This window comes from Erithacus rubecula (genome assembly GCF_903797595.1).
Source record: "Erithacus rubecula genome assembly, contig: scaffold_239_arrow_ctg1, whole genome shotgun sequence".
NCBI lineage: Eukaryota > Metazoa > Chordata > Aves > Passeriformes > Muscicapidae > Erithacus > Erithacus rubecula.
The window spans coordinates 13,012-85,100 of NW_027636083.1; the positions used below are offsets into that span (position 1 = coordinate 13,012).

The 72,089-nt window shown below is 49.0% G+C and overlaps 1 pseudogene across 1 annotated transcript; it reads left to right on the plus strand.

The window, feature by feature from the left end:
• The first annotated feature begins 21,854 nt into the window (after window positions 1–21,854).
• On the plus strand, window positions 21,855–22,786 carry LOC306815811 (olfactory receptor 14I1-like; annotated as a pseudogene). Its single transcript has one exon. The product of its transcript is annotated as an olfactory receptor 14I1-like (transcript).
• Window positions 22,787–72,089: the final 49,303 nt, after the last annotated feature.

Consider the following 72,089-nt stretch of genomic DNA (forward strand, 5'->3'; position numbering starts at 1 on the left):
CCTTGTGGAAAAAACTGGTACTGCAGCCTACCCCCTAGTTCTGCCTCTTCCTTGTGGACAAAACTGGTACTGCAGCCCCACCCCCAGTAGTGCTGCTTCTTTGTGAACCAAACCGGTACTGCAGCCCCCCACCACCAGTAGTGCTGCCCCTTTGTGGACAAAACAGGTACTGCAGCTCCCCCACTTAGCAGTGCTGCTTCCTTGTAAACAAAACCAGCACTGCAGCCCCACCCCCAGTAGTGCTGCCCACTTGTAGAAAAAACGGTACTGCAGTTCTTCCCCCCACTAGTGCTGACCCCTTGTGGACAAAATCGGTACTGCCGGACCGCCCCCCTTATTAATGCTGTCCCCTTGTGGTCAAAACAGGTACTGCACCTCTCCACCCCCAGTACTGCTGCTCTTTTGTGGACAAAATCAGTACTGCAGCCCACCCCCCTCCATGTACTGCTGCCCCCTTTTGAAGAAAACTGGTACTGCCGCCCCCTGCACCAGTATTGCTGCCCCTTCGTTGACAAAACCGGTACTGCTGCTTCCTTTCAGTAGTGCTGCCTACTTATGGATAAAATCGTTACTGCAGCTTGCTTCCCACTCAGTAGTGTTGCCCCCTTGTGGACAAAACCGATACAGCAGTCCCTTATTCCTCACTAGTGCTGCCCCCTTGAAGAAAAAATAGGTACTGCAGCCCCACCCCCAGTAGGGCTGCCCCTTTGTGGACAAAACCGGTACTGACCGCCCAACCCCAGTAGTGCTGCTCCCTTGTGGACAAAACCGGTGCCGCCGGTCCTCCCCCCTCATTAGTGCCTCCCCTTTGTGGACAAAACCAGTACTGCGGCCCCCTCCCCCTCGTCATACTGCCCCCTTCTGGACAAAACAGGTACGGCAAGCCACCATTCCCAGCCGTGCTGCCCCCTTGTGCACAAAACTGGTACTGCAGCCCCCCCTCCCCCTTCAGCAGTGCTTCCCCCTTGCGGACAAAACCAGTACTGGAGCCCTCCCCGCCAAGTAGTGCTGTCCACTTGCAGACAGAACAGGTACTGTAGACCCCCAACCTATAGTGCTGCTTCCTCATGGACAAAACCGGTACTGCAACCCCCCCCCCCCCCCCCCAAGTAGTGCTGTCCCCTTCTGGAAAAAAGAGGCACTGCAGCCAGCCCCTCCTTCCTCACTAGGACTGCCCCCTTGTGGACAAAACTGGTATTGCCGGCCCCCCCCCCTTTCAGTAGTGCTGACATTTTCTAGACAAAATGGGTACTGCTGACCCCTTTCAGTAGTACTGCTCCCTCATGGACAAAACGGGTACTGCAGCCCCCCTTCCCCGCTCAGTAATGCTGCCCCGTTGTGGACAAAACAGGTACTGCAGCCCACCCCTCCATAAGTGCTGCTCCCTTGTGGACAAAACCGGCATTGCAGCTTGCCCACCAGGAGTGTTGTATCCTTTTGGACAAAACAGGTATGGCACCTCCCTCCCCCCCGTAGTGCGCAGTCCCAACAGTGCGGCCCCCTTGTGGATAAAACCAGTACTGCAGCCCACCCCCACTCCCAGTAGTGCTGTCCCTTTGTGGACAAAACCAGTGCTGCAGCTTCCCCCCCTCAGCAGTGCTGCACCCTTGTGGACAGAACATGTCCTGCAGACCCTTGCACCAGTAGTGCCGCCCCCTCATGGACAAAAGCAGGTACTGCAGCCCTCTGCAAAAGTAGTGCTGCTTCATTGAGAAAAAAGCTGTACTGCAGCCCCTCCTCCCAGTAGTGCTGCCCCGTTTTGGACACAACAGGTTCTGCGGTCCCCCACCCAGTAGTGCTGATTCCTTGTGTAAAAGCCGGTACTGCACCACCCCCCTGCCCTCCCAGTAGTGCTGTCCCCTTGTGGACAAAACTGGTATTCCTGGCCCCCCTCCTTCTGTAGTGCTGACATTTTGTGGACAAAATGGGTACTGCAGCACCCCCCTTTCAGAAGGTCTTCACCCTTGTGGACAAAACAGGTACTGCAGCCCCCTGCCCCCCTTTGTAGTGCTCCCCCGTTGTGGACAAAACAGGTACTGGAGCCCACCCCCGCAGAAGTGCTGCCCACTTATGGACAAAACCAGCATTGCAGCCCTCCCACCAGTAGTGCTGTATCCTTGTGGACAAAACAGGTACGGCAGCTCTCCCTCCAGTAGTGCTGTACTCATGTGGTCAAAACCAGTACTGCAGCCTCCCCCTCCTCAATAGTGCTGCCCCCTTGTGCAAAAATCCCTGTACTGCAGCCCCACACACATCAATGCTTCCCCCTTGTGGATAAAACCGGTACTTCAGCCCCCCCCACTTCCAGTAGTGCTGCCCCCTTGTGAACAAAGCCGGTACTGGAGCCCTCCCTGCCAAGTAGTGCTGTCCACTTGCAGACAGAACAGGTACTGCGGACCCCCAACCAGTAGTGCTGCTTCCTCGTGGACAAAACCGGTACTGCAACCCTCCCCCCCCAAAGTAGTGCTGTCCCCTTCTGGACAAAACAGGCACTGCAGCCCCCTCTCCCCAGTAGTGCTGCCCTTTTGTGGAGAAAACCGGAACTGCAGCCCCTCCTTCCTCACTAGGGCTGCCCCCTTGTGGACAAAACTGGTATCGCCGGCCCCCCCCCTTTTAGTAGTGCTGACATTTTGTGGACGAAACTGGTACTGCTGACCCCTTCCAGTAGTACTGCTCCCTTGTGGATAAAACAGGTACTGCAGCTCCCCTTCTGCTTTCAGTAGTGCTGCCCCGTTGTGGACAAAACAGGTACTGCAGTCCACCCTCTAGAAGTGCTGCCCACTTGTGGACAAAACCTGTACTGCAGTCCCTCACATCAGTAGTGCAGCCCCCTAGTGGACAAAAGCAAGTACTGCAGCCGCTCCCCCCGCCAGTAGTGCTGTTCACTTGTAGACAAAACCGGTACTTCAGCCCACCCCCCTCAGTCTTGCTGCCCCCTTGTGTACAAAACCGGTACGGCAGGCCCCCGCCCCCCAGAAGTGCTGCCCCCTTTTGGAAAAAATCAGCACTGCAGCCCCCCTCCACAGCAGTGGTGCCCCCTTGTGACAAAACCGGCACTGCAGCCCCCCTCCTTCCGCCCAGTAGTGCTGTCCACTTGTGGACAGAACAGGTACTGAGGCCTTCTGCCCAGTACTGCTGCCCCCTTGTGGACAGCACAGGTATTGCGTCGACCCAATCAGTAGTTTTGCTTTCTCATGGACAAAACCGGTACTGCAACCCCCCCCAATAGTGCTGCCCCCTTGTGGAAAATCCAGTTCTGCAGCCCCCCCAATCGGTAGAACAGCCCCCTTGTGGACAAAACTGGTACTGCAGCCCTACCCCCAGTAGTGCTGCCTCCTTGTGGACAAAACGGGTACTGCAGCCCCCTCCCAGTAGAGCTGTCCCCTTGTGGAAAAAACTGGTACTGCAGCCTAACCCCTAGTACTGCCTCTTCCTTGTGGACAAAACTGGTACTGCAGCCCCATCCCCAGTAGTGCTGCTTCTTTGTGAACCAAACCGGTACTGCAGCCCCCCCCCCCCACCAGTAGAGTTGTCCCCTTGTGGACAAAACAGGTACTGCAGCCCCCCACCACCAGTAGTGCTGCCCCTCTGTGGACAAAACAGGTACTGCAGCTCCCCCACTTAGCAGTGCTGCTTCCTTGTAAACAAAACCGGCACTGCAGCCCCACCCCCAGTAGTGCTGCCCACTTGTAGAAAAAACGGTACTGCAGTTCTTCCCCCCACTAGTGCTGACCCCTTGTGGACAAAATCGGTACTGCCGGACCGCCCCCCTTATTAATGCTGTCCCCTTGTGGTCAAAACAGGTACTGCACCTCTCCACCCCCAGTACTGCTGCTCTTTTGTGGACAAAATCAGTACTGCAGCCCACCCCCCTCCATGTACTGCTGCCCCCTTTTGAAGAAAACTGGTACTGCCGCCCCCTGCACCAGTATTGCTGCCCCTTCGTTAACAAAACCGGTACTGCTGCTTCCTTTCAGTAGTGCTGCCTACTTATGGATAAAATCGTTACTGCAGCTTGCTTCCCACTCAGTAGTGTTGCCCCCTTGTGGACAAAACGATACAGCAGTCCCTTATTCCTCACTAGTGCTGCCCCCTTGAAGAAAAAATAGGTACTGCAGCCCCACCCCCAGTAGGGCTGCCCCTTTGTGGACAAAACCGGTACTGACCGCCCAACCCCAGTAGTGCTGCTCCCTTTGTGGATAAAACCGGTACTGCAGCTCCCCCCTTTCAGTAGTGCTGTCCCCTTGTGGACAAAAACGGTACTGCAGCCCCTCCCACTATAGCTGTCCTTTTGTGGATAAAACCAGTACTGCAGCCCGCTACCCCCCGCCTTCAGCAGTGCTGCTTTCTTGTGGACAAAACTGGTACTGCAGCCCCCCCTCCCTAGTAGTGCTTTCACCTTGTGGACAAAACAGGTACTGCAGCCTCCACCCCCCAGAAGTGCTGTCCCCTCTTGGAAAAAACCGGCACTGCAGCTCCTCCCCCAGTAGTGTGGCTTCCTTGTGAACAAAACCCGTACCATGGGCCCGCCTCCCTCACGTGTGCCCCATGTGCACTGCCTTGTCCTGTGGAGTTTACATTAATGAGCTGCATTGATTATTAGAAGCAGCAGAAAATGATACTGTGAAAATGTCCAACAGCACATCCTGTGAGCTCCAACAAACAAAAATGGGGATCTACAGAACTGCCTGGCCTTGGATTATCTGCTTGCTGGCCAAGGAGGAGCCTGGGCTGCCATGGGACAGGAATGTTGCACTTCTGTCAGTGATGAGTTTGAAGTCCAACAGTCAGGAATCACCTCGATAGAAAGAGCAGTAGAAGAGTGGTAGGAAGAAGAGAATTCTTCTTGGTGAGATTGGCTTCATGGCTGTCAAACTGGAGGCTGCTGTGAAATGCATTTGTGGCAGCCACTGCAGTCATTGCAGTGTGAGCACTTGGTGTGTTATGATCCCATGTTAGAGCTGTTGTGACACTTTGTGCTGGGAAATGGAGCATTGAGACTTGTCTCAAAAGAGACACAGTCTCAAGAAACAGTGGGGATTTGATAAACAGCAGAGAGTAGCAACTATTTAGGCATGTTTTAGAAGGAATGTGACTTACCACTCTGAGTAATGAACTTGAACAGCACTTAATTGAAGAAAAAGAGGCAATGCCTTTATGCCTCCTACCTGAATTTAAGATTCAGTTATTGAAAGAATTGTTATGAAGGTTGTAGTTCATGCCTTGGTCAAGGCACTGATTGAAGTACCAAGGCCTGAGCACCAGGACCTGAGCCAAAGGTGACCTCTAGATGAACCTTCCAACCAAATGTTATCTTTTTATCTGCTCATTAATGAGGCATTTTAGCAATATGATCTGTCTATCTCTGCATTGGTGAGACATGAATTTACCTTTGTGTATTTAGAAACCAAACAAGGTCCCATCTGGCTTTGTTTGGGGGTGTTTGGCCTAAGTCAACTCCCTTGGTTCTTCTTTGAGCCCTGGCCAGGCTTCGGGAGAAACCAAACCAGAGAATGAAACCAGCTGTTCCTGCACTAGCAGTGCTGTCAGTTTGTTTATTCAGCACTGTCAGAGCTGGGCCCTCTCTCAGCAGGGTTGGGAGCCTCAGCTGTGGCTGGAGGCACCTGCAGGAATTCCCAGTGTCCAGGAGTGGCTCTGCAGCCCTTGGCTGTGACAGCTTCCCCCAGCTGATGTGTGCACCTGGGTGATGGCAAAGTCTGGGGGGAACTGGGGATGGATCTTTGTAAATCACTCTGGGCAATATTTGGTAGTGATGATTGGGTGCATTGCTGAGCTTCTCCTTTTGTAATTCTTTGCTAACAAATATGTATTTTACTGAGATTCTCCTTGTGTGATTCTTTGCAGTTTTGCATTTTATAAATGTCACCATTCCTTCAGTTGGTGTCTGTGTCCTTGGTGCTGACCCTGCCCACTGGTGAAACTGAGTCCCACCCTGCCTAAGTGTTTCCTGGGAAGACAGATGACAACCAGGACAATGAAGAAGAAGACAAAAGTGAAGAAGATGATGACGACAAAGCAGATAATGATGAAGATGATGAAGATGAACACTAAGATTATGGAGAAGACCAAAAATAATTTCAAAATACATATAAGAAGAATGGTCGTATGGATTTAAAATGAGAAGAATAGTCATAAGAATTTAAGAATTCATAGATGATTAGGAATCAGAATAGGAATACGAATAGAAATAAGAATAGGAATAAGAATTAAGGAACACATAGAAGAAGCAGAGAAGAATAGATACAATAGCATATAACAAGTAATTAGAATAGCTAAGAAGAGCAGATAGAAACAAAGAGAATTATAAAAAGAACGATAATTTAAGAATACACTAATGAAAATAAAATTGAATGAACAAAAAAAGTCTAGCAAATTTGTTTTTATTACATATTGTGTATTAATATTAAAGTATATGATATAAATACATGAATATACAACATATTGTAATATTGATACTTAATAATTTCCTGGTCACATGAATTCCCTGGGTGCTCTGTGCCAGGCCCTGCCCATCCTCCCAGGGAACAATTCCTTCCAAAATCCCCTCAGGGCTGATTCTCTGGAGCCAGGCCGGGTGTGTTCTCAGCAGCCCTGCCTGCCCTGAGCACCCTGTGCAGGCCGGGAGGGGTTTCCCCGGTGCAGCCCCAGCTGAGGCAGCAGCAGCTCTGTGCTGTTCCTGACACATCCCTGTGGCAGCAGCTGCACGGGGCTGTGCAGCCAAAGAGCCAGAGCAGCGCACACAGCACTGCAGCAGCAGCGCAGCTCTGGGGCTGGGCTGATCCTGCTGCCTGAAGAACAGGAAAAAAATAAGTATAGAATAATATTAGATACTTTAAAGTACATATTAGAAGACAAGAAGAAAAAACTAGAAAGAGCAAGGTGAGTAAGAGTAAGAATAATAATTGAATAATTCACAAATGATAACATTTTATTAATAATGTAGGAACAGCCCCAGGGTCTGTACCCTGGCACAGGGACAGCACCCAAGAGACTACTGGAGCTGTGCCAGGAGGAATTTAGGTTGGATTTTTGGGCAAGGTTCTCCCCACAGAGGGTGCAGGGCACTGCCCAGGATCCCCAGGGATGGGCTCAGCCCTGAGGCTGCCAGAGCTCCAGGAGCGTTTGGAGCCTGGGCAGCGCCCTGCTGGCAGCAGGGACCCAGCCCCGGCCCCAGGCTCTGTCCCCGCGGTGCCGCAGAGCCCAGGGGACACCTGCGAGAGCGGCTGCGGTGCTCGGCCATTGCTCTGCCGCCACCGGCACCAGGACCCCCAAAAACACCCCCCGGGGACCCCCTGATGTCCCCCCGAGGGGCATCTGCGACTCAGCTCTGGACCACTGCAAGCTCCAAACATCATGCCGCCCGCACAGGCAGAAAGAATTAAATAGGGAGCCCCAAATATATTTCGTGCAATCTCCAAATATCCCTTCAAAAAACCCACCCAGGATATTTGGGGCGAGCTCCCCCTCCTCGGGTACCTGCGGTATGCGGGGGGCGATGGTCTGGGGGCGAAGGAGCTGCGGATACAGAGAGCGGGGAACGCACGTGGTGCCTCCTCTCGATCCTCCTTATTCTTCCTCCTCCTCTGTCTCTCCTCTTCCTCCTCCTCCTCCTCCCCTTCCTTCGACCCTCTGGCCGTGTGGCCGGGCCAGGACATAAAGGGAAAAGGCCCGGTGACCCCCAAAACCGGCTGAGGGGATCGGACCTTTGAAGGGGAAAATGGGAAAGCGGTGGGAGAGGGGGGACAGCCGGAAGTGGGACCCACTGAGGGTCCCCCAGTTAACCCCAGGACCCCCAAGCCCCGTCCCAGCTCCCCCAGTTCCCTCCGCACCCCCGGCTGAGTGGGGGGCTCAGCCCAGGACCCGTCGTCGTTCGGGGCTCCCCCGAGTGCAGCGAACGGGAGAGTTCCCGGCTCGGAGCGGCCCCAGCAGAGGAGGGGATCCTGTCCCTCTGTGAGGGCATTTAGGGCTCTTCAGGTCCATTTGAAGAGGAATTGTTCTCTTTTTAATTTTTTTTTTTGGGGGGGGGGGGGGAACCCACCACCACAAGGGTGCTTTTTCCTCTCTATTTTAGGGCATTTGTGGGGCTGCAGCCCCAAAGGCCCCTTTTAAGGGGGGATCATGATGGCTTAAAGTGACATTTGCAGGAGAGCCCCTCTACAACCCACTGTAGGGGATGTTTTGCCCCCCAGGGTGGATTTTAGGGATTGTCTCTACCATCGCCACTTTAAAGAGCCGTCAATTGGAGGCCCCACTGAAACTGCACTTAAAAGTGCAACACCATTCCCGTTGATTCCGGCAGCAGAGCCCCGGGGAGTTTGGGGTTCCCAGGAGGTTTTGGGGGTACCTGGACGATGCCAGTGATAGAACTGGGGACCCCCTACTGGGTATGAACCTTCTCACTTCACTCAGGCAGCGCCAGCGTGTTCAGGGAGATCCTGGGGGGACCAGGGGGTGCTCTGCAAATCCCGGGGGACCCCAAATGCTAAAGGACTCCCCTGAACTCCCCTCAGAGCTGGATCTGCTGCAGGCATCTCACCCAAAACCCTGAGAACTGTGATGAGTGACAGCCTAGGAGTGTTTCTCACTGTCTGCCGCACTGCACAGAGCACCCCAGGCAGAGCACTCCAAAAGGGAACTTCCATGGGATTCTTCCCCTTCTGGTTTCATCCCTGCCATATTTCCAGAGACATTCCTGGCAGGTGTGCCCCAGGTCATCTGTGAATTCCTCAGCCTCGATCTCCTCAGTTTCCCAGCACCTCTTGGTGACCTTGGCCACCACAAATGTCCCGGATCGCAGCTGGAAGGAGAGGAATTCCCGGCCATCCTTGGCGAGCCCATGGGATCCGCGGACGCGGCCGTGGGACAGGAGGGCAGAGTTGGAAACCTCCTGAAGCAGGGGTTCCCTGGATGCAACAAAGGGAGCTCCAAGGGTCCCCGGTGTCCCCACCTGCAGCACAGGGCGGGGAAAGCCGGGATGGCCGGGAATAGGGGTCAAGGGTGTCCCCGGTGTTGAGGGAAGGAGGGGCTGGGTGCTGGGAAAGGCAGGAATAGGAGTGCAGGGGGTCTCTGGGTTAAGGAGAAGGGGACTCTGCGGGCCAGGAGAGGCGGGATGGCCGGGAAAGGGGTGCAGGGTTTACTGGTGCCGGATAAGGGAGTGCAGGGTGGAACGCATGGCCGGGAATGGGGGTTTGGGGGGATCAAGGCGCCCGGGAATGGGGGTGTGGGGGTCTCTCCGTGCTCCGGAATGGGCGATCAAAGAGTCCCAGGGCCGGGGGTCCCCCTCAGCTCTGGCCGGCCCCCGGGACCCCCAGGAGCGCCCCAGCCCCAGCGCTGGAGCCATGGCGCTGCTCGGCTGCGGCCCCGCCCCCTGAGCAGCCTCCGGCCCCGCCATTGGCGCTGCTCTTTCCTGCCAGCCAATGGCAGCCCGAGTGTGCAGAGGCGTCACCGGTCGCCGGGCAGATCCCGGCATTGCTGCCGGCTGAGGAAGGCAAAAGAAAAAGCGCCCGAGGGCAAAAGCGGGGGGAGGGCACGGGGCAATTCCCGGGAATTCCCCTGGATTCCCTCCCGGGATCCCCCGGCACCCTCCTCAGCCGCGCACTGCGGGACCCCCGGGCCGGGCTGTGCTCAGCTCCCGGGGCCTGCGCTCCAGCTCTGCCTGCAACCCGCCGCCTCCGGCCCAAAGCGGGGCAAGCACCGCCAGCCGCGGATCCATTTTTTCCTGCGGCTGCGGCTCCGAGCCCCGGCGGAGCAGGACTGGGCGCTGCCACTGCGAGCCCTGATTGCCAGTCTCCTTCTCTCGCTTTCTCCTGTTCTCTCCCTTTGCTGTGGGTGATCATCAATCCCAGAGCGGCCGGAGAGCCCCGTGCCCAGAACCGAAGCCTTCAACTACAGAACTCTTTATTACTAGAAGCTGCAGGGAACTCAAGGGAATGTTCTGTGGTGCTACTGCTGCCTAGCCATGCCAGAAAAGAGGTGCCACACACACCCCCTCCAAACTCTCACAGAAACGGGGCTGTGTGTTTCCAAGCTCGTGGGGCTGCCCATGGACTTGCTGTGTCTAGTGTTGTTTAGGGCTGTTTGTATGTAAATTCGCTTTTCATAAGATGGTGAGCTTACAACTGGAGGACGAAGGCAATTTTTAGCAGTTGGTCCCGTAGCTGACTGTATGGTGTCCGGAGGGTTCCCGAATCTTGTACTGGCTCGCTGTTCCAGGGGCTTTTTCTCTTCAAGGGAACTCCCCTGAAGAGTGGTGTTTCGGGAGCTTTGCGATTTTACATGTTGGGCGCGTTCTTTCAATTGATGGACAGGAGGGGAGCAGCAGCAGCCAGGCCAGAAATGAGGCAGGGGAGAGGGCAGAAGTGGGAAGTAACAGGGAACAAACTGGAACAGGGAATACAACGAACTGGATTTAATGAAGGGAATACAACAACCGGATTAAAGAATGAACAGGGGTCATACAGAACAGTGTATCACATGATAAGGTAAGTGACAATTCCAACTCTTTAACAATCCTCACTGACAACCTTCAGGGGAGATCATTTATCACAGTGCTGTAGCTCAATATTAAATCTGTTTTTTGCTGATCCCGTGTTGGGGATTTTTTAAATGCTCTCAGCCCCTGGCTCATAACAGGGTGAAGGAGCCCTGGCCCAGGCTCTGGCCCTGGGACACGGGAACGCTGCTGGGGGGTCCCTGTCCCCCTGTGCCACCCCCAGGGCCCGGCCCCTGTCCCCGTGTCAGGCTCTGGGGTCGATCTCATGGAACATCCTCTGGGGGAGGCTGCGGCACCGGGGGCGGGGGGACCTGGGGGGACAGGGGACCCCCCTGTGCACGAGCAGCGTTGGACTGTGAGGGGGGAACGGGGCAGAGTGATCTCCCCAGTGACCTCACACAGCCCTGGGATGTCACACAGCACCCTATGATGTCACACAGCCACTGTGATGTCACACAGCACCCTATGATGTCACACCACGCCCTATGATGTCACACAGCCCCCAATTATGTCACACAGCAGCCTATGATATCACACAGTCATTGTGATGTCACACAGCCCTGTGATGTCACACAACCCATGTGATGTCACACAGCACCCTATGATGTCACACAGCCCTGTGATGTCACACAACAACCTATGATGTCACACAGTCATTGTGATGTCACACAGTCTTGTGATGTCACACAACCCATGTGATGTCACACAGTCCTGTGATGTCACACAATCCATGTGATGTTACACAGCCCCCCAATGATGTCACACAGCCACATATGCTGTCACACAGCCCTGTGATGTCACACAGCCCTGTGATGTCATACACTCTCTGTGATGTCACACAGCCCCTGTGATGTCACACAGCCCTGTGATGTCATACAGCACCCTGTGATGTGATATAGCCCCTGTGATGTCATACAGCCTCTCTGATCTGTGAAGTCACAGTCATTGCTGTGATGTCAGACAATCTGCCCTGGGATGTCACATGGCCATTCTGTGATGTCACATCCTGCTCCAGGATGTCACAGCCCCTCTCTGATGTCACATAGCCACCCTGTGATGGCAGAACACACTCTCTGATGCCACAGCCTTCTCTGGGACATCACACAGCTGCTCTGTAATGTCACAGCCTGCTGTCTGATATCACAGAGCCACCCTCTATGATGGCACAGTCTCCTCTGTGACCTCACTGCCCTCTCTATGGTGTCACACAACCGTCCAGTGCTGTCACAGCCCACTCAGCAATATCACAGCCTGTTCCGTGATGTCCTTTTTGCTTTGCAACAATTATTTTCTATTGATATGAAACAATAATTTTGCTAATATAGTTACAATTTAGTTAGCATGAATCACATTTATCACAGTCCCTTAATATAGATATACCCTTCCCTGCCGTGATTTTGGCTTTGGGATTCAGGTTGTGTGGTGGGAATGCCTGTTTGTGGGGGATGGTATTCCCTGTAAGTCTTGGTGTTCAGTCCCCTGCCACTGCTGGTCATTGTGTATTTTAGAGTAATGCTGCCGTCTTGTGACAAAAGTTATAATTGCAGCAAACTGGTAATCTTGTTCTGTGTTGTTACTCTGACTGTGTTGTTGGCTGCTTTGTTTTAGTTTGCTCAGAAGTGGCTGTTGAAGATTGACCCCAAGCTGAAAGAGCCCAGCTGTGTAGGCAGGCTCTTTCCATGTGGCTTCAGCGTGAACCAGGAGAGTTTTGAATACAGAGGGGAACCGGACCACTGTAGGGTGAAAGGACAATGTGAGCTTGGCAAGAGAAATTAAAGGAACTTCCTACCTGCAGTGCTGTGCCTTTGACCCTTGGGAATTTAAGATACAAGGGGCTCATATTTGTGGACTGTCAGAATTACAGTGTGGTGGTTTGAGCATATTTTGAATTGATGAATAGAAAGGATCCCCCTCCCTCAGTGGTTTGGGCAGGATCCTTGGGAATTTCTGAATCCAGTGAACTATTGTATAGAAAGAGGAAATGCTCAATTTTATCTGGAAGGTATATATAGAACTTCAACAGGGAGGTTGGTAGCTTTGGATTGGGAACAGGCTACATAAGAGGATCTGGACATTCAAGAGAGAAGTGGAATAGCTTGTTTTTGCGGGTGTTATGGGGCATTTGGGGCTTCTAGAGTTTGGCACCCCGCGTGGTTACTGTTACAGTGAAGGACTTGTGAAAAACGTTGGTATTGCTTCTCTGAGAGACGACAAGCTCTATGCCCTCAGTGTAAATGGAGGCATCCTAACCAAGCTGATTTTGAACCTGAGATCCTAAAGTTTGTGGCAAATCACATTCAATCCCTGCAACCTGGGCGTGTGTGTGGGAGGAAGATTGGGAAAGAACTGTGAGAGATTGCAAAGAGAGATTTGGGTGGAAATGGGACAGGACAAGGAGGAGGAGGTAATGGGAACTGAACAAAGTAGGGGATCCCTAAAGGCAGTCCACTAGGCTGTATTATTGCACATTGGAAAGATGTTGCTGGGCAAGGGGATTCAGAAAACAGAGAGACCTTATTAGATTCTGCAAGGACTCGTGCCCCTTTATATAAATTGGACAATTGAGCAAAGTGGACACCTAGTGGAACTTTGGATTGTAACACACTATTACAGCTCATGCTATTTCTTAGGAGAGAAGTGGGAGAGGTATCATATGCCGATACGCTTTTCTCCATTTGAGATGACCCTGAATGGCAGAGGGACTGTGGGATCAAGGCTCCATCTGACCCTCTGGTATTGGCCCTAGGAGAAGGAGAATTAGAGTAAGAGAGGAAAGCTTAAGTGGTGTTGTTCAGTGTGCAGTATAGGGCAAAGATGTACAAAATCAGATAAGGTTTACCAGACTGTAGCCCAGGAGCGAGATCTGGAGGACAATTTGCTCAAGCCTCCCCACATAAGACAGGAAAGGGATGAGGATGCAGACTCAGAGGATGCAGATTCTTCTCTGACCATACACCGGACTAGACAACAGACACAGATATTACAGGCACCTGTATGAAAGTCAGTGGGACCAGAGGAAGAAATGGTATTAGTTAAAGTTCCCTTCTCCACAATCAATGTGGAGGCATGGGAAAAGGTTGCTAAAAATTATGCAGCGATACAGTTAACACTGGTAAATATCTGTGATACAAAACAACAAAATCCAGATTGGCACGATATGCAATTATTAGTGGATGCAGTGACCAAGACCAAAAAATAATTAATTATAAAAACAGCAGTGGATCTGGCAGAAGATTATTACAAAACCCGGCAATTGGATGTGAAAGATTATTTCCCATTCCAAAATCCACGGTGGGACTCAAACAGATCAGCTGAATCAAGAGAGTTGGAAAGTTATCAGGAGTGGTTTGCAAAGGGGATGGAAAGGGCCATTCCCAAAACTATGAATTGGTCAGCTTTATATTGAATCAAGCTGGGGCCCTCTGAGTCACCATCCAAATTCCTCATTCGACTAAGGGATGCAATGGGCTGCCACACATCACTGGACCCTGGGTTTGATGTAGGGATACAGCAGCTTGTCAATTTATTCCTGGGTCAATCTATGGATGACATAAGACGTAAACTTCAAAAGCTTCAGGGGGAGGATGGGAGGAACTTAGAGAGACTGCTGGACAAGGTGTGGAGAGTCTTTAGTAACTGGGAAGAAGGATATAAACAAGGAATGAGGAAGTTCCTAGTGTCATAAGTGAGAGGGAGAGAGGAAGATGCAGACAGGGATCACCTAGACAAGGTCTGTCCCAGTTGGGCAGAGACCAGCGTGTGATCTGTAAGAAATATGGTCACTGGAAAAATTAATGTCCAGAATGAAGACAGGGTGACCCTCAGGAAAAGGGAGACCAGGAAAAGGGAAAAGTGATTGCACATGTGAAAGAAGACTGAGGAGGACCAGGAGATCTCACTGAAGGAGATCCACTGGTTGTAAGTTAAAGCTGGGGAGAAAGGGAAAAAAAGTGGAATTTCTAGTTGACATGGGGGCAACATATTCAGTTCTGAATTAAACTATGGCACCTGTGGAGAAGGATTATATTACAGTAATAGGAGGGACTGGCCAACTTTAAAAAGCATATTTTTGCAAACCATTAAGGTATAGTCTTGGAAAGCAATAGGATATTCATAAATTTCTCTATCTGCCCAGTTTCCTGAGACAACTTTTAGGGAGACACTTGTTAGAACAATTACAAGTAACCATTAAATTTTAAAATGTGGAGGTTATTCTGGAGGTAAATGATGAACAGTACATAGAGGCATTAATTTTAATGTTAACAGCTGCTCATATGGAGGGAGAAATTAGTGAAGAAATAATAAATCAAGTGTTTTCCGGAGTGTGGACCTCCAATGTACCAGGGAGGGTGAAAAATGCACCTCCTATAGTAATTAAACTGAAGGAAGGAAAACAACCAGTTAGAATTAAACAGTACCCCTTGGAAAAGGAAGATAGGGAAGGAATTAGTCCAATAGTTGAAAACTTCTTGCAATTAGGGTTGTTAAAAGAGTGCCCATCTGAGTTCAACACTTCCATTTTACCAGTCCAAAAACCAGATGAGTCATATGGGATAGTACAGAATCTAAGGGCTGTTAACAAAATAACTGAGATCTCTATCCCATGGTAGCAAACCCATACACTTTGCTAATGTGCTTAACACCAGAGCTTACTTGGTTTACCGTTTTAGACTTGAAAAATACCTTCTTTTGCCTCCCTCTCCATGAAGACAGCCAGAAAAAATTTGCATTTGAATGGGAAAACTTGAAAAGTGGGCACAGATCCCAGCTCACATGGATGATGTTGCCTCTGGGATTTAAAAACTCTCCTACCCATTTGGGGAACAACTTGCCAAAGATCTGGAATCCTGGGAGGCTTCCCCAGAAGAAGGAAAGTTACTGAAGTAATGGATGATATCTTCATAGCCACCCAGATGAAAGAGGCATGTGTAGCCTGGACAGTAAGCCTCCTAAACTTTCTAGGACTTCAGGGATACAGGACACCAAAGAAAAAGGCCCAGGTAGTGAAGCCAAAAGGTAATTTATCTGGGTTATGAGATTAGTGTGGGACAATGGACTCTAGGTCAAGATCACAAGGAAGCAATATGTCAAACCCCAAAACCTCAGACAGCAAAGGAACTGTGGATATTCTTAGGAATGACAGGGTGGTGTAGGCTGTGGATACACAGCTATGGGTTGCTTGTAAAACTCCTGTATGTGCTCATTGCAAATGGGAACAGAGGCCTCCAGTGGACAAAAGAGGCCACGTGGGCCTTTCACCAGCTGAAGAATGCTGTAATGTCAGCTGCAGCTCTCAGACTCCCAGGGGTAAGCAAACCATCCTTTCTGGTTTCCTGTGAGAAGCAGGGAATTGCCCTGGGGATACTGGCCCAGGACCTGAGTCCATACCAGAGAGCAGCTGCTTAATTATCCAAGCAACTGGACACAACAGCCAAGGGATGGCCGGGATGCCTCAGAGCCCTTGCAGCAGTGGTGCTGAATATTCAAGATGTACACAAATCCACCTTGGGCCAGAAAATGACTGTACTGGTGTCTCACACAGTGTCTGTGGTCCTGGAAGTAAAGATAGGGCACTGGCTCTCCCCACAAAGGTTCCTGAAATGCCAAGCCATCATGGTGGAACAAGACAATGTAGAGGTAGTTAGAATTAACATTATCAACTGAGCTTCTTTCCTTAGTGGAAATCAAGAGGAACTGGGACACCAAGGCTGCCTGGAGACTATTGAAGCCTCCGACTCCAGCCTACCTGATGTGAAGGACACCCCTTTGGATGACACAGAATCTGGTTCACTGATGGAAGCAGCGATGTCGTCAGTGGAAAGCGACATGCTGGGTATGCAGTTAGCACCTGCAAAGAGGTAATGGAGTCTGGACCCTTGTCAATAGATACCTCTGAACAAAAAGCTGAGATAATCCTCTAACCCACGTCTAAGAAATCACTAAAGGAAATGAAAATAATATTTATACAGAGTCAAGGTATGCATTTGAGTTGTACATGCGTATGGAGCCATCTGGATAGAAAGCAGACTGTTAAACTCACAAGGGAAAAAAGTCAAATGTGCAGGAAATATTGCAGCTGCTGGAAGCAGTTCAGCTACCTGAGCAGGTACCAATTATACACATTAAGGCACATCAGAAGGTGAGCTCGGAACTGCAGGAAGGAAATGAGTGGGCAGACAGAGAGGCAAAAGAAGCAGCAAAAGGTGAGATGACAATTGAGGGTGCTTTAATTACAGATGGACAGAAGGTAAGCCAGTATGTTTGTTATGCTTTAAAACAGTGCAACTGATAATGGTCTAGTATTCACCTTTGCACCTGCCTGGGGACTCTGCATCACTATGGACCCTCATCCACATCAGCCCAAGGATCCACTTTGACCAAATGGGGCCTCATGGCACACAGGTGCCACTGGGACATTGCCAGGCCCAGTGGAAACAAGGCTGCATTATTGCACAGCAAGGCCTCATGGCACCCAGGAGAGCACTGTGACACAAGGCAGTCTGGGGAAACCAAGTGTCAGCAGCAAACACTGTGGGGCCTCATGGAAGCCAGGTGCCACTTGGATAGTGCCAGGGCACGTGGAACTCAGTGTGCATTGTGACACAGCACAGCCTCATGGAACTCAGCAGACCATTGGGACAACCTGGAATCTCACAGATCCAAGGCTCTACTTTGACCAAGTGGGGCCTCATGGGACACAGGTGCCACTGGGACATTGCCAGGTTTTGTGGAATCCAGTGTCCATTGTGACACAGCACAGCCTCATGGAAACACGGGGACCATTGTGACACAATGGAATCTCATGGAAGCAAGTGTCAGTTGTGAACATGGCATGGCCTCATGGAACCCAGGGACAAGTGGGACTGTGCCATGGCTTGTGGAAGCAAGGGGCCATTGAGGCACAGCTTGGAACCCAGGAGAACATTGTGGGGAAATGGATTCTCACAGAAGGAAGGCTCATTGTGACAGTGTGGAATCACAATGACCTCCTGGGTTCCATGAGTCTCTGCTGTGCTTACAGCTGACGCTTGGTTCCCCAAGATCCCATGGAGTCACTGTGCTCTGCTGTGATTCATGAGGCTGTGCTGTGTCACACTGGACACTTGCTTCCTCCAAGGCTGGAGATGTCCCAGTGGCACCAGGTTTCCATCAGGCCACGTTTTCTCACAATGGGGCTTCAGTTCCATGAGAATCCATTGTGTCACAATGTTCTCTTTAGTTTTATGAGAGCCTGATGTGTTGACAATTGACTCTTGGTTCCTTGAGGTTTCATTGCATCACAATGGTCTCCTTGGTTGCATCAGGCCCAGCTTTGTCACAATACGTTCCATGTATTTCTAGTGCACCACAATGGTCTATTGGATTCCATGAGGACCTGCTGTAAAACAGTGGACACTTGGCTCCATGAGTTTCCATTCCATCAGGATGACCTCTTGCATTCCATGAGGCCCTGCAGTGTCACTATGGAGCCTTTGTTCCGTGTGTTCCCATTGTGACACAATGGTCTCCAGCGCTCTATGAGGTTGCACCATGGAACTGTGGACACTTGGTTCCATGAGATTCCATGTTGCCACTGTCAGGAAAATCCAGAAATGCCAGAAGTTTATGTCCAAAAATGAGACAGAGGAGTCCTTCAACTTCTTTTGAATAAATGGAGAGAGTTCATTGGAGCACACACCCAGGGGTTTTTTCTCTCTTGAGGTTTCAGAGGGTGCAGCCTCCTTTTATCCTAAACTCCTGGCTGCATGTTGCCCTCTTCCTTTCCCCATTGGCTGAGGTAATAGGAAGGTACAGCCTCCCCAAACCTGCTGTTCCATACGCCCCTTTGAACCTGGCATTTCCCCCCCAAATTCAGAAGTTCATCCTTGTGCAGACCCTTGTCTGTTTCAGGAGCCAAGCTGTCTGGGCCCAGTAACAAACCTGCTGCCCAAAGTCAGTAGAAACCTTATGATCTATTTCAAAGACCTTAACACCCATCCCTTCACCCATCAAATGATTTGTAAAGACATTAGCACATATCTTTCCTCTCAGACTGAGGTTACCTGTGCTGCTGACAGTCTTTTAAACCCAGCCCTCAGCCTGACCTCTCTGCTGTTGTAGTTCCATGGACAGAGGTTGTTGTCTCTTCCCCCTTCCATGGGCAGGCCGCTGTTCAGCCATCTCCAGGACAGCAGGGCCCCACCCCACAGCACTGTGACATAGGAAGACAAAAACCATCACTCCAAATGTCCCCCATCCTCCTTCTTCCCAGGCACTTGGCCCTGGCAGTGGGGTTTGCTGGTGGTTGTCACAGGAAAAAGGTGACACTGTGGGGCCACATGGAACCAAGGGTTCATTGTGACACAGCAGGGCCATGTGAAGCCAAGGAACTATTGTGACACTGCAGATGCAAGGAGAATATTGTGACACTAAAGAAACTCATGGAACCAAGGGTCCATTGTGACATTGTGGGGACTCATGAAACCTACGGGGCATTGTGACACTGCACAGCCTTGTGGAACCAAGAAGACACTGTGGTGACACTGTGGGACCACATGGAACCAAGGATTCCTTTCTGATACTGAGGAACCTCATGGAACCAAGGGTCCATTGTGAGACTTTGAAACTACAGAGATCATTTTTAGAGTACTGAATGTCAAGGAACCAAAAGTCCACCTGACAGATTAAAGTGTCATGGAACCAAAAAGAGCATTGTGACACTGTAAGGGCCCATGGAACCAAATATCCATTGGGAAAGTACGGAGCCTCATGGAACCAAGAGTCCGTGGTGACACAGCAATGCCTTGTGGAACCAAGGAGTGCAAAGGTCTCAAACATTCCTTGCAGGGTTCTGCCTTGGAGAAGGGGAACCTCCTTGGTGGCACCTTGGGCTTGGCACACACCTGAGGAGTGTGTCTCTTTTTGATGGGGAAACTTAAAAGTTTTGGATTACTTAAAAAAACCAAGAAAATGTCTTTTGGCCTGACTGCAGTCAGTTATCCAGCAAAGCAGGTCCCAGGTGAATGAGGACAGACAACATGGGGTTGAGGAATGTGGAGCAAGATTGTCCACAGTGGGTCAGACCTCAAGACACAGCTTCTCTGAGCAGGACAGACCTCCTGAGGAGAGAACATGGACTCAATACCAATCACAGAATGCTGCATCACCTCTGCTCTAAAGAGAACAGTAATAAAATATACTCCTTAAAACAGGAATGTGAATTTCTTAGAAGCTCTTTGAAATATTTCTTCATAACAGTATCAGGAAATCTCCCTAATGAAGTGCACCAGACCAGAGGGAAATCAAGGCAGGACTTGCTTTGTCAGGACTGCATGATATCAGTGATCCTCGAGGTGCCTTTGGTGCTGAGACGTTGAACCTCACACCTGAGAGGAGATTGCACAAACCTTTCCAGGAATCAAAGTGAGAAGAAAAACCCAAAGCATCTCAGAGCATTAATGGGTCCCTCTGAGGTCCATCTCCAACACAGGCTCCTCATGAACTCCTTGAAGGAGAGAATTGGAGGCCATGATTGCACAAAATTTTTTCAGAGACTCAAAGAAAGGAAAAAGGAAAGCACCTTAAAAAACTGAAGTACCTTGAAGCATTAATGAGCCCCACTGAGTGTTGTTACTGAGAAAGGATCTCAAGAGACTAATTAAAGCAGATCATTGGAGGCCATGATTGCACAAAGCTCTCAGAGACTCCAAGGCAAAAGCAAAACCCAAAGTCCTTTGAAAAACCTGCAGTCCCTGGGAGCATGAAGGAGCCCCCAGGGCCATTCCTGACCAAGGCTCCCCAGGGACTGGTCCCAGCAGATCCCTGAGGCCACTGGGATGTGGGGGGATGCTGAGGGCAGCACAAGGGGTGACAGTGCCCAGCCTTGCTGGGGCTGTGCCAGGAGGCCCCAGTGGCTCAGGACAAGGTGTCTCCTCACAGCCCTTGGTGGCACAGACCCTGCTGTGCCCCAGGGCACCAAGACTTGGCTTCTCTTTGTCCCCACCTGTCATCTCTGCCTCCAGTTCTCTGCTCTGATTGTGGCTTGGGGACACTTTCTCAGTTGTGTCCTTCTGAGGGACCCATTAAATCTTGAAGAAACTTTGGAGTTTGATTCTGACTTGGAGTTCTTGAGAGGTTTCTCCAGATCCCTCTCAGGGATTGATGTTCAGGACTTCAGCACAAACCCCAATAGGGTCATTAAAAGTCCTTGTACTCTGTCTGTGCTGCTCAGCAGGGTTGGGCTCCTGGCACAGAGGGCCATCCTAGCTATTAAGAAAAGCTTCAAAAGCGCATTTCTCTAGATGACCAGCTCTTTTCCCAGCCCAGCAGGGCTGGGGGTCTGCCTGCAGCCACCCCAGACACAGCACAGAGGCACAGAGTGTTTAAATCAGTCAGGGCTGGGAAGATGCTCAGAAGTGACTGGGGCAGAATCAAACACAGCCCTTGACACAGGAAGCCTCTGGATGCATTGTCATGCAGCTGCAGCTCCTGCAGTGATCTCCTAAAGCTGGAACATCCCAATGTCTGCAGACTCTGTGAGTGCATTCTCTGATTCTCTCTTGTCTAGAGCAGCCAGGGGTGCCCAGGGCTGTCCTGCAGAGCAGGGTCCTGCAGCCCAGGGCACTGTGCTGGGACAGGGACTCTGCTGCCAGCTGGGGACAGCTCTCAGCCAGCCCTGGGAGCTGCCCCAGCACTGGGGGACAAGGTCTGGGTGGAAGGAAAGAGCTCGTATGGCTTGGAAGTGTTCTCCTTGTGTGGTGAGGATGCTGCATTGTTCAAGACTGCTCCCAGCATGACATTTAACTGCAGAATATTTTTAAGTAGACTATACAGGGAGCACAGCAAATCAGGGGCTGCATAAAAGTGAAAATCCTGGTATTTCATCTACTGCTCTCGGTTGCCTGGATGGGAAATTGCACACTGATATTCATCTCTCAGTTCAGAAGGAGAAAATTTTTTAAAAATTCTCTCAAATCTCAATAAAGTAGTCAGTGAGAGATATCATCACAGGGTCCCTTATAGGCAGCATCAGTGTGTCTTTTCCAGCCACCTCAGGGTTGCTGTGATGTTGCCAATAGAGACTGCAAGGGCAGAGATGACCCTGGGCAGTGCCCTGTGCTGGGAGGGGTCCGCAGGGCAGAGCTGAGCCCCCAGGGCTGGGCTGGGTTCTGGCAGCACTAGTAGGGACAAGCCCTGGGCACAGGGAAGCAGCTGCTGGCAGGGACAGCTCCAGGCAGCAGAGACCTGGGCAGGCAGTGGGGGGAAAGGGGTCCCAAGCTGGGCTGGGATATTTAAAGGCCCCTACAAACCAAACTATTCCATTATTGCTTTTCTTACAGATCATTATGGCAAGACACAACAAATGTCCAACAGCAGCTCCATCAGCCACTTCCTCCTGCTGGCACTGGCAGACACGCGGCAGCTGCAGCTCCTGCACTTCTGCCTCTTCCTGGGCATCTCCCTGGCTGCCCTCCTGGCCAACGGCCTCATCATCAGCGCCGTAGCCTGCGGCCACCACCTGCACACCCCATGTTCTTCTTCCTGCTCAACCTGGCCCTCACTGACCTGGGCTGCATCTGCACCACTGTGCCCAAAGCCATGCACAATTCCCTCTGGGACACCAGGAACATCTCCTATGAAGGATGTGCTGCATCAGTCTTTTTCTTTGTGTTCTTCATTTCATCAGAGTATTTTCTCCTGACCATCATGTGCTACGACCGCTACGTGTCCATCTGCAAACCCCTGCACTACGGGACCCTCCTGGGCAGCAGAGCTTGTGCCCACATGGCAGCAGCTGCCTGGGCCAGTGCCTTTCTCAATCCTCTGCTGCACACAGCCAATACATTTTCTCTGCCCCTGTGCCATGGCAATGCCCTTGGCCAGTTCTTCTGTGAAATCCCTCACATCCTCAAGCTCTCCTGCTCCAAATCCTACCTCAGGGAACTTGGGCTTCTTGCTCTTACTGCCTGTTTATCATTTGGTTGTTTTGTGTTCATGGTTTTCTCCTATGTGCAGATCTTCAGGGCTGTGCTGAGGATCCCTTCTGAGCAGGGACGGCACAAAGCCTTTTCCACCTGCCTCCCTCACCTGGCTGTGGTGTCCCTGTTCCTCAGCACTGGCACATTTGCCCACTTGAAGCCCTTCTCCATCTCCTCCCTATCCCTGAATCTGTCCCTGTCAGTTCTGTACTCAGTGATGCCTCCAGCCCTGAACCCCCTCATCTACAGCTTGAGGAACCAGGAGCTCAAGGCTGCAGTGTGGACACTGATGACTGGCTGCTTTCAGGAACATTAAACTGCTAGCCAGTTTCTGAAAATCACTTGTAATAACAGCCATCTTTGATACTTCTTCTTGGTTTGGTTGTGGGGTTATTTTTCCTTTGTTTTAGTTTTATCATACTGTCCATAAAAAGAGCCACTCTGTGTTCCATTGCTCATTATGTTTCTCCATCTTCGCTGTGGCCAGAAAATGTGTCAATAAAGGGTTGCAGTCTTCATGGCTTTAAACACACTGAAGGATTTCTCTCCCAGCCAAGTTTTCTCCAGAGATGACCCTTTTGTTCCCTCCTCTGGAGCTGCAGCAGCAATGTCTGTGTGCAGAGCTGGGGCTGATCAGTGCTGGCACAGCAGCTGTGCCCAGCAGCAGCAGCAGCATTTGGTGTTGCCAATGCTGCTTCTGTGCCACTGCCCCACTGCCCTCCTGGCCCCTCGTGTTGCTGCAGGGCCTGAGTGCTCTCGGGGCCAGGCACAGCCCTGGGGGTGGCAGTGCCAGGGCTGCAGCAGGGACAGGCCATGGGCACTGCTGGGGCAGCGCTGATGCCTCAGGGCAGGGCCTGGGGGCTCCAGGCTCCTTGGCCAGGCTCTCTCCACAACACTTGGCCAGGCCAATGCTGAGCAGAGAAAACCCCTGTGAGCAGCCCCAGGCTGGCCGTGGGCAGGCTGGGGGCAAACAGCATGGCTGGTGCTCTGCAAGGTCCCTGCAAGGGGGAGACCCTGGCAAGGAGCAGCAGAGCAGGGGCTGATCCATCCCCACTGCACTGGACAGCCCAGGGCAGCGTCCCAGAGCGTCCTCATGCACCTGCCAACAACATCCCCCCTCTGCAGCCCTGGCCTCTCCCCCAGCTCACACAGGTGCTGCATCCTTGCAGGCACAGACACTGCAGCACTGGCTCAGGAGCCCCTGTTTGCACTGCACAGAGCAGGCGTCAGCACCCCCATGGTGCTGCTGTGGGGAGATGGAGCTGAGTGAGCACAAATGCCATCAGTCCCTGGGGCCAGCAAGGGCTGGGGATGGGAGGGAAACCACTCAGGTTTGTCGAGGCTTCTGCAGTCAACTAGAAAGCTTGTTCCCATGAGCTGTGAGTTTGCTGTCCCACTGCAGATGTTGTTGATCAGAACCAGGGATTATTGGCAGCCACCCCCAAACTGCCCTGAGCATTTCCTTTGCTTCACCTTTACTTTCTTTCCTCTTCCTGGTACTAATTTCTTCCTGCTGTCCAACCCTGTTCCCTCACCTACAAATAGTCCATCCCTGTTTGCCCTTTCCTCTATGATCCCCCTCCCCATTTCATTTCTTAAGTGGGCATCATGCAAACATCCCTTGAGAATCAAGATCATTCTACAAGTGAATTCAGGAATTGTCTGCAGGGTCATGCAGTGCCTCCTGCTGCTCCCTTGCCAGAGGCACCACAGGCCGGGGGGTCACATCTGAGCTGCTGTGTCTGGGTGTGGGGCTCCCTGTTCTGGGCAGTGAGGAGGGGCTGGAGAGGCTCTGCAGGACTGACAGGATGGGCTTTGGGGTCTGTGTGGAGAAGCTGAGGGACCTGGGCTGCTGGACCTTGTGAAGAGGAGGCCCAGGGCTCATCCTGCAACTGCACCAGGGGTGGTTTCAGAGAATCACAGAATCAGCAAGGCTGGAAAAGACCTTGAGGATCACAGAGTCCAACCTATCTTGCTTCTCTGAAGATCTTCTCCAGGATAACAACTCCAGCACCCTCAACCACTCATCACAAGACTTGTGTTCCAAATCCCTCACCAGACTTCTTGCCCTTCTCTGGACATGCTCCAGCCCCTCCACTTACTTCCTAAATTGGAGGGCCCAGAACTGGACACAGCACTCAAGGTGCTGCCCAACCAGTGCTGACTACAGGGGAAGAATAACTGCCCTGCTCCTGCTGGCCACACCATTCCTGATCCATAGGAGTCCGAGGGGTTGGATGAGGGAAATGCTTGAAAGGGGGTGGGGACAAAGTGTTATTGATTGTCAGCCCTGAAGGGTCTTCAATTTCATATCTATTCATATTGCATTAAACATTGCTGTGGGTCAGTATTATTTGGGCATTGCTTATATCCTTCTATAAACAGGAAAAGACAACAATACAAAAGTTCTCTCTGCATTGTTTCCAATAAAGTATATTCACTTGGAATACACATCTGAAATCTTTCTAATTAACCACAGAAGAATTGAAAACTTAAATTATTCCCAGATGTGTTTCTTGTTTGGGTGTTTTGCAGAAATGTTTACGTGTCTTTGCCGCTGAATTCCTGAACTGAAGAACTCAAGAAAGAAGAGGCCTCTGGAACAGTAAAATTCATCAGCATACTCCAAGTGTCAGAGGATCCATCCTGATCAGAGCCAGAATGAGTAGAAATGGGCACAGTTTAGTGGCTGCCCCAGCTCTGGGATGGGCCCTGGGCCTGGAGCAGGAGCAGCTCTGCAGAGCCCCAAGGGTGGGGCTGTTGTGCTGGCCTGGGCAGATGGGCTGGCAGAAGGGGCTGCAGAGCTCTCAGGAGCTCAGGGAGAGGGGATCAGGGCACACAGGGAGCCTCCTTTTGCCTTGGCTAAGCACTTTCCCAATGACCACCCCAAAAGGCCACATGCACTGACCACATCCTGACCATACTGACCACCCAACTGACCATACCCCTAATGACCACACCCACTGCCCCCACCCCACCAAATTTTTCCTACTCACCACCACCACAGCCCACACGCTCTGACCACATCCACCAACACACACTGACCACACTCAGTGACCACTCTCTACCTCTCACACCCACTGACCACCATCACTGACCACACTCACTGACTGTAGGAACTGATCACAACCCACTGGCTCCCAAACTGACCATCCCCCCACTGAGCATATCCCCACTGACCTTAACCACTGACCACACCCCAATTAAAACCATGCTGATCATATCCACTGACCACAAACACTGTCCATACCCCCACTGAACATCCACAATGACCACATCCACTGACCGTACCCACTGACCACTTCCATGGACCACACCACTGGCCACACCGCTGACAACATCCAAATGACTAAACTCCTGACCACCTAAATGACCACCCCCACCCAACTACCCGACTGACCACATTTACTGACCTTAGTCACTGGCCATAGCCACTGACCACAGCAATGACCACACCCACTGACCACATCCTTCACCAAGACACCACTGACCATACCCTTTGCCAAGACACCAATGCCCACACCCTTGTGATCACACCCACTTACAACCCAACTGACCATTCCCCCACTGACCACACCCCACTGAGTTCTCCCACTGACCACACCCACTGGTCACACACACTGACAACACCTCCAGTGACAACACTGCCACGGCCCACAACTTCTGACAACCCCCAGTGACCACCCCGAATTACCAGAGCCACTGAACACACCCACTGCCTGCTTGTTCTGACCACAATCCACTGACCACCCAAAAGAGCAAGCTGACTGACCACCCAACTGACCATACCCTGACTGACCACACATAACTGAGCAGACCCACTGGCCACACCAAGTTACCACACCCTCATTGACCACATCCACTGACCAACCCAATGACCATGCCCACTGACTGCACCCACTGGCTACACCAACTGACCACATGCCACCGACCACCTCCAGTAACCACACCAACTGGCCACTCCATTGCCCACACCCACTTTCCACACCTACTTTCCACACCCCACTGACCAAAGCTACTGGCCACACCACTGCCCACATCCCCCTGCCCACCCAAATTATCACATTAACTTCCCAGGGGCCAGGGGACAAGGTCCAGGAGCTGTGCTGGTTCTGCAGAGCTGCAACAGCCCCTGGTTCCATGAGTTTCCATACGGTGAGCAGAGGTTCCTTGGTTCCAGTGATGCCCTGCTGGGTCACAATGGATGCTTGGTTTCATGACGTTCTGCAGTGTCACCATGGCCTACCTCATTCCATGAGCTTCCATGGTGCCAAAAAGGACTCCTTGGATGCACAGGGTAACAATGGACCATTGGATCCATGCAGCCCTGCTGGGTTACCATGGACTCCTTGGTTTCATGAGGTTCTGGCGGTGTTGCCATGATCTCCTTGGATTCACAGTGTCGCAATGGACCACTGGATCCACGTGGCCCTGTTGTGTCAAAATGGCCCCTTCATTCCATGAGAAATACAAAAGTTTTGTGCAAACATTGAGCAAATCCTGATTAATACACCCGCAAACATCTCTTTGCACTCAAAAAAAGAAGTTAAAGCAGAGAATTGCACCAGCAGCTTCCATCTGCAACAGAGATTCAGGGAAAGGATGGAGACAGAGAATTCAGCTGAAAAACTCAGAGAATTCTGCTTACAGAGATCATTTCTGGTCACACTGTCCCTTGTAGAAAGGTGACATCATTCAAGGCAGCCTGTATTGAGCATGTGGTTCCCCAGTGGGGTTTGTTGTTCAGGAAACCTGCTCAGGCTTTTCCATTCTTTCCTCACCAAATGATGCCTTAAGACCCAAGTTTTCTGTTCTGCTTGGGTGTGCTTTCCGTTGTGCTTTAGACTGATAAAGGCAAAATAGTCCGATCCCAGCTATGCACTCAAGGACAGTTTCTTCAGACTTCAGACCAAAAGTATAAACAATGTGAGAAGAGGAGGGCAGGCCAGCCAGGAGAAAAGGAGGAGGACACCTCACAATTTGAGACTATTGATTGGATGTTGGACTGCTATATGTAAATGGCCTGAAGTCTATAAAAATGTGAAATCATGTGACCAAGCCCTTTTTTACTTCCATCTTGGAGCCACTCAGGCAGGGCAGGGGCCACGCTGTGGCACTGTGCAGCCAGGGTGTGGCCTTTGTAGGCCTTTTAATAAATACCCATTTTATTTCCCCTAACTCTGTGTGATCTCTGTTCCAGCTCCCAAAGACAACAGTTTTTGGCGAGCCAGGCAGGAGAGGAGGCATCTGGAAAATCCCTGGACTGAGGCTGACAGTTCTGGAAGGGCCCAACGCAGGTCCAGAGATACCAGAGCCAAGAACCCTGGGAACAGAGACATGGGAGTGATGGAATAAGAGGGTATTCTGTTTGTTTAGCATCCAGGTTAGGTGCTAAGAGATTTGTAATTTGTAATTTTGTAAAGTATGACCACAACACTCTTGCTCTTTATCTGTGAGAAGGACCACCTTCATAAAGAGCAGGTTTGAATTGCAGAGCTCTTGGCTTGAAGCCAAAGGGTGCTGCAGTTCATTAGTGTCTGTGCTGTGGCTCAGAGGGTCGTGGGTTTGAATGCCGACTGTTTGTGCTTTGCTGTATGCTTTAGGATATCAGAATGGGTTGCACATCCTCTTCTGAATTTGATAATAATAGTATTCCAAGAGATAGCCCTTTGGGGCTAATATTGGAAAGCTGGGCAAATCTGATTCGAGAGGAGTCTAAGCTTTCAAAACCTAAACTTATCAGATTTTCGGAAAAAATCTGGCCAGTGTATGAATTAGATAATGGAGAAACTTGGCCTAAGCTAGGAAGTTTAAATCGAAAATTAATATCAAGTTTAATGTCTTGTATACGCAGAGATTTTTCGAAGAGTTAGAATATGCCTGGCTCTTCTTGGTATTAGCATGTGAGCTGGACCGGGATGAAGAAAAAGAACATGTATTAAAGGGTAAAAAGAAAGAACCAACATTTAATAGGTCGTATAAAAAAGCAGAGAAAGCAGAGATGGATCTGGTTGTGTCAGCCATGAAGGCAGAATCGATCCCAGCTATACTGGGCGTGGGCTCCGGCCGGGGTGCGGCCCCTCCTCCCGCAGCCCCGCAAAGGGGGAAAGGGGGGGCGCGGCTCAGGCAGGGCTCCGGTCAGTGAAGGAGGAGGAAGGCGGCCCTGGCAGCCATGCACACTGTCCCCGCCACCGTCTCCGGCACCCCGGGGGAAGGGCGGAGGAGACTGCCAGTGTGTGCAGCCCTCGGGCCGCCCCGAGAGGAGCGCCCGGGGCACAGGGCCCTTTACAAAGAAGGCGGAGAGGGAACCGCTCATGGGGGAGGTGGTGCCTCCTCTGCTCTCAGGCTCGATAGCTACCCTGGCAACCCCGAAGGCCAGGGCGCAGCCTCTCCTCCCGCAGCCCTGCAAAGGGGGCTGAGGGGGGCACGGGGAGCGAGGCAACAACAGGGCGTGAAACAGCCGCAGCTGACCAAAGAAGAAATTCGTCTTCCACGTCCTCAGGAAAGAAGCGGCCCCGAGCAGTGCCCCGTGCCCTGCCGAGCTCGCCGCGCCCGGCCCCGGCCTTGCCGAGGGCGAATCAGGCGGGCCAGTGCTGTGCGGGTTAAGCGGCACCTGAGACAGAGAGCTAAAGCTGCTCCAGCAGGGCACAGACAAGGCTTAACAGTAATGATGCATGTGAAGAGGAGTTATTTTTCTATTTTTAATTGAAAATTGGACAGGCTTTGAAAGTAAGCAATTCCATGTAGTGAAATTGTTGCTGGGTGCTGCTGTTTCTTCCCAGTATTTTGGTAGGTGGTCCCCTGCTAGCTGTCTGCATTTCTTCTCCCATTTGTTTTCTGTGCTTGTTTGGTATCACTGCTGAATGTTTCCAATATGGAAACTGGTGTGCAAGAGTTGAGGAATCAGCTTTTGAAATTGTAAAACTGATGTGTAGGCTTTTTTCCTCTTGGATTTGTATAATTTGGTACATCATCCAAGTTAAGATTCTTCAGAAAATAGCAAGATTGTCCTCTTTCCAGGGAGGCATCTGTATTTTAACACAGGTGCTTGATGCATCTTGCTGTAAAGGAGCAAGATGCAGATAAGTCAGAGAGAAGTCATTAAAGCTGGTAATACACATGGTTGTTTAGTGGAAATAAAATAACTAAGGTTTTGCCTTGTAAGAAAGTGAAATCTAATCCCATTGTGAGGGTCATGAGGATAAATACAAAGGACTAAATACAAATGAAAGTAATAACTATTCAATTAAGATGCCATACAAAGAAAAGAAAGGTTTCCTCTGAATTTTGTGATGTGTTTTTTAGAATTTTAATTACTACTCCACCACACAGGCCACTGTATTGCAAGACTCAAGTATTTGCAGAGTTAAGCAGACCCAAAAGCTTGGCCAAAACCTTGCTATCACATATCTGAAATTAAGAGTTTTGATAGCCTTTTCCTTTCTCACAGATCCGTGATTTTCTCTTGGTTCCTCTTTATCTGTCCTTCCCTGTTGCTCAGCTGAATTGTCTGATGCTCTGGAAAGATGTGGCTGCTGCTGGCTCAGCTCCCTGTCCTGGAGTGGGGAAGAGATGGAGGCACTTAGGAACCACCTGAACACTGAACTTCCTGCCCCTCTGTTTCAGCTCCCAAAATGAATTTGGCCTTGAGCTGTTTCTTTCCCTCTTTCTCCCTCACACTGACAGATTCACCTGTGATAACCTGAACATTACTTATTACACAAACAGCTACTGAAGAGAAAACAATCTGTACCTAAACCTTCTCTTGTGTTTAGTGCAGGTGGAGCTGGTTCATACAAATTCTGTTGTCAAGTTGGAGGACTTTGCTTTGCAAAGATTCAGGGGCAACCCTGTCAAGATGTAATTCTCATTCTATGTTTGCTGCATTTCTGGTTTGCACAGCAGCAGTGGCATCCCAAACTTAAGCAGATCCACTGCACTGTGGAGCTAGAGGAAAGCATATTCCTTCAAAACAGGAGGGGAAAATGAAAAAATCCCAAAGGGCACTCTTTCAAAGACTTCTTGGAATAAGAAACAGAATTAGAGTCTACTCCAGTCATCTGCAGGAGCATTTTACACCTCAGCGACAGGGGTACCTTAAAGTGATGCTGCAGATGAAACGCTTCTTACTTGGGAAGCCAAAGACTTCCTGTGCTCTCCTTTAAATCACTGGAGCAACAACCTCTTTTAGATTGGTCACCCACTCCATTCAAGGAATTCTCAGGCATGCTGATGTGTTCATGAGTGTGTTTGGGTTTGACTGGGAAATGTGTCTAAAGTGGTAAATCAGAGCGATGTTTCTACCTTTGGGTAGGCAGGTCTGGGTACTAGAAATATTCCAGAAGAAAGGCAAGAAAACTAATTTGAATGCAAAAGAACGAAGGCCTTTCACTACTTACCACAGGAGACTCATCGCCACTAAGAATAAATCTGAATTCAGGCACAGAAGATTCACTTGTATGATTTATGAATTGTCCAGCAACTGAAGAAAGAGAAGGTTAGAATCAAGGGCACTGATTGCAGAGGAATGAAATGGGCTGCCACTGTGGAACAGCATTAGGTTGAATTTACTGTCTGTCCTGGGCCTCTATTTACTCAGGAACGTGTCCAAAAGTTCACCCAAGCTTTGCCCTCAACAGTCCACAGGGAGCACTGTCAGCCCTGTACTCTGAAGAGGAAATACTAGAGGAAGAACAGCTGAGCTCCTCACAAGTTCTCTTGGATTTTGATGAACAAGTTCAGCTTATGGAAGATTCACACCAACAGGTGAATCATCTCACACAGGGGAATGATTAGCACACAGGAGAAGATAAACAACCAACAATAGAGGGGATCCTAATTTTACACTACCATGCTATACATGTTCCCCTGAAGGATGGGACACAGCTAATGACAAACTTTCCCTTATCTTTTTCAAGCTTGGGAGACCCCACACTCAGTTTGTACCTCCACTGTGGCAGCTGCAGTGACTGCCAGCTTATCAGAACACACATTCAGGTGATTGAGCAGCACTTGAGGAACTTTGCTACACGGCTCATCTCTCACTAGGGGCCAATGTAGCGAGCTCATTAACAAACCAAAACAGTTGTCAGAAGGCTTGTTGTTTCAGGATGCTGTACCAGGTGATTCCTCAAGCCCCAGGTTTCCCTTCCTCCCCAGTAAAGGGCATAGAAACTGGCAAAAGCACATGGCCAGCAGGTCCTCACGCTCCAGAAGAGCTCCTGCTCTTACCAGACTCCAAAGCAGATGTACCACTTTCCACAAGCTCTGTTTGCTCTGCCTGTGAAGTTCCAGCTGTGCTGGAGGGCTGCAGCCTGCTCCGTTTCCGAGCTGGTCCGGAAGCAGCTGCTCCTCCAGGGCGCTTTCGCTGACCCTGGGAGAGAACAAAGCCTTGGCATTTTCCCTGGCTCTGATATGAACACGGTCCTTGGTTCTTACAACACCAATGACAGCAAGCAAGGATACAGAAAGCAATCCTGTGAAGGCTGGAATACAGATCAAATAGTGCTATGAGCCATTCCCACCTCAATACAGCACCTCAGAGAAAAGACCTCACCCCTGATTTCTGACAAGCTGCCTCACCAAGAAGGATCCTGTTCCAATGGCTCAAGAAGACCACTTCCCAGTTCTATCAGATTGCTGCACACACTATAAGCTACTGCTAACAACCACAGAGATTCAAAATCTTCAGTATTCCAGAACATGAAGTTCCTTGAAGTTTTTAAAGCTTCTGTGTTTCTGTTTTCCTATGTTCCTATGCATTTGTTACAATTTCTTGAAATCCTTTCTAGAAGCACCCTGGAAAATGTTTCAAGAATCAGAGTTGCATGGAGTAGCAAAGTACTTACTGAGCTCATGGTGTTTTGCGAGCAAAACCAGCGGCCAAGTAAGCAGGGCAAACACCAGCAAAGGAATGCCAGGGATGTGATCAATCCCTTAGGTTCCTTTGGGTAGCCCACTGCAGATTTTTCAGAGATAGAGAAAACTGCTCTTCCAAATCTATCAGAAAAACAGAGGGGTGATTATCTACTTGGAATGCCAATCTTCTTGAACACCTCCATGCCCCAGTGTCCCATTCCCATGTCTCCAGCTGCTGTTCGAAGCTGGATGAGAAGTCTGTGGCTCTGGTGCTTGAGCCCATGTGCAGCCCATCCTGCAGCCCAGCCCAGCCCCTCAGCAGCAGACGCCTTTTCAAGACGTGTCTACACTCACCTGCACACTCACACCAGAGTTTGGATCGAAAACGGAAGCAAATCTCTCTCTGTTCCCACTCGGGGTGGAGAAGACGGATGCTCCACGTCTGCAGCGCAGCAGAGAATCCATCAACTGGCTCGACAAACTCCATGTCAACAGAACCTTGGGAGCAGGAGTGACCCTGGCAACCGGTTCCAACATTCCATGCCCAGGTAACGGGTGTCCCTTTTACCCACCCATGGAGCTCCAGAATGCCATGGAGGCACCTCAACCATCGCCTGGTTCCGCTGCCACCCACTGGATCAGGGTGCCCAGGGCCCTGTCCAGCCCGGCCTGCAACATTCCAGGGACAGGCCATGCACAGCTTCTCTGGGCAGCCTGTTGCCATGTCTCAGCACCGTCACAGCTGATGCCAACGTGCCATGGAATGTCCCCCTTGCAGTGCAGGCCCTTCCCTTGCCCATGGCTCCCTGCCCCCTGAAGGCACTGCAGGTCGCAATGAGGCCTCCCCGGAGCTGCTCCTCTCCAGGCCGGACAGCCCCGGCTCTCCCAGCCTGGCTGCACAGGACGGCTGCTCCAGGCCTCCACACATGCCCAGGGCTCCTGCGGCCCTGCTGCACAGGCACATCCCGCCTGTGCTGGGCACAGCTGGACACGGCTCTGCCCTGGGGCCTCAGGGGCAGAGCAGGGCAGGGCTGCACCTCCCGCCGCCCTCAGCCTCAGCCCTGAGCGTCACTGCAGCCTCTGTGCCCACAGAAACCCCAACAAACCACACCAAACCACAGCGAACATGCATTTACACCCTTCCTTGGCCCTCCTCCTCCACGGTTCTCACTCTCTTGCTGTTTTAGGTCATGCAGGAGTGTCTTAACTTTAACCATAGTAAATCCAAGTGTGTTTAACCATAGTAAATCCAAAATCCAAGTGTGTTGGATTTTTTTCCAAACTGTGGAAAGTCTCCCAATTCAGATCCTTATTTCACGTCTCTGAAATCTTAACATTGTCCTGAGTTTGGGGCTCTTCCTTCCACAGTGGTTATTCTAATACAAATTATTTGTATTATTTTATCAGGATCTGATATTCAGGGCTCCTGCTCTCAGCAGCCGGACAGTGTCCTCTGGAATGTGGCTGTGCTGGGGCAGAGACGTCAACAGGGAGGGACCTCAACCAGACACTCGCGAGTTCAGCGAGGATGTGACAGGAACACCTGTGGAGTGCAGGGGGGTTTGGGGACAAGAGACGTAATACAGCCAGCCCTCTTTGCTGCTGTGTTTGAAAATATGGGTCCGAGTTTAGGCTGGGGACGTCCCGGCAGCTGATCCCCCTAAGGTGGGAGAAAAGAAGATGGGTGGCAATATGATCAAAGTAGACAAGAGCATTTATGGACAGTTTAACTTTATTCTGCAGAGACATGGCAAAGATTTTTCCAAGAAGGAACTTAAGCTGCTTGTGAGGTGGATCTGTAAGAACTTCCCTGACACATCAGCTGATGACATGCGGGATATCAGGTTTTGGGACTCAGTGGGGACCAAGCTCTAGCAGCTTTCAGTGAAAAGGGACCCCAGCACATCCTGCATGCTCCCTATTTTCCACCTTAAAAAACTTGAAGCCCTGCACCAATAACTGTTTTGATGGACTCCTTGAAAGTTAGGGAATCAAGGAGTGGGTATTTTCTAAAATGAAAACTGGATTAGTCGTCTTCATAATTGTCATTATACTGTTAGTTGTTGCATGTCCGTTAGGATGCTATTACAAAGATTTGCAAAACTCCTTCAGTTCTATTTTTATAATTAAACAGAAAAAGGAAGATGTGGGAGTCAGCCTGACTGGTATTCCAGGTCAGGCAACAATCATGGAAGAAGAATTAAATCCCAACCCTGAATCTTGGGAGGCGTTTGTTTAAGTCGTGGTGATCCCAGAAAGAGGCTTCTGAAGAGTTATGGGATTGCCTATTTTATTACCTCATACGTATTCCTAGCCCTCATTTCCCAGTTAATTATCACCACTACCAGTTCCTAAAATGTTCTGCCTCCCTTGTATTCCCATTAGCCCTCAGGAAATGCAGTGTTCCACCCAGCCTATCCCATCAGACCCTGCCTTCCCTTACTCCACCTCTGCACCACTCTTCCTTATACCCATCACACCCTAACCTCAACTACATCCCCACTCTTAGCCCATATTTTTACCATAGACCTCCCTTTGTCTTTGTCTTTGACCCCTGGCTCCTAAAGAGACCTTGTCCCCTTAGGTACTGTATTCATAATTTAGGCCTCGTCCCACATTAACTTTCATTATTATTAAAGTGTTTCCTGTTACATGGTTGTTGTACCGCTCTTCTTTTCTTTTTCCAATTTTGCCCTAACATCTGCGCAAACCTAAAAAGTAATGTCGAAGTCAATAAGAGAGAAACAAAGCCAAATAAAGCCAAACAAAGACCCTCGTTCCCTGAATGTCAATTCTGCTTTTCCTGCTGTGTCACCTTTGGCAGCAGAGCAGGGCCTGGGGAGGAAGGTGCTGTCCCTGGGAGCACAACAAACCCCTGAGCCCTGTTGGGAAATTCTGCTGGAGGAGTAGCTGAACACCTGACAATGTTAAGACTTCAGAGACTTGAAATAAGGATCTGAATTGGGAGACTTTCCACAGTTTGGAAAAAAATCCAACACACTTGGATTTTGGATTTACTATGGTTAAACACACTTGGATTTACTATGGTTAAAGTTAAGACACTCCTGCATGACCTAAAACAGCAAGAGAGTGAGAACCGAGGAAAAGGAGGGCCAAGGAAGGGTGTAAATGTATGTTTGCTGTGGTTTGGTGTGGGTTGTTGGGGTTTCTGTGGGCACAGAGGCTGCAGTGACGCTCAGGGCTGAGGCTGAGGGTGGCGGGAGGTGCAGCCCTGCCCTGCTCTGCCCCTGAGGCCCCAGGGCAGAGCCGTGTCCAGCTGTGCCCAGCGCAGGCGGGATGTGCCTGTGCAGCAGGGCCGCAGGAGCCCTGGGCATGTGTGGAGGCCTGGAGCAGCCGTCCTGTGCAGCCAGGCTGGGAGAGCCGGGGCTGTCCGGCCTGGAGAGGAGCAGCTCCGGGGAGGCCTCATTGCGGCCTGCAGTGCCTGCAGGGGGCAGGGAGCCATGGGCAAGGGAAGGGCCTGCACTGCAAGGGGGATATTCCATGGCACGTTGGCATCAGCTGTGACGGTGCTGAGACATGGCAACAGGCTGCCCAGAGAAGCTGTGCACGGCCTGTCCCTGGAATGTTGCAGGCCGGGCTGGACAGGGCCCTGGGCACCCTGATCCAGTGGGTGGCAGCGGAACCAGGCGATGGTTGAGGTGCCTCCATGGCATTCTGGAGCTCCATGGGTGGGTAAAAGGGACACCCGTTACCTGGGCATGGAATGTTGGAACCGGTTGCCAGGGTCACTCCTGCCCTCAAGGTTCTGTTGACACAGAGTCTGCTGAGCCAGTTGACGGATTCTCTGCTGCGCTGCAGACGTGGAGCATCCGTCTTCTCCACTCCGAGTGGGATTAGAGCGTGTTTTCAAGTTAATTTGGGAGCCACACTCTGGTGTGAGTGTGCAGGTGAGTGGAGACATCTTACAAAAAGGCTGCTGCCGCTGAGGGGCTGGGCTGGGCTGCACATGGGCTCAAACACCAGAGCCTGGACTTCTTATCCAACTTTGGATAGGAACTGGACACTCAGAAATGGGAGTCTTGGAGCATGGGGATGTTCAAAAGAATTGGCATTCCAAGTAGATAATCACCCCTCTGTTTTTCTGATAGGTTTGGAAGACCAGTTTTCTCTCTGAAAAATCTGCACTGGGCTACCTAGAGGAAGCTAAGGGATTGATCACATCCCTGGCATTCCTTTGTTGGTGTTTGCCCCCCTACATTTACAGGTGCTTTTTGCTCACAAAACACCATGAGCTCAGTAAGTACTTTGCTACTCAATGCAAATCCGATTCTTGAAACATTTTCCAAGGTACTTCCAGAAGGGATTTCAAGAGTTTGTAGCAAATGCATAGGAACATAGGAAAACAGAAACACAGAAGCTTTTAAAAACTTCAAGGAACTTCATGTTCTGGAATACTGAAGGTTTGGAATCTCTTTGGGTGTTAGCAGTAATTTTGAAATTTTTACAGTGTTAAGCAGCAACAGGATAGAATTGGGGATTGGTCTTCTCATTTTTAAACCATTGGAACAGTCTCCTTCTTGGTGAGGCAGCTTGTCAGAAATCAGGGGTGAGGTCTTTTCTCTGAGGTGCTGTATTGAGGTGGGAATGGCTCATAGCACTATTTGATCTGTATTCCAGCCTTCACAGGATTGCTTTCTGAATCCTTGTGTGCTGTCATTGGTGTTGTAAGAACCAAGGACCGTGTTCATATCAGAGCCTGGGAAAATGCCAAGGCTTTGTTCTCTCCCAGGGTCAGCGAAAGCGCCCTGGAGGAGCAGCTGCTTCCGGACCAGCTCGGAAACGGAGCAGGCTGCAGCCCTCCAGCACAGCTGGAACTTCACAGGCAGAGCCAACAGAGCTTGTGGAAAGTGGTACACCTGCTTTGGAGCCTGGTAAGAACAGGAGCTGTTCTGGAGAGTGAGGACTTGCTGGCAATGTGCTTTTGCCAGTTTCTATGCCCTTTACTGGGGAGGAAGGGAAACCTGGGGCTTGAGGAATCACCTGGTACAGCATCCTGAAACAACAAGCCTTCTGACAACTGTTTTGGTTTGTTAATGAGCTCGCTACATTGGCCCCTAGTGAGAGATGAGCTGTGTAGCAAAGGTCCTCAAGTGCTGCTCAATCACCTGAATGTGTGTTCTGATGAGCTGGCAGTCACTGCAGCTGCCACAGTGGAGGTGGCAACCTGAGTGTGGGGTCTCCCAAGCTTGAAAAAGTTAAGGGAAAGTTTGTCATTAGCTGTGTCCCATCCTTCAGGGGAACATGTGTAGCATAGTAGTGTAAAATTAGGATCCCCTCTATTGTTGGTTGTTTATCTTCTCCTGTGTGCTAATCATTCCCCTGTGTGAGATGATTCACCTGTTGGTGTGAATCTTTCATAAGCTGAACTTGTTCATCAAAATCCAAGAGAATTTGTGAGGAGCTCAGCTGTACTTCCTCTAGTATTTCCCCTTCAGACAGGGCTGACAGTGCTCCCTGTGGACTGTTGAGGGCAAAGCTTGGGTGAAATTTTGGACACGTTCCTGAGTAAAGAGAGACCCAGGGCAGACAGTGAATTCAACCTAATGCTGTTCCACAGTGGCAGCCCATTTCATTCCTCTGCAATCAGTGCCCTTGATTGTAACCTTCTCTTTCTTCAGCTGCTGGACAATACATAAATGACACAAGTGAATCGTCTGTGCCTGAATTCAGATTTATTCTTAGTGGCGATGAGTCTCCTGTGGTAAGTATTGAATAGCACATTCCTCTCCATCTTGCATCCAAATTAGACTTTTTGCATTTCTCCTGCAATCTTGCTGAGTACCCACACCTCCAAGGTAGAAAGATGGCTCTGATTTACCACTATAGACACATTTCCCAGTCAAACCCAAACACACTCATGAACACATCAGCATGCCTGAGAATCCCTTGAACGGAGTGGGTGACCAATCTAAAAGAGGTTGTTGCTCCAGTGATTTAAAGGAGAGCACAGGAAGTCTTTGGCTTCCCAAGTAAGAAGCGTTTCATCTGCAGCATCACTTTAAGGAACCCCTGTCGCTGAGGTGTAAAATGCTCCTGCAGATGACTGGAGTAGACTCTAATTCTGTTTCTTATTCCAAGAAGTCTTTAAAAGAGTGCCCTTTGGGATTTTTTCATTTTCCTCTCCTGTTTTGAAGGAATATGCTTTCATCTAGCTCCACAGTGCAGTGTATCTGCTTAAGTTTGGGATGCCACTGCTGCTGTGCAAACCAGAAATGCAGCAGACATAGAATGAGAATTACATCTTGACAGGGTTGCCCCTGAATCTTTACAAAGCAAAGGCCTCCAACTTGACAACAGTATTTGTATGAGCCAGCTCCACCTGCACCAAACACAAGAGAAGGTTTAGGTACAGATTGTTTTCTCTTCAGTAGCTGTCTGTATAATAAGTAATGTTCAGGTTATCACAGGTGAACTTGTCAGTTGGAGGGAGATAGAGGGAAAGAAACAGCTCAAGCCCAAATTCATTTTGGGAGCTGAAACAGAGGGGCAGGAAGTTCAGTGTTCAGGTGGTTCCTAAGTGCCTCCATCTCTTCCCCACTTCAGGACAGGGAGCTGAGCCAGCAGCAGCCACATCTTTCCAGAGCATCAGACAATTCAGCTGAGCAACAGGGAAGGGATGATGAAGAAGAACCAAGAGAAGATGATGGGTCTGTGAGAAAGGAAAAGGCTATCAAAACTCTTAATTTCAGATATGTGGTAACAAGGTTTTGGCCAAGCTTTTGGTTCTGCTTAACTCTGCAAATACTTTATTCTTGCAATACAGTGGCCTGTGTGGTGGAGTAGTAATTAAAAGAATTTAAAAAACACATCACAAAATTCAGAGGAAACCTTTCTTTTCTTTTTATGGCATCTTAATTGAATAGTTATTACTTTCATATCTTTCTGGTCTTCATTTGTATTTAGTCCTTTGTATTTATCCTCCTGACCTTCACAATGGGATTAGATTTCACTTTCTTACAAGGCAAAACCTTAGTTATTTTATTTCCAGTAAACAACCATGTGTATTACCAGCTTAAATGACTTCTCTCTGACTTACTCTGCATCTTGCTCCTTTACAGCAAGATGCATCAAGCACCTCTGTTAAAATACAGATGCCTCCCTGGAAAGAGGGCAATCTTGCTATTTTCTGAAGAATCTTAACTTTGATGATGTACCAAATTTTACAAATCCAAGAGGAAAAAACCTACAGATGAGTTTTACAATTTCAAAAGCTGATTCCTCAACTCTTGCACACCCGTTTCCTTACTGGCAACGTTCAGCAGTGATACCAAACAACCACAGAAAACAAATGGGAGAAGAAATGCAGACAGCCAGCAGGGGACCACCTATCAAAATACTGGGAAGAAACAGCACCCAGCAACAATTTCACTACAAAATGGAATGATCTTGTAGTCAGCTTCAAAGCAATACATGGACTTGCTTAATTTCAAAGCCTGTCCAATTTTCACTTAAAAATAGAAAAATAACTCCTCTTCACATGCATCATTACTCTTAAGCCTTGTCTATGTCTTCAGCTTTTCTTATTTGACTTACAGGATAATGAAATGTATTGAGATGGGATTTCAAGGCAGGTGCTGGAAGAAGTATGGGAAGTATGTGTTGTTTTAAAATCTCCAATATCAGCAGACAATTTGCTAAAGTTGAATTCTTTTTTTTCCAAGCAAAAGAACCACCTAGTGTTTTTATCTTCCCTGGTGTTTCCAAGGAAAACACTATTAGGCATACAGTTACTGGCTATTGGAAAAAATACACTTAGCAAACAATGTAATTTTAAGAACAATCTGCTGAAGCAGTATTTTATTTTTTAAGATATTTTATTTAACTACTTGCTTTAAGAAGGAAAAGTGTTTAAAACCACATTTTTGCCCTCCTTTATCCTTATTCAACAACATGGATCTTTGAGTGCATGGGCAAATGGTTAAACTGAATGTGGCACATGTTTGTTGTTACTGCTGAATATATCTTCTGCTATAGTGCCAATTTTCTGAGAAAAAGTTAGAATCAAAAGATGTTGTTAAGAAAAATAACAAACATTATTTCTTCTTGACTCCCTGAGCACTCAGGTGTCTCTTCATCTCATCTATTATTCCTCAGTCTCAGAACACAACAAGCCTAGTCGTGTTATATTTAATTAAACTCCAAGTACCATTTTTACCCAAATAATTTTCACCATTTTCACCCCTTACGCCCTTTCAGTTGTGACGTTTTATTAATTTCTTGGTTTGGTTTATTTGTTTCCCTGCAGCCATAGGTAACAAATGTTAGTTCATGTGAAATATAAATCATACAGAAACAGTACATCACCTGTGGGGATTCTGGGTTTCTTTTCCTTTTCTGGATAGTTATCAAAGTTAACAGAAATTTCCTTACTTCTCACACACGAAAACCAGCACAAACTTCCCAAAATGCAGTTTTGGAAAAGGCATGCATGTTGGACCATAATTACATGTAGATCAGTGGAATAGCTTCAGTAAAGGGGAAAATTAAAGGAGACTACCTAACCAATAGGTTAGCAAAAGGTGAGCATTAATGGATCAATAGATCAATTTAAGTGCCAAGTGTCCAGAGTAGCTTTCAAGGGTGATAATGGATTTTAGCATCACAGATTTTAATTGTGCACTATAACAGTGCTGTTTGAGCCATTATATGACTGAATTATTATGATTTCTGTATCAGCTTGGATGTAAAAAATGACTCTGGACTGAATTGTGTCACTTAAGAGAATTCAGAAGGAAATTATTTTATACATTCAACGAAATTAAATGTATTCTGCATTCCTGGTGTCACCATTTGCCAACCTAAAACAAATTGTGCACCAAGCTTGCTGTAAAAAACCCATGCACTGGTATAACCCGTGCTGGTATCTTCCAGAGAAGGAGAATCAGGGAGGTCTAGATCCATGTGTTCAGTAAGAGAGAGCAGAGAACAAATGAATCAAGGAAATAAATAAGAAGAGAGAGAAGCAGGCTGAAATAAACACTTTTGCATTGCTTGAGTTATGCCTCCACAAATCCATATGCAGACATAGTAATTCTATGAACAAATCCTAACTTCTCCCTGCCCCTCCCAAGTGAATGACTAGATCTAAAGTTTAGAACAATAAGACAAAAATCTCCCAAGGCTTAGTGGCTTCATCTGTCCTATGGTGACTATACCCCGATGCACAAAGTTCCTTAATCAATACTTACTTCTCATATTTCTTTTTAAAATTAGAATGCAAGCACCATATTCATAATGCAATATTTCTGAAGCCCAAGACCTAAGACGCTCATCCCAATTAAAATGCAGCAAGCAGATTGGTTTTAACACTCAGTGGCATTCTTTTTCTGGACTTGCTTCCTTTAGGAGCTTGAACAGAGATCACACAAAGTTAGGGGAAATAAAATGGGTATTTATTGAAAGCCCTGCAAAGGCCACACCCTGGCAGTACAGTGCCACAGCGTGGCCCCTGCCCTGCCTGAGTGGCTCCAGGATGGAAGTAAAAGAGGGCTTGGTCACATGATTTCACCTTTTTATAGACTTCAGCCCATTTACATATAGCAGTCCACCATCCCATTAATAGTCTCAAATTGTAAGGTGTCCTCCTCCTCTTCTCCTGGCTGGCCTGCCCTCCTCTTCTCACATTGTTTATACTTTTGGTCTGGAGTCTGAAGAAACTGTCTTTGAGTCCATGGCTGGTATTGGACTATTTCGACTTTATCACCCTAAAGCACAACGGAAAGCATACCCAAGCAGAACAGAAAACTTGGATCTTAAGGCATCATATCCCCCCTTTAGAGGCTGACAAGGCCTCTACTACCTTGTCAAGTCTCTATTCTAAATTTCACTAACAGAAACTTAATAACTGATCAATTTCTTACAATAATAATATAAATGTCTAACATAGAACAAATATCTAATAACAAATACATCCTAATAAACATAAGCAATAATAACAATAATCAATTTAACAAGAAAAATATTTTACATTATCAAATACTGTATGATATAAAGAAGAAAAGCAATTAAACATAGAGTAGAAACATAGAAAAAAATTCCCCGAAACACGTCATCATTTACATTTGTCTTTGTTGTCAAAATTGTTCAGGAGCAAAGCCTTTCTTAATTTTGAAGTAATTAATATATCAGGAGAGCATTAGATGTCTATCAAAATATCTTTTCCTTTAGACTTTTGCATCCCAGTCTGCTGCACCAGGCAGATACAAACTGTTAGAAAATTTGGTATTTGATCTTTTCCTTCTAGGCACATAAAAGCAATCACCTGAAATGAGTGATCCCCAATGGGTAATGGAGATGCAGAAAATATGTCCTAATAAATATCCAATGCTCTGCTTGCCACAAGCTGCATCTGCAGCTGAGGTGTCTCCCCTGGGACCCGCTGATGAGACAGAGAGCTTCCACCAGACAGCACCCAGATGGGACCCAGAGCTAGTGCAAACACCAGCAGATTCAGGTGCTCACCTCAAACATACATCCACATCTACAGCACAGAAACACCTTACAAACTGCAGAATCTAATATTTATCTGATGAGATGAGACACATCCACTATGTTTGCTCTCATAAAGTTACTGCAGATAAATACCTCAAACCCGAGTCTGCAGTGCTGCCCTATTTGACGGATCAGGGGGAGCACTAACAGTAGCCCACAAGCCCCGAGTCTCTGTGCATTCCCTCTTAGCCTCATTTTGTTTCAGTGCTGGCCCAGTCCTGCTGTTCTGGGCTCTGTGGCTCTGACCCTTCTCCTACCCCTCCTGCCAGACTGCTCCCAGGAGAGGAGGGGAGGAACAGCCCATAGCACAGGACAGCCTCACTGCAGCTAATTTAGTCTGCCTGGGCGAGTGAAAGGCACAACAGCTCTAACAGAGGCTCACTGTGGTTCGTGTACCTGTGGCCTGTGCTCCACCTCCATAAGTTAGAACTCACAATCATGTCTTTCAGAAATTGGCAAATTTCACAGCGATACCTACAAATTATGGCAGCAACTTATGCAAGAACAGTAAACAATATCTGACTGGTATTCTTTAACCAAGAAATCTAGCCATATATCATAGTACTAAATTTAAATATAAAGTAGAATTATTTAATTACGTATTGGGGATTAAGTTTCAAAGTTCCTGGATGAGTTAGCCAGTAAATGTCACCCACCAGGTTCCAGTTGTTACTGTTTTATTTCTGCTGAGCCCAGACAACTCGAGATCTGGCTTGATACCATGGTGACTCTACAAGTAGGGAGCGAAGGAGACCTTGGGACAGGCCTCCGTGATGACCCGGCTGGTGACTTACAAGTAGACCCCGCAGTGGGTAGTGCGGTGGGTGTGGAGCTGCTCACCGGCCAGCGCCAGCAGGCAGCCGCTGCAGCCGTCCAGCAGCACGGAGGGGGCCGCGGGACCTCAGAGCGCGGGGCAGCCGCGACAGTCGCGCACCTGCGGCGGGCTGGGGTTGCTGCGGAGCCGCACCCGGCAGCCGCGCAGCCCCGACAGCAGCACGCCCTGCTGGAGCAGCTTTAGCTCTCTGTCTCACAGCCGCACAGCTCCGACAGCAGCACACCCTGCTGGAGCAGCTTTAGCTCTCTTGTCTCACAGTTGCACAGCCCCGACAGCAGCACGCCCTGCTGGAGCAGCTTTAGCTCTCTGTCTCACAGCCGCACAGCTCCGACAGCAGCACACCCTGCTGGAGCAGCTTTAGCTCTCTGTCTCACAGTTGCACAGCCCTGACAGCAGCACGCCCTGCTGGAGCAGCTTTAGCTCTCTGTCTCACAGCCGCACAGCCCCGACAGCAGCACGCCCTGCTGGAGCAGCTTTAGCTCTCTGTCTCACAGCCGCACAGCTCCGACAGCAGCACACCCTGCTGGAGCAGCTTTAGCTCTCTGTCTCACAGTAGCACAGCCCCGACAGCAGCACGCCCTGCTGGAGCAGCTTTAGCTCTCTGTCTCGGGCGCCGCTTAACCCGCACAGCACTGGCCCGCCTGATTCGCCCTCGGCAAGGCCGGGGCCGGGCGCGGCAAGCTCGGCAGGGCATGGGGCACTGCTCGGGGCCGCTTCTTTCTTGTGGACGTGGAAGACCAATGTCTTCTTTGGTTGCAGCTGCGGCTGTTTCACGCCCTGTTGTCGCCTCGCTCCCCGTGCTCCCCCCGGCCCCCTTTGCAGGGCTGCGGGAGGAGAGGCTGCGCCCTGGCCTTCGGGGTTGCCAGGGTAGCTATCAAGCTCCTCTCGGGGCGGCCCGAGGGCTGCACACACTGGCAATCTCCTCCGCCCTTCCCAAGCCCCCGGGGTGCCGGAGACGGTGGCGGGGACAGTGTGCATGGCTGCCAGGGCCGCCTTCCTCCTCCTTCACTGACCGGGGCCCTGCCTGAGCCGCGCCCCCCCTTTCCCCCTTTGCGGGGCTGCGGGAGGAGGGGCTGCACCCCGGCCGGAGCCCACGCCCAGTACAGCTGGGATCGATTCTGCCTTCATGGCTAACACAACCAGATCCATCTTTGCTTTCTCTGCTTTTTTATATAACCTATTAAATGTTGTTTTTTTCTTTTTACCCTTTAATACATGTTCTTTTTCTTTATCCCGGTCCAGCTCACATGCTAATACCAAGAAGAGCCAGGCATATTCTAACTCTTCGAAAAATCTATCTCTGCGTATACGAGACATTAAACTTGATATTAATTTTCGATTTAAACTTCCTAGCTTAGGCCAAGTTTCTCCATTATCTAATTCATACACTGGCCAGATTTTTTCTGAAAATCTAGTAAGTTTAGGTTTTGAAAGCTCAGACTCCTCTCCTATCAGATTTGCCCAGCTTTTCAATATTAGCCCCAAAGGGCTATCTCTTGGAATACTATTATTATCAAATTCAGAAGAGGATATGCAACCCATTCTGATATCCTAAAGCATACAGCAAAGCACAAACAGTCGGGATTCAAACCCACGACCCTCTGAGCCACAGCACAAACACTAATGAACTGCAGCACCCTTTGGCTTCATGCCAAGAGCTCTGCAATTCAAACCTGCTCTTTATGAAGGTGGTCCTTCTCACAGATAAAGAGCACAAGTGTTGTGCTGAGGTTCTCCAAAACAAATTCACACTTTACAAAATTACAAATTGCAAACCCTGAGATTCTCCAAAACAAATTCACACTTTCCAAAATTACAAATTACAAATCCTCTTAGCACCTAACCCAGATGCTAAACAAACAGAATACCCTTTTATTCTGTCACTCACATGTCTCTGTTCCCAGGGTTCTTGGCTCTGATATCTCTGGACCTGCGTTGGGCCCCTCCAGAGCTGTCGGCCTCAGTCCAGGGATTTTCCAGATGCCTCCTCTCCTGCCTCGCTCGCCAAAAACTGTTGCCTTTAGGAGGTGGAACAGAGATCAGACAGAGTTAGGGGAAATAAAATGGGTATTTATTGAAAGCCCTGCAAAGGCCACACCCTGGCTGCACAGTGCCACAACGTGGCCCCTGCCCTGCCTGAGTGGCTCCAAGACCGAAGTAATAAAGGGCTTGGTCACATGATTTCACCTTTTTATAGACTTCAGCACATTTACATACAGCAGTCCATCATCCAATTAATAGTCTCAAATTGTAAGGTGTCCTCCTCCTCTTCTCCTGGCTGGCCTGCCCTCCTCTTCTCACATTGTTTATACTTTTGGTCTGAAGTCTGAAGAAACTGTCCTTGAGTCCATAGCTGGTATTGGACTATTTTGCTATTTTGCCTTTATCAGTCTAAAGCACAACGGAAAGCACACCCAAGCGGAACAGAAAACTTGAATCTTAAGGCATCATTTGGTGAGGAAAGAATGGAAAAGCCTGAGCAGGTTTCCTGAACAACAAACCCCACTGGGGAACCACATGCTCAATACAGGCTGCCTTGAATGATGTCAGCTTTCTACAAGGGACAGTGTGACCAGAAATGATCTCTGTAAGCAGAATTCTCTGAGTTTTTCAGCTGAATTCTCTGTCTCCATCCTTTCCCTGAATCTCTGTTGCAGATGGAAGCTGCTGGTGCCATTCTCTGCTTTAACTTCTGTTTTTGAATGCAAATAGATGTTTGTGGGTGTATTAAGCAGGATTTGCTCAATGTTTGCACAAAACTTTTGTATTTCTCATGGAATGAAGGGGCCATTTTGACACAACAGGGCCACGTGGATCCAGTGGTCCATTGCGACACTGTGAATCCAAGGAGATCATGGCAACACCGCCAGAACCTCATGAAACCAAGGAGTCCATGGTAACCCAGCAGGGCTGCATGGATCCAATGGTCTATTGTTACCCTGTGCATCCAAGGAGTCCTTTTTGGCACCATGGAAGCTCATGGAATGAGGTAGGCCATGGTGACACTGCAGAACTTCATGAAACCAAGCATCCATTGTGACCCAGCATGGCATCACTGGAACCAAGGAACCTCTGCTCACAGTATGGAAACTCATGGAACCAGGGGCTGTTGCAGCTCTGCAGAACCAGCACAGCTCCTGGACCTTGTCCCCTGGCCCTTGGGAAGTTAATGTGATAAGTTGGGTGGGCAGGGGGATGTGGGCAGTGGTGTGGCCAGTAGCTTTGGTCAGTGGGGTGTGGACAGTGGGTGTGGGCAATGGAGTGGCCAGTTGGTGTGGTTACTGGAGGTGGTCGGTGGCATGTGGTCAGTTGGTGTAGCCAGTGGGTGCAGTCAGTGGGCATGGTCATTGGGTTGGTCAGTGGATGTGGTCAATGAGGGTGTGGTAACTTGGTGTGGCCAGTGGATCTGCTCAGTTGTGTGTGGTCAGTCAGGGTATGGTCAGTTGGGTGGTCAGTCAGTTTGCTCTTTTGGGTGGTCAGTGGATTGTGGTCAGAACAAGCAGGCAGTGGGTGTGTTCAGTGGCTGTGGTAATTCGGGGTGGTCACTGGGGGTTGTCAGAAGTTGTGGGCCGGGGCAGTGTTGTCACTGGAGGTGTTGTCAGTGTGTGTGACCAGTGGGTGTGGTCAGTGGGAGAACTCAGTGGGGTGTGGTCAGTGGGGGAATGGTCAGTTGGGTGGTAAGTGGGTGTGATCACAAGGGTGTGGGCATTGGTGTCTTGGCAAAGGGTGTGGTCAGTGGTGTCTTGGTGAAGGATGTGGTCCGTGCATATGGCCTTTTGGGGTGGTCATTAGGAAAGTGCTTGGCCAAGGCAAAAGGAGGCTCCCTGTGTGCCCTGCTCACCTCTCCCTGATCTCCTGAGAGCTCTGCAGCCCCTTTCTGCCATCCCATCTGCCCAGGCCAGCACAACAGCCCCGGCCTTGGGGCTCTGCAGATCTGCTCCTGCTCCAGGCCCAGGGCCCATCCCAGAGCTGGGGCAGCCACAAAACTGTGCCCATTTCTACTCATTCCTGCTCTGATCAGGATCGATCCTCTGACACTTGGAGGATGCTGATGAATTTTACTGTTCCAGAGGCCTCTTCTTTCTTGAGTTCTTCAGTTCAGGAATTCAGTGGCAAAGACACGGAAACATTTCTGCAAAACACCCAAAAAAGAAACACATCTGGGAATAATTTAAGTTTTCAATTCTTCTGTGGTTAATTAGAAAGATTTCAGATGTGTATTCCAGGTGAATATACTTTATTGGAAACAATGCAGAGAGAACATTTGTATTGTTGTCTTTTCCTGTTTATAGAAGGATATAAGCAATGCCCAAATAATACTGACCCAGAGCAATGTTTAATGCAGTATGAATAGATATGAAATTCAAGACCCTTCGGGGCTGACAATCAATAACACTTTGTCCCCACCCCCTTTCAAGCATTTCCCTCATCCAACCCCTCGGACTCCTATGGATCAGGAATGGTGTTGCCAGCAGGAGCAGGGCAGTTATTCTTCCCCTGTAGTCAGCACTGGTTGGGCAGCACCTTGAGTGCTGTGTCCAGTTCTGGGCCCTCCAATTTAGGAAGTAAGTGGAGGGGCTGGAGCATGTCCAGAGAAGGGCAAGAAGTCTGGTGAGGGATTTGGAACACAAGTCTTGTGATGAGCTGTTGAGGGAGCTGAAGTTGTTATTCTGGAGAAGAAGATCTTCAGAGAAGCAAGATAGTGTCAGGGCACAGGTTGGACTCTGTGATCCTCAAGGTCTTTTCCAGCCTTGCTGATTCTGTGATTCTCTGAAACCACCCCTGGGGCAGTTGCAGGATGAGCCCTGGGCCTCCTCTTCACAAGGTCCAGCAGCCCAGGTCCCTCAGCTTTTCCACACAGACCCCAAAGCCCATCCTGTCAGTCCTGCAGAGCCTCTCCAGCCCCTCCTCACTGCCCAGAACAGGGATCCCCACACCCAGACACAGCAGCCCAGATGTGCCCCCCAGGCCTGTGGTGCCTCTGGCAAGGGAGCAGCAGGAGGCACTGCATGACCCTGCAGACAATTCCTGAATTCACTTGTAGAATGATCTTGATTCTCAAGGGATGTTTGCATGATGCCCACTTAAGAACTGAAATGGGGAGGGGGATCAGAGAGGAAAGGGCAAACAGGGATGGGCTATTTGTAGGTGAGGGAACAGGGTTGGACTGCAGAAAGAAATTAGTACCAGGAAGAGGAAAGAAAGTAAAGGTGAAGCAAAGGAAACGCTCAGGGCAGTTTGGGGGTGGCTGCCAATAATCTCTGGTTCTGATCAACAACATCTGCAGTGGGACAGCAAACTCACAGCTCATGGCAACAAACTTTCTAGTTGACTGCAGAAGCCTGGACAAACCTGAGTGGTTTCCCTCCCATCCCCGAGCCCTTGCTGGCCCCAGGGGCTGATGGCATTTGTGCTCACTCAGCTCCATCTCCCCACAGCAGCACCATGGGGGTGCTGATGCCTGCTCTGTGCAGTGCAAACAGGGGCTCCTGAGCCAGTGCTGCCGTGTCTGTGCCTGCAAGGATGAGACACCTGTTTGAGCTGGGGGAGAGGCCAGGGCTGCAGAGGGGGGATGTTGTTGGCAGGTGCATGAGGACACTCTGGGACGCTGCCCTGGGCTGTGCAGCGCAGTGAGGATGGATCAGCCCCTGCTCTGCTGCTCCTTGCAGGGTCACCCCTTGCAGGGACCTTGCAGAGCACCAGCCATGCTGTTTGCCCCCAGCCTGCCCACGGCCAGCCTGGGGCTGCTCACGGGGGTTTTCTCTGCTCAGCACTGGCCTGGCCAAGTGTTGTGGAGAGAGACTGGACAAGGAGCCTAGAGCCCCCAGGCCCTGCCCTGAGGCATCAGCGCTGCCCCAGCAGTGCCCATGGCCTGTCCCTGCTGCAGCCCCAGCACTGCCACCCCCAGGGCTGTGCCCGGCCCCGAGAGCACTCAGGCCCTGCAGCAACACGAGGGGCAGGAGGACAGTGGGGCAGTGGCATGTTTCTTACAGTTTCAATGTTTCCCATTGAGGGACACAACTGAGAAAGTGTCTCCAGGTTCCCAGTTACAGCAGAATACTGTTGGCACTGATGACAGGAGGGAACAAACAAGGGAAAGGTGTCTCTGATGCTCAGCAAACCTGGATGTGATTCAGGAATGCAAAGGGCCAAGGCCTGAGCCCCAGCCCCTGGCAAGGCACATCCTGTGCTTCCCTCATTGCTCAGGGCTCTTCCCAGGCCACTGGGCTCTGGGGATGTGCAATGCCAAGGGCAGGACCATGGGGTGGCCCCTGCCAGGCTGCTGAGCAGGGACAAGGAGGCAATGAGGCCCCAGCACAGCAAGGCTCACTTGTCCCCTGCTGGCCTCAGGCCCAGGGCCAGCAGCCATGGCCCAAGTGCTGCAGCAGTTGGCTCTGGCAGGGCCTTTCAGCTGCTGCCCATCCCTGTGCCCTCTGCAGCCCAGGCTGTCCTACGGTGTCCATGCCCTGTGCCTCTGTCCCTGCAGGCTGTCATCATCTCTTGGCTGCTGCACCTTGCTGGCCCCTTCCTTTGCTGTCAGCTCTGCCTCCTGCCTGCCTCTGCCTGACTGCACAAAGCATTGGACGACTTTCTTTCTCTTGATGTTTTCTGCTACTTCAAAAGCATCCTCCATCTCTGATACCACCCTTCAATCCACCCCAGGGTTCTATTCTGCTGTCCTCAGTCTCCACTCCACTGAACACAGAGCTCCTTTGTCCCTTTACATTGTTCATGTTCTTGAGTTCTCCAGACACCACCTTGGGAGATCTTTGAGCAGTCACCAATGTGTTGGTAAATGAGAACATTCAGCTCGTAGTCTAAGAAAATCACCAGAGGAGCAAGACCAGCCAGACCTCTCTGTTCTGACTACTTTTGTCTGGGAGCAATCCTTGGGTGATGAAATTTGAGCGTCTAAATGCAAATTTTGGCCCTGGCCCCCAGAAGAAAAGGGCAGTTCTTTTCCACAGGTAGGAAGGAATGGAGCCCCATTCTGTGGTGGTAGATGACACACAGCATGCAGGAGACCAAGGCCAGGCAAAGCTGTCTGTCCTGGTAGATTTTTGTTGGAACAACCCTTGTATAGAGGGAACTTTTTAGCGGGATTACCAATTTCAGCCATGGGCACCTGGAAAGAGGAATGTTTCTTTCCTCGAGGAAAGAAAGCACACGGCTCCAGTGCTCCAAGGGCTGGTGAGGAGAAACCCTTGACTTGCCAGGATTAGTCAAACTTGCCAGGTGGCCCCGGGAGGACCAGACCAGCCAGATGTGTTTCATGTCCTGTTGGTTCCATGAGGCCCCTCAATGTCACAATGTTCTTCTTGCTACTGCGTGTCACAAAGGCCCCTTGCTTTCATGAGGCCCTGCAGGGTCACAATGGCCCTTTGGTTCTGTGGCATCCTCAATGTCACAATGTTCTCCATGATTCCGTGGGGCCTGGCAGTGCCACAATGTTCTCCATGGATCCACGGTGCCCTGCAGGATCACAGCAGCCCTTTGGCTCCACAAGGCCCTGTAATGCAGCAATGGCCTCTTGGTTCCATACAGCCCTGCTGCTTCACACCGGCCCCTTTCAGTGTATGACCTTGTTAGAAATGATTAAAAGAACAACTCCTACCACAGCCGATTAATCTGAATTTAAGCAAAAAAACCCAACTCTGGTAGGAGATTTATTTTCTCTCAACAGTAGGAAGAGTACATGCTATAACTTCTGTAGATTATGGGAAAGCCTTCCCAGAACAAGCAATAACCATTGCCTAATTCTTGAAAGAATAGCCAATAAAAATGGCTCAAGTAGAAAATTGAATGTCGCCCCTGTCAAATAAAGCTTCCAGGCTCTGAAAAAATGAAACTTGCAGAGGAATTTTTCTATAAAACAAACTAAATTTTATTACTAAACAGTAGAAAATTTCTGAAGGTATTTGCAATAGAGTATACAGTTCTGAAGAAGTGTTCAACTTTATTCCTCCTTATATCAAAACCAGATGTTCTGCAGAGGGAAAGAAAATCCTTACTTGGGAGAGAAAAAAATCCACAGGATCCATAAAAAACCCATAGGTATGGAAGTGGTATTTGACAGCAAAGGTGAAGCAGCTGTGCACAGCCACTGAGAATTCCCCAAGCACTTTGATAAGATAATTTCATTGGAAAGGGATTTTTCTATTCCAGACACTCTTCAAAAGGCACAAGTGCCATGCTGGCTGAGCTGTGGCCCTGCAGCCAGGCACAAGTGGCAGAGGTCTCTGTCCTCAGGTGCCTCTCAGCCCCTCTCCACCAGGAAAGAGCTCCTAGATCCGGCCTCCCGACAGGAAACAGTTCCAGGCAGCAGATGCTGGCTGGGACAAAGCCCATTCCCTGCCAGGAATAACTCTGAAACACTTCAAACAATAACATTCTTACTTTTTTGAGCACAGCCCAAAGAAAAATAAGTACAAAGAGACCTGGAAATGCTGGTGTGTTTATAGCACAGAGTAAGCTACAACACAACCAAACCAACCAGTCACCAAAGTCTCCTCTTCACAAATAGGAGTTGTATAGTTTTGGAAGCAAAAGCAAAATTAAGGGTAATAATAGGGTAAAAGAGCTTAATTTAAAAATCCACATAGAGAAAATTATTTTCTCAGCTGTTTTATGAAGGAATAGTAAGAGCAAAATAACAAGAACAGGAGCACAATAAATGAGGAATCTAAGACTGGCTGAAAGTCTGTTTCATAGATTAGTGGTAAATATTTTGTTTGCTTGATTTCTCCCTTGATTTAAAAGCAGAAACATGCCACTGTTCATTTTCTGGCATTTCTGTTCATTTTGTTTTCTATTACTTTTGGACACAGATAAGACCTTTGTTGCCAAGCCCATAAATCACGAATGACTACATGAATGCCTTCGGGGTCTCCTGTTGTCCAAAGGCACTCCAAGCATCTCCTCTGTAGGGACACAGGCAGGAAAGGTGGAAGGGAGGTTACACAAGAGAAGGAGTCAGGAATACACCCCAAACCTGCCTGCAACAGCTTCCCCCCCAAAGAGCAGCACAAAACACACAAAATACCACAGATAAAATATCAGAAATAATTGTCATGAGTCCTAAAGGCCAGTTGAGGCAAATTAGTTCGATATCCATATTAAAATCATCAGTTAAGCTCAGGATCTGCAGAATGCAGGGAAATTAATGTAGAATATCTCAGAATGGCAAAGCCTCCCAAGTTTCACTGGCATTGTGACATCAGAGTCCGAATTTCACAGATGTGTTCAAGGAGGAAGTGTTTAAGCCAAAACTTCCATGGAGACCATGGAATGTAGAACGTAGAACGTAGAATGTAGAATGTAGAATGTAGAATGCACACTCTCCACTGCTGGGGGAATTCAGGACTGAAATTCTGGGGCTTCCTGCAGTAGTAACTCGGCCACTGCACCCAGAACTGGCTTTTCTTTATCAGAAAATTATTACTGTGCAGCAATTAATCTTGTGCACTAAGCAACACCCACTACACAGAATTTACATTAAAAATTAAATAACTATACTGTACAATATTATTGTTATTTTTATTATTGGCTATAACAGATTTTTAGGTAATTTCTCAAAAGAATTCATGGAATTTGGATATTCACTGCCATTCACAGGTGACTGCGTTCTCTGGACACCATTAATAATTCAACTTGAGCTTATTGTCAGCTGCTTCTCATGGAGCTCTGTCAAAAATCTGCTGCACAATGCAATGAGGGTGTTTTTTTTAACACACACACCATTATTTCCAAACACACTTTCTACTAGTCCAGGCTGTGGTGACTATGTAATAAGGTGCATTTTTCAAAAATCAAATAATGAGTCTGTAAACAGAAGCTAATAAATAGAAGCAGCAGCACAGGTGATCATTGACTTCTGATATCACAGAAATAATCACTCTTTTCCACAAAAAAAAAAAAAAAAAAAAAAAGAAAAAAAAAAAAAAGAAGTAATGCTTACAATAACAAAAGGCCACAAATTAGAGTTCATTCTCACCGTTCAAGTAAAGTCATTAAAAAGATGTACAGGGGGTTCAAGAGTACTTGAATATCTTTCTAGCCCTGACTATTCTTGACCCAGCCAGCACCAGTGCCTGAAACTCCCCAAAGCACTGGGGTTTATCCTTAGCTTCACCTCAGCCTCCTCTCCATAGCACTGAACACAACTACTGTGAGACCAGCAAATCTGACTTAACAGCACCAGCTGACCTGTAATGCCATTAATAACAACAGTCAGTCTAATAAAACACTTAATGCCTCCAAACTCCCACATTTTGAGCCCATAAAGGCAGGAGAAAGGCAGATGATTAAGCAGCTTTCCTATAAAACCCAGCCCCATCTGGCTGCAGCTGTTTTTCCCAACTGCAGGATCATGAAGCACAAGACTCAACTTTTCATAAGGATAAAGGGATTGGAAAACTGGTTTTGTTGCCCGTGAGCCTTGCAAAAAGGCACTGCCATCCGTATGATACCTGTGCTGGATTCCAGCTCAGCCTGAGCTACAGGTGTGCAATATCCCGAGCTGCAGGAGGGGCAGCTTACAGGGCGGCAGTTATTACTTTTTTGGGGCTTATCAGAAACCATTCATAAAGGAGGAATTTTTGCTTCTTGTGTTTCCCAAATCCCTGCCTGCATTATTTGATCACAAACAAATCCAACAAAACCTACTCACAGTATGCTTTTAACAGCTCATTTTAACCTGATTTACATTTCAAAGAGTCCACCTACACATGACCATCTCTGCTAAATCTGAAAGATGATCCAACTGTTTCCATCAAGTCTATGCCTGTTCAAACTCTTCTTTTCAATTTTAACACTGCACAAGACTTAAAAAATCCAAGTAAATGTTTGTTCCAGGTGAGCCACTCCAATTTCTTCAACAGGCAAGAGGGAAAGAGCTTGAGAATTTCAAACTGAGAATAGGTTTAAATGGGGTATTGGGAAGGAATTGTCCCCTGTGAGGGTGGGAAGGCTCTGGTATAGGATGCCCAGAGAAGCTGTGGCTGCCCCTGGATCCCTGGAAGGGTCCAAGGCCAGGTTGGATGGGGCTTGGGGCAACCTGGGATAGTGGAAAGTGCCCTTTGCAAGAATATATTGAAAAGTGATTGGGGATTAGAAGCATGAAGCATTCCAGTTTTGGAAGTTAAGAGTGGGTCAAATCCAAGTTATACTTTTGCATTTGTTTCCCAAATGTGAGTGATGCAAAGTAGAAATAATGCAATAATTGAGTACATGGCCTATCCTGCAAACTTAGAGTGAAAGTAACACTGTGCTCATCTTCACCTCCAGGATTTTTTTTTTTTTTTCAGCAAAATAACAGCAGCAGAATTTCAAGTTTCAGGAAATGATGACAGGGATCTTAGTACCTACAGACACTGCTCTCAGGGACAGGAAAGCAACTGACCATGCATAAAATCCTTAAGAAATGCTTATCAGACAACATGAATTGCAATAAACATAAGGACACAGCTCCCAGGGGACAGTATTGCCAAGGCTGCACTAGAAGGTTTATTCCATGTAACTCCAAGGGCAGTTTGCCTAACGAATCCTAGCCAGCATCAATCTATAAAAAGCTTTATAAAGTGTGATTTTCAACTGGAATTGTCCCTCCAGGAGCAGCACTCAGTGGCCTTGCACTGGCCCAGCAACACCAGGCTCTGGGCACAATGAACATAGGGAAGGTGCTGCTGGACCAACCTTCCCAAAAATGCCACTGAGCATCTTCTAAGTGTTGAAGGGCTTGCAAATTCCTGAAAAGTGCACTAGAGGAAGACATGCAATTATTTCCCATTTTCACAATCTGAGCAGATTTCAGCTGAGAAAATAAAAAATACAAAGATTATATCCGTGGTTATTTTTATCTCAGATGTTAGTAATGAAAAAAGATTACAAATATTCTGGCTTCCAACAATACAAAACAAAACACCAAAACCAACTCCAAAACAAGCTACAAATCTGTTTTATTAACACCATTTATGCTTTCTGCCCAGGCAGAAAGGGATCTGGGGGCACTGATGGACACCAGCTGGACATGAGCCAGCAGTGTGCCCAGGTGCCTAAGAAGGCCAATGGCTCCTGGCCTGGATCAGGAATAGTGTGGCCAGCAGGAGCAGGGAGCTCATTCTTCCCCTGAACTCAGCACTGGTGAGGCTGCACCTTGAGTGCTGTGTCCAGTTCTGGCCCCTCAGTTTAGGGAGGACATTGAGATGCTTCAGTGCATCCAGAGGAGGCAACAAGGCTGGTGAGGGGCTTGGACCACAAACCCTATGAGGAATGGCTGAGGGAGTTGGGGTTGTTTAGTATGGAAAATAGGAGACTCAGGGGTGACCTTATCACTCTTCACAACTCGCTGAAAGGCGGATGCACTCAGGTGGAGTTGGTCTCTTTCACTAGGCAGCCACCAACAGAACAAGAGGACACAGTCTTAAGATGTGTCAAGGGAAAATTAGTTTGGATATTAGGAGAAAGTTTTTCACAGAAAGAGTGATAAAGTACTGGGATGGTCAGCCCAGGGAAGTGGTGGAGTCACCATCCCTGGATGTGTTTTAAAAAAGACTGGATATGGCACTTGCTGCCATGGTCTAGTTGAGGTGTTAGGACATGGACTGGACTTGATGATCCTGAAGGTCTCTTCCAATCCAGCCATTCTATAAATTTTATGTTCCATGCAACTGCCAATGGGCTCAGCTGCTGAAGGGCCACTGGGTGTGGCCGTTGGTGACACTTGGCAACGTGGAACCCAGAGACCTTTGTGACATGGGAGAGCCCAACGCTGGCTGAGGGGTATATAAGGGGTGCAGAGGCCTGGGGTGCCCAGTCCCGTGAGAGCCGTTCTTACAGAAGGAAGCAGCTTCCGGGACCTGTTGGCGCCAGAGACCTTCAACGATGGAGGACAGCAAAGCCAAGCCCAGCTCCTCCTCGCCAGCCAGCCCCCTGCCCAGCTGGGGCCGAGCCCAGGCCCACGGTGGGCCCATGGTGAGAGCAGTGGGTGCCTCAGTCTGGGCCCAGCCAGACACTGAGGAGAATGGGCCCTGTCTCATCACAGAAGAAAAGAAACCTGACATGGATGTCAAGCCTTCCCTGTGGACAGAAGTTCAGGCCCAAGAGCTTCACCCACAGGAAGAGTCTACAGGACGTGAATCGCACCAAGTGGTACAAGCAGCAGCAGGCAAGGAAGCATCCCCATGCAGAGCCGGGAGCTTGTCCCTGCGGATGGTGGCCCTGCCAGTGCAGCACGGAGATACGGAACCGGGAGAGCTGCCCCGAGCGGAAAAGGAGTTCCATGACCCAGAGCTGCCCCAGTACATGGGGGAACACTACACGGAGATGGACCCATTCCAAGAGTGCCAAGGTGATATACCAGAGCTGTCTGATGGAGAGACCAGCGTCTGGGGCTCCAGCAGTGAGGAGCTGTATGCTTCCATGGAGGAAGTCAACAGTGACAACATAAGCGATAACTTCACATATGTCACCTGTGACTCAAAGCTGAGCATCACCAGCTTCATCTCCAGCTTTGGGGCTACTCCTGTGTCGCAGGAGGAGGATGACCTGGATGAACTCAGCATCAATGACTGGGACGAACCCAGCATCGATGACTCAGACAAACTCAGCATCAATGACTGGGACGAATTCAACATCCTTGAGGACGAACTCCGCATCCTTGAGCAGCAGGAAGAAGGCGGCAGTGCCCGAGGCCTGGCACCCCTTGCAGAAGATGAGCTGTGTGAGCCTGCCCCTCAGGAGACCTTGCTCGAGGACCAGGAGCCAGAGTCCCTCCCTGGCTCTGTCCCTTCAGCTGCCCAGCCCCCCAGCAGCAGCTGGCTGCCCCCAGCACACGGCCTGGCCCCTTCAGACGGGCGCTGCGGGCGCTGCGGGCCCTGGGGACACTGCTGTGCTGCTCCTGCCGCAGCTCACAGCCACACCACGAGTGTCTGTGCCAGCGCCACACCAACCTGCGCACGGCAGCTGGGCCCACAGACACACTGCAAACACAAATGCAACTGGAGATTAAGAAATAGCAGTCGTTAAAAAATAGGAAAAATAGGAATAAGAGAATACAAATAAGAGAATAGGAATAGGAATAAGAAGATGATAAGAAGAAATAGTAGTAGTGTTAAGTGAAAAATAGTTATTAATATAAGAATATAAAATATGATAGGAATGACAGCAAGCATAACAAGTTAATAAGATTAATCAGAAGAATAGATTTAGAAGAGTAAGAATAGGATAAAGAAGAAATAGAAGAAATAAGAATAAAAATTAAAATAGGAATAAGAAGAATAAGAGTAAGAGTAAGAAGAAATAGTAGTAGTAGCAATTAAGAAGAAGGAAAATAAGAAGGGAAAAAAGAAGACTTGGAGGATGATGAAGAAAGTATTCGCCTTTCAAGTCCAAGCTCCGAAGAGGTCAAGACCCAAGTGGAGAAAGATCTGACATTTCACTGCCAGCCTCCAGAACTTCATCCAGGATACATCCTCTGCAGGACGAAGTAGGAAAACAGCTGAAGCTCCAGCAGATCCTTAATAAACTTTTAATAATTTTTTTATTAATAATTTTTTTATTAATCTAGTTATTATCTATTAATTTCTTTTCTGAAAAGCTGATGTTGCACATAAAAAGTGAGCTGTGGAAACCTGAAGCAAGCTGGGCAATTAGGGCTGAACTGCTCCCTCCATCTGCTTCACAGAGAATTTTTATTTGACCTTAGGAATGCTGGTTACCCAAGCAGACTAAACACCTTGGATTCATTTCAGCATGTGAGGACTGGGGTGTGCAGTTCCAGGCCAGGCTGGCAGGACTGAACAGGAATTCCCAAACAGCACTGGAGCCATGATCCCCTCAGCATCCCCTGTTCCACCCAGCCCAGCCTGCCAGGAATCAGGATCAGCAGTAAAAGCATGAATTCTACATACCTCAGGATTACTGCACCACATGGAATGATCAAGCTCTGTGATTCCAGAGTCCCATCTCAGGTTCCCATCTGGGCTAAAGGCTGTATTTTGGGTTAGGATCAGGCTGCCTGAGCCGGCCCCAGCTGTCATTGATAGTTATCAGCACCTGGCTGCTCTTGGGGTCCACAGGAGTGCAGAGCCACAGATAAACCCTGCACCAATCTGTTTGCCTAGAGACAAAATTTATTTACTTCTGCACACCAAAGTTCCTTTCATGCCACCTGGTTTAGATAAGCTGCTCAAGTTTTGCCTGGTTGGATTTGAACAGCTGCTCCCTAAAGATGAATGGACAAGACCAGGAATAGTTAATAACTTTCTTAACTGGAAACACTGTTGAATCATTCATTTCCCTCCCCAGAGATTGCACAAAGCCTCCTCAGTGTTTGAGTCTAACCAACCTTTTAACTGGAAATAGCAACCCTCGGCAGGATTTCCCTGTCCTGGCACCAGTTTCTCTCAGAAGTGTCCCCCTGGCTTCCAGCCAGAGCATCTATAAATGGCATTTATTAAAGCCAAATTTTGAGATAGGGGAAGGTGTGGGTGGAAAATTCAAGACAACAACTGAATTCTGAGTAGGTTTATACCTACAAAGCACCAGGGTCATCTCTGTTCCCTAATAATAATTCACATTATTTCCTATCCTGCCTTTGATTTTGACACTCATTCTCTATACCAAAAAAAACTGTTCTCTGTTGGCTTTTATAGCTGCAACTGTTGTGGTGTCTTTGCAGCTCTGCAAAGCCTTCAGTCTCAGACAGGACACCTAATTTCTGAAATTCCACCCCATGTACTCATATACACCCCAGCCCTTCCCCACAGAGCTGATTCCCAAAGGTTGCCCCAGCCTCTGCTGGTGCTGGGGTTGTTCCTCCCCAGGTGCAGGACCTGCATTTGCCTTTGTGGGATTTCCAAAGGTTCCTCTCTGCCCATCTCTCTCCCACCTATCTAGGTCCTCTGAAGAGCTGCAGAGCCCTCAGGGGATCAGCCACTCCTCCAAACCTTTTATCACCAGTGAACTCCCTGAGGAGCCATCAACCTCCCAGGCTCTGCCTGTCCTCCTCCACTCCCATCATCTCTCCTATGTTTGTAACCATTTCAGTTGCTCTGTCTTTCCTTACAGAGCAAGAAAATAAGAAAAAAATCCAGGTGGATTAATGCCAAATTATGCTGGCATTTTACAGAGAGCATGAAAGACAACAAAACTGATGATTTTCTAAAGCAAAAGCACTATTACAGTCACAGTAACACCTATGAACGAAAAATCTGTTCCCTAAAATAAGGAATAAATTTTACTATAAAATCCCATCAGCTCAAGGTGGTACCAATTAATCAAAACAATTCACTTGCAGATTCTTCACAGTCACTGTTTTTTAAATGGTTATTCTTTCCTTACTTGCTATTCCAGTGTTGGCACAAAGGAGGTTTAAGCTGATTTTCATCCAATCATAAAAAACAAACCATAACTGTAGTTTAAAATAGTTGGGATTGTTTACTCCTCTCAGTTCTACATGCCAATTCAAATACTGAAAAAATGATAAAAAAACAGCACTACTGCCAAAATGAACACCTGAGAAATGCCAAAGTCACAATGCACAGTACAGAGGAATACTAAAATCTCTGATTTTTAATACACTATGAGTAGTGTACAATTAGCAAACTCTAAGAATGTTTTGGATTCACATGCCCGTGCACACCCCAAGTGAGCACCTTAATAAAATTAATCACTCATTAACTATGAACAGTCCTGGGTATTTTTATGAAGATGTTGAGTTGCTAATTGAATTTGAAGCACAACAGATGCTTAGTACTCAAACCAAATGCTGCTTTTTCTTATATATTAAATATATATATTTGTGTGGATTCATAAAAACACTCCACATCTACTAAAGTAATTTAAAAATATCAGCCAAAAGGTTTCTGCTTCCCCATACCTTACAAACACAAGTCATTAGCCAAAAACCTCAGCAATTCCAGAGAGGAACCACTGCAATGATGCCACAGTAAGCACCAATTCTGATTAAAACACCTGAATTTGTGAAGAATGTTTTTTTTTTTTTAAGTTGAAAAATACTTTTGGGTATGGCTTCTGCACAAAAATTCTTTTCCATAAGAATCTGCCAACTACTACAGAGCTACTCAGGGTTTAAAGTGTTACTCCAGGTTGTGCCTGGGCCAGCAGGGCAGGGGTCAGAGCTCTGCAGTAAATTCCTGCCATCAAGCAGCCGGCAGAAAAGGGTTGGGAAAAGAAAAAAGAAAACAAACCCAACAAACCCCAAAGCCCCACTGGCCACATCTCCTTACAGTCAGAGACCTTGTAAAATGTCCTTTGTCTCCCCTGATGCCAAACTCCTGACGAGAGGTTCAGAACAAGGAACAGGGGGTAGGGAAAGAAGAATTTAACAAACCTAAACCACAAAGCTTTTCTTGGACTTTGTTTTTTGAGTGTTTTGCAATTTTGCTCTCAGAAAGTCATGCAAGTTTTATGAAACTTGCATGGAATTTAAATCAAAGATTCAAGCTGTAATTTTTAGCCCTCTGCCTGAACACTGGTACCTGCACTTGTGTGCCCACACTAAAATAGCTCATTTCTGTCAAACTCTGCTTTACAATGCCAGCAACAGGAATAAAGCACATCCATGTGCATCTGGCAATGGCACAATGCACAGATCCAGCTGGGGATGCTGCTGCCAGCCCTTATGCTCTGCAAAAACTCTTCTACCCACTTCAGGCTTCAATATTAAACACTAAGCAAATGTTATAGATAATGTAAAGGCCATCTCTAGCAATTCTCCTTGGCAGATGTTTGTGCAGGTCCTTTATCCTGGTGGAGGGGAGGCTGTTGCTGAGTAATCTTCCTCCTGAACCCCTCAAGTGACAGGAGTTTCAGTTGGGATCATAGCTACTCACAGCTCCCAAATCAGGTGTCACAGACCTGGCAAGGTATTAGGGGAGGACACAGTGAGTTTCACACAGAAGACATTACAACCTCACAACAGAAGAAGCCACATATGGAGAAGGAGATAGGTATGCTTCATACAACTTGCAAAGAAAATTCAGATTTAAACATGGTAAAATCAGCTTTAAAATAACAAGGCTGCACCAGCTTCTCATTTAATGAAACAACAGCAAACTAAACCCCTTTCACATCTTCAGGTGTCTATTTGATCATAACACAGGTTTATCCTGACCATCGTTCACTAGAGGACCACAGACATACTGCAGCTTCCTGAAAATATAATCTAATCACTTCCTCTGCAATCCCAATTAAATTCCCATAGCACAGCCCCAGCTGGGCACAAGGAAGCTGTGGCTGCTGCTTTCTTTGCTAAAGTTCAAGTGAATCCAACTCTGTCCACAGTTACAGGTGTGGTTTGTCACTGAATTACAGAATCATGGACTGGGCTGGGGGGACCTTAAAGCCCACCCACTGCCACCCCCTGCCATGGGCAGGGACACGTTCCACTACCCCAGGATGCTCCAAGTTCTGTCCAACCTGGCCTTGGACACTTCCAGGGATGGGACAGCCACAGCTTCTCTGGACAAAGCATAAGGAGAGAGGCTGTGCTCCTCCACAGATGTGAATCAACCACAGTGGCAATAAAGCCCTAGTGAAACAGGGGATTTAAGGGTTAAATAGAATGAAGAGTAAAACATATGTTGTCAATTACTTAAGGAATGCACATAGGAGACCCCTGATGTATAGATCTTGCTGGGCTTGAAAAAATGAAGGGGGTCCCTCTTTGTAAAAGTGCAGAGCCTGAAAAATATCACAACCAAGAGACTACAGCGCACGCGTAGAAAGACAAGGTGAGAAGTTCAACAGCGAGGAAGACTGCTGTTCTTCATCATTTCCAGCCCACCGACTCATTTAGAGACCACTGACCCAATAAACTACGCAGCCGCAATGAATATGCAGCTGATTTCCATACAGAGCGGAGAACAGGCGGGGCAGATAATCAATATGTATAGGCGATTTAGAATATGCATGAACTTCCTAGATAAATAGAAGATTAGAAATCATGTAAGGTACACAGGATTTGGGAAGATGCTCTCCCCCTGCGTCCAGCGCTGAATAAAATACGTGCCTACTCCACAACTTTATAGGTTGTGAAGTTTATTTCCGTGCTTCATTTTTGGCACCCCAGTAGGGACCTTGCTGTCTGTCTGCAGGATCGGGCTGAGGGCGGACGGCTCCACGGCGTGCTCCTGGATTTCCTGGAGGAGACGCCGACCCCGGTTTGCTTACTGCAGCGACAGTAAGGACCACTGGCTGGCGGATGAAACGGTACGTATTAATTCTGGGGGGTTTGTAAGTACGCGCAACTGAAGGGCTGTTGATAAATCGCAGGGAATGTCCTGCGTACAACAAAGTCCCTGGGTAGGTAGGGCTTGCAAGCAGCGGGCTGGTGGAGTTACCGGCAGAGGGATACGAGCACCGGAGAGGCCTCTCCATTCCCTTGGCCTCTGCAGGTTGAGAAGGGAGGAGGGGGGCTGGTGAAGGAATTCGCTGACTGATAGAGCAGCTGCAGAGCGACCCTAGAACGCGGGTTGAGTGGATTCCTGCTCCCGTGTTATCGGAGCTAAGGTGGTGTGTGTGTTGGAGTCCGGACATTGTGAGCAAGGTGAGTGTGTGAGTGAGTGAGACGTGCCCAGGAGGGGAGTAAGTGTGGGGTATTTGCTTCAGAAAGGCAGAATTGTTGTGCAGTGTGTGGTGCAATGCGAGTGGGATCGTGACTATGCTGAAAACATAATGATTGCTAATAAAAAGTATGAATAGTAAGTGTGCTGTGTACAAGAGCGGGCGTGCTGCATTGGTGCATTGTGTGCTTTGTTTGTGTACTGAGAAGGGTGAAAAGGGGTCCCCTTTCCAATGGTTTGGGCGTGATGCTTGGGAATTTGTGAACCTAATAGACAGCCAGATAGAGAGAGGAAACAAATAGGCTGATCTAGCAGTTGTTATTGTGTGTGGGAAGGAGATAAAAAAAAATAAATAAAATTCTAAAGTTCAGTAAGGAAAAGTTTAGATGTAAGATAAGCAGGGGACAAAAAGAGAAGATCATGGGATCTACACAGAGCACACAAGTCCCTAAAGCCAGCCCATTAGGTTGTGTTATAACACATTGGAAAGAAGTTACAGGAACTGGCGGCACTGAAAATAAATACACCCTATTAAATATTGTAGCCAATTTATAGACTAGACCACGGAGCAAGGTGGCCACCCACTGGGACTTTAGATTATGATATCCTGCTGCAACTTATGTTGTTTTTAAGAAGAGAGGGCAAATGGAGTGAGGTCTCCTACTGTGACATGTTTTTTTCTTTCCGAAACCACCCTGAATGGCAGAGAGACTGTGGGATTCAGGCACCCTCTGACCCTCTAGTTTTGGCCCTTGAGAAGGAAAGGAAAGCAAATAAAGGGAAACTTGAAAGGTGTTGTTCAGCATGTGATATTGGTGAGAGGTGTGCCAGATTAGACAAAATGCACAATTTGGATATGCAGGAACAGGGTTTGAGTGACCTATTCAAATCTCCTCCTCGAACTCAGAGACAGAAAGATGATGATTCAGAAGGAATACTTGCTCCAGCTCATTCTCCTCCCAGAAGCCCTGTGTCTTCTAGGACGAGAAATAAGGTGTTTAAAGCCCCTTTGAGAGAGGCTGTGGGACCGGAAAGAGAGAGAGTCCTAGTAAAAATACCCTTTTCCACTATTGATTTAGAAGCATGGGAAAAAGTAGCTAAAAACTACCGTAGTGACCCAATAACTACAGCAAAGCGTTTGTGGTATATTATCAAGCAGCACAATCCAGATTGGTCTGATATACAATTATTGCTGGATGCATTAACTGAAACAGAAAAGCAATTAATCCTGAAAACAGCAGGAGATCTAGCAGAGGATTATTATAAGGCCCAGCAATTGGACGTAAAGGACTATTTTCCCCTCCAGAATCCACAGTGGGATCCAAACAGGACAGCAGAAATGCGGAAGTTAGAAAGCTACCAAGAATGGATAGCAAAAGGGATGGAATGAGCAATACCTAAAACTATAAATTGGTCAGCATTATATGCTGTTAAACAGGGTCCCTCTGAAACACCATCTGAATTTTTGGATCGATTAAGGGATGCAATGCATCGCAATACATCCCTAGACCCTGGAGCAGAAGTGGGAATTCAACAACTAGTGAGTTTATTTTTGGGTCAATCTACGGGGGATATTAGGTGTAAGCTTCAAAAAATAAAAGGGCCTGAGGGAAGAAATTTAGAGTATTTATTAGATGAGGCGTGGAGAGTATTTAGCAATAGAGAAGAGGGATATAAGCAGAATGTGAGGAATTTGGTGGCAGTAGTGAGAGAAGAGAGGGGAGGAAAAAGTCGTGGGCAGGATCAATGAGGGGGACAGGGGGCCCACCTCGATTGGGTAAAGATCAGTGCGCATTTTGTAAAGAGTTTGGGCACTGGAAGAATGAATGCCCTAAACGGAGGAGGGACAAGGGAAAAGATGTGATCGCACATGTAAAAGGAAACTGAAGAGGACCGGGAGATCTACCCCCAGCAGATCCCCTGGTTATAAAAATAGAGCTGGGGGAGGAGGGAAGGGGGTAGAGTTTTTAATTGATACAGGGGCGGCATATTCAGTATTGAATAAGGCCTTAGTGCCTGTGGGAAAAGATTATGTTACAGTACAAGGAGTCACTGGCCAGTCTGAAAAGGCTTATTATTGTAAACCTCTAAAATATAAATTTGGGAAACAATGGGGCACTCATAAGTTTTTATACATGCCAAATTCCCCAAAGGCGCTCCTGGGGAGAGACTTATTGGAACAACTACAAGCGACCAATTTATTTAGGGATGGGGAGATTACTTTGGAGGTAAACGACCAACAATATATAGAAGTGTTGAGCTTAATATTGACAATCACTGAAATTGAAGAAGAAATTAGAGAAGAAATAATTAGTCAGGTGTTTCCTGGAGTATGGGCTTCCAATGTGCCAGGGAGAGCAAAAAACGCACCTCCTATAATAATTAAACTCAAAGAAGGGAAACAACCAGTCAGGATCAAGCAGTATCCTTTGAGAAAAGAGGACAGAGAAGGAATTAGGCCAGTGATTGAGAACTTCCTACAACTAGGATTACTAAAAGAATGCCAATCTGAGTTTAATACTCCTATTTTACCTGTTCAGAAACCTGATGGGTCATACCGGGTGGTGCAAGACTTGAGGGCTGTTAATAAAATAACTGAAGATCTTTATCCAGTAGTGGAAAACCCATATACTTTATTAACATGCTTAAAACCAGAGTTTACTTGGTTTACTGTTTTAGATCTGAAAGATGTCTTCTTTTGCCTCCCTCTCCATGAAGCCAGTCAGAAAATTTTTGCATTTGAATGGGAAAATCCTAAAACTGGACGGAGAACTCAACTCCCATGGAAAGTACTCCCCCAAGGGTTTAAAAATTCTCCTACTTTGTTTGGAGAGCTACTCGGAATGGGGGAGGAGGAGGAGGAGGGAGAAAGTGGCAGCAGAAGCAGGAGGAGAGAAGGAGCGGATCAGCCATGCTAACCCGGAGCTCCCTGACCTCACAGCCCCCCTGGGACCATCACCCCACATCCCAGGTGCCCGGGGAGGGGGAGCTCGCCCCAAATATCCTGGGGGGGTCCCTGGGTTTGGGGTGTTTGGGGGGGGATGTTTGGAGCTTGCAGCGCTCCAGAGCCGAGTCACAGATGCCTCTCGGAGGGACATCGGGGGGTCCCCGGGAGGTATTTTTGGGGGTCCCAGTGGTGGTGGCAGCAGAGCCCTGGCAGGGGTGGGGGGATGCGGGTCTCCCCGCAATGGGGCTTGGGCTTCCCGGGCCGGGCCCTGCGAGCTCTGCCGGGGCCCTGTGGGGACCACGCGGGGCCGGCGGCATCAGAGGGGGGACACCGGTTTGGGGGAGCCCCGGGAGAGCCGCAGCTTCCCTGAGCGGGACCCCAGAGAGAGGAGAGCCCCAGAACCCCAAAGCGGGACACCGAAAGGGGGGAGGGACCCCTGGGATTGCCGGGACCCCGGCGGGGGTGCTGGGGCTGGAGGGGTGCAATGGCTGCAAAGGGGTTCGGGGGTCCCGGTGCCGGGAATGGCTGCTCCCAGTATTAGCCCAGTCACTCCCAGTATGATCCTGGTCACTTCCCCTTGGTGCCTGCGCGATCCCTGTTGCTCCCAGTATGAACCCAGTCATTTCCAGTCACTCCCTATTGTGACACACTTTGCCCCCAGCAGGGTCCCAGTTGCTGCCAGTTCCTCCAGCTTTTGTCCAGTGTGTTCGCAGTTGTCCCAGTTGCTCCTAGTACGGTTGGTCACACCTGGTATAACAGAGTATGTGTAAGGCTTTGCTAATCAAACCTTGCTAAATTAGGGAACACGGCCAAAAGACCACTAAAACTTGCTTAAGCAAGATTATATCTCTAATAGCCACAAACATCTGTATGTGTATGTGCCCAGTTTGTGGATGCTTGCAAAAAAGAGATAGGAAAAAGTCAACCAATGGCTAAGAGAAGACCACGGCCTTCCCCACAACCACCAGGAGCCAGAAGAGCCCCCAGCAACTGGCTGTGCAGACACAGAAAGAACGTGAGAAGATGCTGAAAGGCACGGACAGGGAAGAAGATGAAAATAACAGAGGGACTGACATGGAGTGGGGTGCGCGCCGCTGGTGGAGCGGAGACTCCCAGGACCCCAGCGCTGATTTGCTTATTGCTGCCACTTGCTCAATAAATTCTTTACTGATTTCATTTATTGGAGTTGATCAATTTATTACAGATAAATTTATAATAATGCAGACCTAGAATGGGGCAGGGACCAAGAATCGGGACAGGGAATGGGAATGCGGTCAGGGACTGGGAATTCTGCACTTGGCATGGGGACAGGGACCTCGACAGGGACCAAGACCTGGAATATGAGATAGGGATAGGGAACGGAATTGGGAATGGGACTAGGAAAGAGGACAGGGACAGACAATGTGTTCAGGGACCGGGAATGCCAATGGGAATAATGCAGTGGGACTGAGAATGGGACCAGGTGTGGGAATGGGATTGGAAGGAGAACAGGGACCAGGAATTTGGCTGATAGAATGGGGACAGGGAGCTGGACAACAAGACTGAGAGCGTGAAGGGAACAAGAAATAAGGGACAGGGTCCGGAATTACAGAATTGAGACCAAGACTGAGAATGGGATGGGGAATGGGGACAGGGAATGAGAATGGGACCGGCTGTGGGGATTGGTTGTGGTTTTAGATCTTCCAAGAGCAGAGCAGTTGCTGGCTGCTGTAAAGTTGTTCCTTGTGAAGGCACGTCAGGCTCCAAAGGCAAAGAGCCCAAGGCTCTCCAGTCCCTGTTCAATCACTCTGCCATAAAGTCCCAATGGAAGCAGGAGCAGCTCTCTGCTGCAAGAGGTCGAAGCTGTGGCTGGTGCAGAGTCTCCAGAGGCAGATGCTCCCTGGCCTTTCTTCTTCTGTTCTTTTCATCTTCTTCTTCTCTCACATGCTGGTAGTGGTGCTGATGATGGTGGGGGAGGAAGAGAGAGTGAAGAGAGAGGAGGGAGAGAGCTCGGGCTCCAATACACGGACTTTTATTGACAAATTTCCCAATAATCAAAAAATAGGAACCTGAAGCACTTCTCCTAAACCTATTAAAATTCTGGTTTTTTAATATGAAAGTTTACGTAGAACTTGTGCACATGGCCTACCTGTTCTATGGCAAGAATATAAAACATATTTTTACTCTATTTTTATTCTGTCTAGGACTCTTTTTAAGCTCTCAATGCAGCTTGTTTTTTACGTAAGATTCTATGGCTTTTACTTCTTAGGGCATTTAAAACATATTTCTATGTACTTCACACTATGATTTATACTTCTACTTCATATCTATGCAACTTAATATTTCTACTTCTTTAATGTAAACCTTAGAGATCTATTTCATGTTGGTGTGGCTTAATATAGTTCATTTCTGAAAATGTTTTTAATTTAATTCTTGCATTCTGTTCTCTCTCGGAGGGACTCTACAAGTCTTCTATGTTACACATTCCAACTACTGGGAATGGGGACAGGCACTGGGACTGGAGCTGGGAATGGGGACAAGGACATGGGAATGGGAATGAGAACATGAACCGGGAATAGGGAAATAGTAACTGGGGAGATGATATGGGATGGGGATTAACAACATAGGACAGGGAATAGAAATGGGAATATAGGAACAGGATTGGCAATGGGAATATGGGAAGGGGACTGGAAATATAGAAATGGAATTATGGGAAATATAGAAATGGAATTATAGGTCTGGGAATACAAAAAGGGAAACAGGACACAGAATATGGGACTGGGAATATGTGAACGGCAACCAGGCAGAGAATACGAGACATGGACAGGGAATGAAACCAGGAATGGGATTTGGACTGGGATGGGAGCAGCACAGGAGTAACAGTGGGGTGAGAAGGGAATGGGCCGAGGACAAGGGGACTGACAGCGAGTAGAGGGAGATCCTGGACAGGGGACAGCAGGAGCCAGGAAAGGGGGACATGGGAACAGAGTAAGGGCAGGGGGTTGTTCATCAGCTGCCCCAGAACATAAACCAGTGTCTCCCAGTGCAGCCAGAGCAGCTGGGCCTGGGGTGCCCAAAGCCCTGAGTACTCCCAAAGGCCCCTTTAAATCCCTGGAATCCAGTGTTCCCCACATCCCCTGGAAGATTCTCCCATGTCCCCAAGCACGTCCTTTTATCCCTGGGTGTTTTAGAAGGACAGAGACAAATGCAAAGAAATTTCAGGGAACGGGGAGCCAAGAGGATGTGAAGCCCCCAACCAGGTGTCTTCCCAACACCGATCAGCAGCACCAGGGGTCAACGGGGCTCTGCCCACTGGGGGTCACTGGGGATCATCCAGCACGAATCCTGCCATGGGGATGGAGCTGCAGCAGCATACGAAGTTCTTCCCACACTTGGAGCACTCACAGGGCTTCACTCAGTGGAGGCTGTTGGTGTCTGGTCAAGTTAGAGCTCTGTGAGAAGCTCTTCCCACACTCAGGACACTTGTAGGGTCTCCCCCCGGTGTGGATGCGCCGGTGCCTGACGAGGTTGGAGTTTTCCTTGAAGCCCTTCCCGCAGTCATGACACTCATAAGGCCTCTCAGCTAAGTGACTGCGATAGTGCAGGACAAGAGTGGTGCTTCTCTGAAACCTCTTCCTGCATTTATCACACTCATAGGGCCTCTCCCCTGTCTGAATGAACCGGTGGCTCATGAGATAAGACTTGCACTTGAAGCTCTTCCCACAGTAAAAGCAGCAGAAGAGCCTCTTCTCTGTGTGACTGCGATATTGCGTGTGAAGATCGGTGCTTCTCTGAAACCTCTTCCTGCATTTATCACACTCGTAGGGCCTCTCCCCAGTGTGGATCCTCTGGTGCTCAGTCAGGTGTGAGCTGCGCCTGAATCTCTTCCCACAGTCCCCACACTCGTAGGGCCGCTCCCCCATGTGGATTCTCTAGTGTCTGATCATGTCCCATATCCTCCTGAAGCCCTTCCCACATTCCGAGCACTTGTGGGGCTTCTCCCCATGGTGAAGCTGCTCACGCAGTCCCAGCTCCGAGCTCTGGCCCCCTCCCCGGCCCAGGCTGGCTCTTTCCTGCTGGGATCCCCGGGCTCTGCGTTTGCAGCCCCTCCTGCTGCGGGATCTGCGGGGCTTTTCCTCCCCGTTGCATTCCTGCGCCGTGGAGCCGCTGCAAATGGCCTCTTGCCCGAGGCTGTGCCGTAAGGATTTGTCCTCCCTGCTGTCCGTGCTCAGCTCCTTGTCTGGGGGAGGAAGGACAAGGAGAGGATGGGATTCACCTCCATGCCAGAGGGAAGGGCAAGGAGATCACCCCAGGGCTGTGCTGCAGCCGGGGCCGTGCTGGGCTGGGAGATGGAGCAGGACACAGGGGGAAAGGGGCATTGACTTACTCCTCACCTGCCTGCAGTTCCTGGGCCATTGTCCTCTTCCTCATAGCCTCCTCCTCCTCAATGCAGCCATGGTTTGGGAAATCCTGGTTTGGGGAGGAAAACAAAGGTTGAGCACATTGGGTTTGATGGTGGCGCTGCCCAAGGGCAGCTGGAGCAGTCAGCGCCCCTTTCAGCCTCGGGGGCCCGGAGCCCGCTCAGCACCAACCTCCCGCACCCCTCCAGGCTGCCGGGGGTCCTGCGTTCCTGCCAGGGGCATTTCCGCCTTGGCTTTCGGCTCCTCCAACATCCAAACATCTCCTGAACCACAAAATAAAACCCTCCCGGAGCCCCCCATGATAGATTTGGGGCGAGCGCCCCCTCCCAACTCACCTGAGGGATTTTAGGGGACGATGCTGCCGGACCTGGGGAAACTGAGGCCTCAGCGACCAGGCAGGAGAAACACGTGGTTCCAAAATCACTCCTCCTCTTCCTGCCGCTCCTCCTGTGTCCCTCCTCTTCCTCCCGCTGCTTCTCTTCCGTCTCTTCCCGCTCCTCCTCTTCCTCCCGCTCCTCCTCCTCTCCCAGCGCAGCCAGAGCCGCTGGAACTGGGCTGCCCAACGCCCTGAGCAACCCCCAGGTCCCTCCCAGGACCCCTCAAATCCCTGGAACCGAGCGTCCCCCGCATCCCATGGAAGATCCCCCCGTGTCCCCAAGCAGGTCGTTATTTCACATCTCTATTTTTACCCTGATTTTGGGTGTTTGGGAAGGACAAAGAGAAATGCAGAGAAAATCCAGGCCTCGGGGAGGATGTGGAGCCCCCAGCCAGGTGTCTTCCCAACACGGATCAGCAGCACCAGGGCTCAGCGGGGCTCTGCCCACCGGAGGTCCCTGGGGATCATCCAGCGCGGATCCTGCCATGGGGATGGAGCTGCAGCAGGGCACTGTCTTGGTTTGAAAGACAGGTGTCTGCTAAGGAGCACTGGAGCTTCTCTTGAAACAGAAAATGTAAACTCCCTCACTCTAAATTAATATGACTTGGAAATTAAGGAGCTCCCTGGCAAAGATAGGGGATTTAGAATAGCAGTTTTTCACTGGAAAAATTTAAATAAAAGTATAGTAATATAAGGACCAAAACACTTGCAAGTCAGAATGCAACCTGTGACCCTGTTGCTCAGGGTGTTGGTTACAGTCTGAATAATGGTACCTGTAGTTTTCTTGGAGTGACAGATGTGGTGTATTTGAAGCAACGATTTTGGAGAAGGGTGTAGTTACTTTTTTAACATCTAGTGGTGATGAAGATAGGCCTGATCTTCTTCTGGGAATTTAGTGGGAAAGGCTGCTCTGATGTTTCAAATTTCAGATTTTATTTAGGTAGGAAATACATGGCTTTTCTCCTTGCCTGGGGCATCTCCCATAAGGTATAACTCCTTGTGGAGAGGAGTTCTGAGGGATGGGTCATGGCAGAGATAAGGAGCCCTGCTCCACCTGGTTTCAGCAGATGCTGATAGAATGTATACTTCTGCTTGCATCTTGCAT